Raw genomic sequence first — 72,089 nt, forward strand, 5'->3', positions numbered from 1 at the left:
GAGTCAGGGTGGTTTTCAACTTATCAAAAGCTTGCTCACAATCTTCACTGAACTTGAACTCGATGTCTTTCTGCAGCAATCTAGATAAAGGTAATGCTACCTTACTGAAGTCCTTAATGAATCTCCTGTAAAAACCTGCATGGCCAAGGAACGAACGGACTCCCCTCACAGAGGAGGGGTAAGGTAAACTAGAAATAACATCTACCTTTGCTGGGTCTACAGAGATACCAGTATCAGAAACAACATGTCCTAGAACAATGCCTTGTTTCACCATAAAATGACATTTTTCAAAATTTAAAACAAGGTTTGAACTAACACATCTGTCCAATACTCTAGATAAACTATCCAAGAAATGGCTAAATGAATCACCATATACGCTAAGGTCATCCATATAAATTTCCATACAGATCTCAATGAGATCAGAGAAAAGACTCATCATGCACCTTTGGAAAGTAGCTGGTGCATTGCATAAGCCAAAGGGCATTCTCTTATAAGCATAAGTTCCAAAAGGACATGTAAAAGTAGTCTTTTCCTGATCTTTAGGGGCTATATGGATTTGAAAATAACTTGTATAACCATCTAAAAAGCAGTAATGAGATTTACCTGACAGGCGATCAAGCATCTGATCAATGAATGGCAAGGGGTAATGATCCTTGCGAGTGGCTTGGTTGAGACGCCTATAGTCAATGTAAACTCTCCACGAATTCTACACTCTAGTTGTCAGAAGCTCTCCTTGCTCATTTCTTACTATTGTGACTCCAGACTTCTTGGGCACCACTTGTACTAGGCTGACCCATTCGCTATCTGAGATGGGATAAATGATATCTGCTTCAAGTAGCATTGTCACTTCCTTCTTGACAACTTCTAAGATGGTGGGATTCAATCTCCTTTGAGGTTGACGGACAGGTTTTGCTCCCTCTTCTAAGAATATTCTGTGCTCACAAACTTGAAGGTTGATACCTACTATATCCGCCAAGCTCCATCCAATCGCTTTCTTATGTTTTCTCAGTACATTGAGTAGCTATTCTTCTTGTTGGGAAGTGAGCTCCCTCGCAATGATAACTGGAAATTTCTACTTGTCCTCAAGGTAAGCATATTTGAGGTGTGGAGGGATGGGTTTTAATTCTAAATTCTGCTCATGGCCAGGCTCTGCATTATCCGGAGCTGGTGATATTGGTAAAGTGCTCTCATTGTCTTTTGAAAATGTTCCCACACTTGGACCTTACCCTATGTACTTCTCTTCTAATTCTTCCTGGTGAACTTCAGCTACGGTTTCATCAATGATGTCGCACTGGGAGATAGAATGATCTTCCGGAGGGTGCTTCATAGCTTTATTTAAACTGAATTTCACTATTCTGCCATCTATTTCAAAAGAATAAGTTCCTGAAAACGTGTCCAGCTTGAACTTTGAAGTCTTCAGGAATCGTCTTCCAAGCAGGATTGATGATGGCCTCCTGGAGTCATTAGGGGGCATTTCCAGGATATAGAAATCAGTGGGAAATGTGAGCTCCTTGATGCTCACTAATACATCTTCAGCAACTCCAATCACTGTAATAATGCTTTTATCTGCTAACACAAAACGAGCTGCCGACCTTTTTAAGGGAGGGAGCCTTAAAGCATTAAATATAGACAAAGGCATTGTACTAACACACGCTCCTAGATCACAGATGCAGTTAGAAAATATCACACCTCCAAAAGTACAGTTAACCATACATGGAACTGGATCACTACATTTTTCAGGTATACCTCCCATTAAAGCAGAGATAGAACTACCTAAAGGAATAGTTTCTAATTTATTAATTTTATCCTTATGTATACATAAATCATTTAGAAACTTCGCATATTTAGGTACCTGTTGAATAACATCAAAAAGGGGAATAGTTACCTCAACCTTTTTTAATATTTCTACCATTTTGGGATCAAGTTCCATCTGCTTCCTGGGTTCCTTGTGAGTTGTGGGAAGGGGACAGGACGGGTGTTATCTGAAGCTTCAGCATCCTTTGGCGCTTCACTCTGTGGTTGGGTTTCCTCTTCTTTAACTATGTCCTGTATGTCCTCCTCCTCTTCAGCACCTTCCATTTCCACTACAACTTCAGCTGGGGTGTGTTATGGTGGACTTGGCTCCTCTTGGTTCCTCTCTTGTAATGTGGTTCTGGATCTCAGAGTGATGGCGTTGATGTCACCCTTGGGATTAGGTAAAGGTTGAGAAGGAAGTCCACTGGAGCTTGAAGGTTGGTTGGTGGAGTTAGGTGGTGAATCTAACCGAGAGACGAGAGCTTGTAAAGTTGCAGTCAGACCATTTAAAGTAGAGTTCAGCTATGTCTGCATGTCTTGTTGCCCTTGTGCAAGAGAACGGAGCATCTCGTCGTGTGATGAGGAATTAGAATAAGTGATCTCAAGGGCTTATTGTTGATTGTGTTATGGTCCTTGAGGCTATCTTAGGTGAGGTGCTCTGTAAGGTTGATTCTGATTCTGCTGTCTGATGTTGTTATTGTTATTCCACCTCTAGTTTCCATTGTTATCTCTGCCTCCTCTGTTATGATTTTCCCTCCAACCCTAGTTAGAATTATCTCTCCAACCTTGGTTGGAATTATCTTACCATCCATGGTTGTAGTTACCAGCTTGATTGTATCCTTGATTGGGGCGGTCATAGAAGTTATGAGTGGCTGCTACAGTGTTGACTTCCTGTTGGAGCTGCGAACATTCATCAGTATAATGACTATAATCAGCACAGATCTCGCATACTCTTTGTGGAATCAACTGTTGGCCTTGTTGTGGTGGGGGAGGCTGAGCTTGTTGAACCTGTTGTTGATTCAACTGCATCTGCTTCAGTAGGTTGGTCATTTCACATATACTCTGAGTCAGAGTAGCAATTACTCTGCTAGAGGATACCTCTGCAACAGCTTTTGACTGGCTTTGTTTCTGCCTGTGATTCCTAGTAGATTCAGCTAAGTCGCTGATCAATTGTCATGCCTCATCAATGGTCTTGTACTTTTTCATAGACGCATTGCTAGCACCTTCCAATGTGGTCTTATCTCGAGGCTTCATGCCTTGTGTGAAGTAGCCGAGCAACACTATCTTATCAATCATATGGTGGGGATATGCTTCCAGAAGATTGTTGAAGTGCTCCCAATATTCGTAGAGAGTCTTGGATTTGTCCTGAACAATTATGGAAATGTCTTTCCTCAATTTATCGATAACCTCAGCTGGGAAGAATTTTTCCAAAAATTCTCTTCTAAGCGTGTCCCAGTTAGAAACAGTTGCTCCAGATTGAGTGTAGTACCACTCTCTTGCCTTTCCCTCAAGAGAGAATGGGAAGGCTTTTAACAGAATAGAAGTTTCATCAGCACCATCACGCTTAACAGTAGAACAAGCTATCTGGAAATAGCTAAGGTGCTTGATAGGCTCTTGAGCAGGTAAGCCATGAAACTTGGGCATCAAGTTGAGTAGTGCAGTCTTTATTTCAAAATCTACAGCCACCGCTGGGTGATGTGCTTGATACGACTGCAGTGCGAAATATGGGGCTCCAGCTTCCTGGATAGTAACTCTCCTAGGTGCTGCCATGTTATCTGCACGTGAATCAATTGAATCAGTAGTAGAGGAGCTTGTTTCTTCCTCAAATGGCAGTTCAAATTCACCCTCGGATGAGACTGGTGAATTGACGTTAATCACTTCACCACCCTCAGAGTCTAGCCGACGTCGAGCTCGCATAACACGTGAAATATTTCTTTCAATTTTGGGATCAAAAGTGGCTAAGCTTGAATCAGGCAATGAACGAGTCATTCAATGGAAGAGACATATAGCTCATGATAACAAAAACAAAATAAAATAAAATGCAGATAAATAAATTCCAATCAATAAATTAGCACTCTATTGCAACTCCCCGATAACGGTGCCAAAAATAGAAATTGACAGATTAAGAAATTAATGAGAGATACGTTGCAAGTACATTTCTTAACTAACAAAAATCCGCTTATCAATTTAGAAGGGTTGTCACAAAATTAGAATTAAAAAACTGGGAGTATGAATCCCAGGTCATCTCCCAACGAGTTGCAGAAAGGTGTTGATGAGCGGATATTTTATACGCTTTTTAGGGGCAATTTCATGTAGATTTTAGTATGTTTTAGTTAGTTTTTAGTATATTTTTATTAGCTTTTAGGAAAAATTCATATTTCTAGACTTTACTATGAATTTGTGTGTTTTTCTGTGATTTCAGGTATTTTCTGGCTGAAATTGAGGGAGCTGAGCAAAAATCTGATTTAGGCTGAAAAAGGACTGCTGATGCTGTTGGATTCTGACCACCCTGCATTCGGAATAGATTTTTTGGAGCTACATGTGTCCAATTGGCGCGCTCTCAATTGGGTTGGAAATCAGACATCCAGGGCTTTCCATCAATATATAATAGTCCATACTGGTGTTTAATGCCAGTTCCATGTTGCAGTCTAGCGTTCAGCGCCAGAAACAGGTTGCAAGTTGGAGTTCAACGCCAGAAACAGGTTACAACCTGGCGTTCAACTCCAAAAACAGCCCAAGCACGTGAGAAGCTTAAGTCTCAGTCCCAGCACACACCAAGTGGGCCCCAGAAGTTGATTTCTGCACTGTCCATCTTAGTTTACTCATTTTCTGTAAACCTAGGTTACTAGTTTAGTATTTAAACAACTTTTAGAGGTTTATTTTGTATCTGATGACATTTTTAGATCTGAATTTTGTACCTTTGGACGGCATGAGTCTCAAAACTCCATTGTTGGGGGTGAGGAGCTCTGCAGCATCTCGATGAATTAATGCAATTATTTCAGTTTTCCATTCAAACATGCTTGATCCTATCTAAGATGTTCATTCGCACTTCACTATGAAGAAGGTGATGATCCGTGACACTTATCACGTTCCTCAATCCATGAACGTGTGCCTGACAACCACCTCCGTTCTATATTAGATTGAATGAGTATCTCTTAAATTCCTTAATCAGAATCTTCGTGGTATAAGCTAGAACATTTTGGCGGCCACTCTTGAGCATCCGGAAAGTCTAAACCTTGTCTGTGGTATTTCGAGTAGGATTCAAGGATTGAATGGCTGTGATGAGCTACAAACTCGCGATTGTTGGGCGTGATGACAAACGCAAATGAATCAATGGATTCTATTCCGACATGATCGAGAACCAACAGATGATTAGCCGTGCTGTGACAGAGCATTTAGACCATTTTCACTGAGAGGATGGGAAGTAGCCATTGACAACGGTGATGCCCTACATACAACTTGCCATGGAAGGAGCCTTGCGTGTGTGAAGAGGAGGACACGGGAAAAGCTGAAATTCAGAGGACAAAGCATCTCCGACACTCCAACATATTCTCTATTACTGTATAATAAGTATTTATTTCATGCTCTTTTACTTTTTACAATTGAAACTAAAAATTATTATTGATATTATATCCTGACTAAGAATAATAAGATAACCATAGCTTGCTTCAAGCCAACAATCTCCGTGGGATTCGACCCTTACTCATGTAAGGTATTACTTGGACGACCCAGTGTACTTGCTGGTTAGTTGTGCGAAGCTGTGAGAAATAATCTATCAATATTGGCATACACAATTTCGTGCACCAAGTTTTTGGCGCCGTTGCCAGGGATTGTTTGAGTTTGAACAACTGACGGTGAATCTTGTTGCTTAGATTAGGAAAAACTAGTCCTTTTGGTTTAGAGTCACTAGAATTGCATCTTTTATTTTCCCTTTTAAAAACTTTTTCAAAAATATTATTTTTCTTTATTAATTTTTAGTTTTTCTGTGAAGTTTAGTATCATGTTCTAAGTTTGGTGTCAATTGCATGCTTTTCTTTGTCTCTCAATTTTCGAATTGCATGTTCTTTATTTTTTCTTGATCTTTAAATTGTTCTTGTCAATTTTTCTTGTTTGATCTTTGATTTTTCCAGTTCTGTTTGTTTTCGTGTTTTCCTTGTGCTTTTTCAAAATATTAGTTTTCAAAAATATTAATTTTTATTCAATATTAAAACACGTAAAATTTATAGCTCAATTGGCTAGAGCATTGGCTTATGTTCTTGGCAATTGGGTATCTTCTTTTTAAAACTTTTTCAAAAATAATTTTTCTTTGATTAAATCTTGTGCCAAACTTTAAGTTTGGTGTTTTCTTGTTAATCTTTCTTTAATTTTCGAAAATTTTATTGTGGTTTTCTAAAAATTTTAAGTTTGGTGTTCTTTCTTTTGTTCTTGTTGTTCTTGTGAGTCTTTAAAGTGTTCTTGAGTCTCCTTTGAGCTTTGATCTTAAAATCTTTAAGTTTGGTGTTCCTTGGTGTTGTCCTTCCAAAATTTTCGAAAACAAGGAGCATTAGATCTAAAAATTTTTAGTCTTGTGTCCTTTGTGTGTTTTTCTCTTTCATCATAAAATTCAAAAATCAAAAAATTAATTTTTTTATTTTTTTCTTATATTTTTCATTTTTTTATTTTGGTTTTTATTTTATTCTATTTTATTATTTTGAAAATAATTTTTTTTAATATAATAAAATAAATAAAATAAATCCACATCATATCCCTTTCTCCATCATGGACCTAAGTGGAAATGAACAGTCCAGAAGGACTCTGGGGTCATATGCTAACCCCAATACTGCTTCATACGGGAGTAGTATCTGTTACCATCCATTGGAAGAGGCTAAAACAGTAACTGCTGAACTCAATCCTGCAGATCAAGCTACTGAATTCAATCAGCAATTAGATTTTCTAACAAAACAGTTAGCCGAATTCAAGGAGATATTTCAAGAAACAAGAATGGCTAATATTAATATGGAAGTCCAGTTGAAGAAAACAGAACAATAGTTATCAAAACAAATAACAGAAGAGTGCCAAGCAGTTCAATTAAGAAGTGAGAAAACATTAAATACCTCACTTCAAGGCAGCAGAAAGCCAAGAAATAAACAGACTGCTACCCAAAATCCCTCTGAGGATAGTTAGAGCCTAGAAAGGAATAATTTTGGTGCTCAAACGCCAGAAAATGAGTGGGAAGCTGGCGTTGAATGCCCAACCCATGCTCAGTCCTGGCGTTCAATGCCAGAAACAAGCAAGGAATTGGCGTTGAATGCCCAAAGGAAGCACAGTTCTGGCGTTCAGACGCCAGAAGCAGGTAAGGAGTTGGCGTCTAACGCCATTCCAGCTTCCACCCTGGCATTCAAACGCCAGTGGGAGATCAGACACATACAAGTGCTGATAGCAACCCCTCTAAAAAGGCTTCTCAACCCACATTTGTAGGCAATAAACCTACAGCAACTAAGGTTGAGGAATACAAAGCCAAAATGCCTTATCCTCAGAAACTCCGCCAAGCAGAACAGGATAAGAAATTTTCCTACTTTGCAGACTATCTCAGGACTCTTAAAATAAAGATTCCATTTGCAGAGGCACTTGAGCAAATACCTTCTTATGCTAAGTTCATGAAAGAGATCTTAAGTCATAAGAAGGATTGGAGGGAAACTGAAAAAGTTTACCTCACTGAAGAATGCAGTGCAGTCATTCTGAAAAGCTTACTTGAGAAGCTTAAAGATCCCGAAAGCTTTATGATACCATGCACATTAGAAGGTACTTGTACCAAGCAAGCTCTATGTGATCTTGGGGCAAGTATCAACCTAATACCTACATCTACTATCAAAAAGCTTGGGTTGACTGATGGAGTCAAACTAACCCGAATATGTCTCCAACTTGCTTATGGTTCCATTAAACACCCATCAGGCGTGATTGAAGACATGATTGTCAAGGTTGGGCCATTTGCCTTTCCCACTGACTTTGTGGTGCTGGAAATGGAGGAGCACAAGAATGCAACTCTCATTCTAGGAAGACCTTTCCTAGCAACTGGCCGAACCCTTATTGATGTCCAAAAAGGGGAAGTAACTTGAGAGTCAATGAGGATGAGTTTAAGTTGAATGTTGTCAAAGCTATGCAGCATCTAGACACCCCAAATGATTGCATGAGCATTGATATTATTGACTCTCTGGTAAAAGAGGTCAATATGACTGAGAGTCTCAAATCAGAGCTAGAGGATATCTTTAAAGATGTTCAGCCTGATCTGGAGGAACCAGAGAGAATAATAGAACCTCTGAAAATCCCTCAGGAAGAGGAGAAACCTCCCAAACCCGAGCTCAAACCATTACCACCATCCCTGAAATATGCATTTCTGGGAGAAGGTGATACGATACCTTTCCTGTAATCATAAGTTCTACCTTAGAGCCACAGGAAGAGAAAGAACTAATTCAAGTGCTAAGGACACACAAGACAGCTTTTGGGTGGTCCATCAGTGGTCTTAAGGGCATTAGCCCAGCCAGATGCATGCATAAGATCCTATTGGAAGGGGACGCTAAGCCAATGGTTCAACCACAAAGGCGGCTGAATCCAGCCATGAAGGAGGTGGTGCAGAAGGAGGTCACTAAATTACTAGAGGCTGGGATTATTTATCCTATTTCTGATAGCCCCTGGGTAAGCCCTGTCCAAGTCGTCCCTAAGAAGGGTGGCATGATAGTGGTTCATAATGAAAAAAATGAACTGGTTCCTACAAGAACAGTTACAGGGTGGCGTATGTGTATTGATTATAGAAGGCTCAATACAGCTACCAGAAAGAATCATTTTCCTTTACCATTTATAGACTAGATGCTAGAAAGACTAGTAGGTCATGAATACTACTACTTCTTGGATGGATATTCATGTTATAATCAAATTACAGTAGATCCCCAAGATCAAGAGAAAACAGCATTTACATGCCCATCTGGAGTATTTGTATACAGAAGGATGCCATTTGTTTTGTGCAATGCACCTACAACCTTTCAAAGATGCATGCTCTCTATTTTCTCTGATATGGTGGAAAATTTTTTGGAAGTCTTCATGGATGACTTTTCAGTGTTTGGAGACTCATTCAGCTCCTGTCTTGACCATCTAGCACTTGCTCTAAATAGATGCCAAGAGACTAATCTGGTTTTGAACTGAGAGAAATGTCACTTTATGGTGACTGAAGGAATTGTCCTTGGGCACAAAATTTCGAAGGGAATAGAGGTGGATCAAGCTAAGGTGGAGGTAATTAAAAAATTATCACCACCTGCCAATGTTAAGGCAATCAGAAGCTTTCTGGGGCATGCAGGATTTTATAGGAGGTTTATAAAAGATTTTTCAAAAATCGCCAAACCTCTGAGTAATCTGCTAGCTGCTGACACGCCATTTATCTTTGATAAGGAATGTCTGCAGGCATTTGAGACTCTGAAAGCTAAGCTGGTCACAGCACCAGTCATCTCTGCACCAGACTGGACATTACCATTTGAACTGATGTGCGATGCCAGTGACCATGCCATTGGTGCAGTGTTAGGACAAAGGCATGAGAAGCTTTTGCACGTCATTTACTATGCCAGTTGTGTTTTAAATGACATACAGAAGAACTACACGACCACAGAAAAAGAGTTACTTACAGTGGTTTACGCCATTGACAAGTTCATATCTTATTTAGTAGGATCAAAAGTGATTGTGTAAACTGACCATGCTGCTCTTAAATATCTACTCACAAAGCAGGATTCAAAACCCAGACTCATCAGATGGATGTTGCTTCTGCAGGAGTTTGATATAGAAATAAGAGACAGAAAAGGGACAGAGAACTAAGTAGCATATCATCTGTCCCGAATAGAACCTGTAGAAGGGGCATCCCTCCCTCTTACTGAGATCTCTGAAAACTTTTCAGATGAGCACCTCTTTGCCATCCAGGAAGTTCCATGGTTTGCAGACATTACAAACTACAAGGCAGTGAGATTCATACCCAAAGAGTACAGTAGGCAGCAAACAAAGAAATTAATTACGGATGCAAAGTACTATCTTTGGGATGAACCATATCTCTTCAAGAGATGTGCAGACGGAGTAATCCGTAGATGTGTGCCTAAAGAAGAAGCACAGAAGATTCTCTGGCACTGCCATGGATCACAGTATAGAAGACATTTTGGAAGTGAGCGAACAACCACAAGAGTCCTCCAATGTGGCTTCTATTGGCCTACTCTCTATAAAGACTCTCGAGTGTGTGTACTTAATTGTGACAGTTACCAAAGATCTGGCAATCTGCCTCACAGTTATGCCATGCCTCAACAAGAGATCTTGGAGATTGAGTTGTTTGATGTATGAGGTATTGACTTCATGGGACCTTTCCCACCATCATACTCAAACATTTATATTCTGATGGTAGTGGATTACGTATCCAAATGGGTTGAAGCTATTGTAACACCCACTAATGATACCAAGATAGTGCTGAAATTCCTTCAGAAACACATCTTTAGCAGATTTGGTATCCCTAGAGTACTAATCAGTGATGGGGGCACTCATTTCTGCAATAAACAGCTTTACTTTGCTTTGGTTCGGTATGGAGTTAGCCACAGGGTGGCCACTCCATACCATCCACAGACAAATGGGCAAGCTGAAGTCTCTAATAGAGAACTTAAAAGAATCCTGGAATGGACTGTGATTAACCATAGAAGGGATTGGGCAAGAAGCTTGGATGATGCTCTGTGGGCATACAGAACAGCATTCAAGACTCCTATAGGAACTTCTCCATACCAGCTTGTGTATGAAAAAGCCTGTCACTTGTCAGTGGAACTGGAACACAAGGCCTATTGGGCAACCAGATTCCTAAACCTTGATGCCAAGTTAGCTGGAGAAAAATGATTGCTCCAGTTAAATGAGCTAGAGGAATTCAGACTCAATGCTTTCGAAAATACAAAAATTTACAAAGAGAAAGCGAAAAAATGGCATGATAAGAAGTTGTCATCCAGAGTCTTTGAGCCAGAGCAGAAAGTTCTGCTGTTTAATTCTAGGCTCAGATTATTCCCCGAAAAATTGAAATCCCGGTGGAGAGGTCCATATGTGATTACAAGTGTGTCACCATATGGATACGTGGAGCTTCAGGATAATGATTCTAACAAAAAGTTCATCGTTAATGGACAGAGAGTTAAACATTATCTTGAAAGAAATTTTGAGCAAGAATGCTCAAAACGGAGACTTGATTAAAGCTCAGTAATAGTCCAGCTAAAGACAATAAAGAAGCGCTTGCTGGGAGGCAACCCAGTCATTTACAAAGCTTATTTGTTAATTAATTGATTTTTATAGGTTTATGTCAATTATCTTCAAGGTAAAATAGCAATTGCTTGAATTCACAGAGCTACAGAAGGATTCGCAGTAAGAGTTGTTTTGGGCGTTGAACGCCCAAAAGAAGCATCTACTGGGCATTTAACGCCAGTAAGGGTAGCCATCTGGGCGTTAAATGCCAAAAAGAAGCATCTTCTGGGCGTTGAACGCCAGAAAGAAGCACCTTCTGGGCATTTAACGCCAGATTTATAGCGTCCTGGGCGTTAAGAAAAACGCCCAGTGACAAAGGAGTTCCTGGCGTTCAACGTCAGCTAGAAGCAACAGCTGGGCGCTGAACGCCTAGGAGAAGCTGCAAATGGGCGTTAAACGCCCAAAACATGCAGCGTTTGGGCGTTTAACGCCAGGATTGTGGGGAGGAGGTAAATTCGTTTTTACTTTACTTTTTTTTCAATTTTCATATTTCAATTCATGATTACTTGCATAAACATGTTTCAAACTTTCATCCTTCAATTCCAAAAATTTTAATCTTAATTTCTAAAATCCATTTTTAAAAAAATATCAAATGTATCTTAATTCATAAACACAAATCCTTTTTCAAATCCCATTCAACCTCTTTTCAAATTTTTTTTCAAAACTCAATTATCTTTTCAAATTAATCCCAAATCGTTTTTCTAAAATTCAGATTTATCTTTTTAAAATATCTTCTATATCTTTTCAAATTTCAATTATATCTTTTTCCTATCATATTTATCTTTTACAAATCATATCTTCTATCTTATCTTTCTTCAAAATTTTCGAAACCCACCCCCTCCCTTTAAATCCACATTCGGCCTCTCTCCTCTCCTCAATAATTCGAAAACTAGCTCTTCGATCTTCTATCCCTCTCCTTTCTTTTCTTTTGCTTGAGGACAAGCAAACCTCTAAGTTTGGTGTGTTTATCCGTGATCACTAAACCATACCCACTAAGATCATGGCTCCTAAAGGAAAACAACCCACTCCAAGAGGCAAGAAAGAGAGTATTCCAAAACCACTTTGGAATCAAGGGAAGTTCTTAACTAAAGAACATTCAGACCATTACTACAAAATAATGGGTCTAAGGTCAGTGATCCCGGAAGTCAAATTCGATCTGAAAGAAGATGAATATCTGGAGATCCAAGAGCAAATTCAAAACAAGAGCTGGGAAATCCTAGCTAATCCTGAAACAAAGGTGAGAAGAAACATGATTTAGGAATTCTACGCTAATCTGTGGCTAACAGACAGGCAGAGAATATCTGGAACTGCTCGCTATGACTATCAGATCTTGGTCAGATGAAAGATTGTTCACATCTACCCCGACAAAATCAGGGAGATCTTTAAGCTACCTCATATGAAAGATGACCCAGACTCCTTTAATAGGAGAATTATGAGAACAAATAAAGGCCTGGACAAGATTCTAGAGGACATATGCCTCCCTGGAACCAGGTGGACCACCAACACCAAGGGCGTCCCAAATCAACTCAAGAGAGAAGATCTCAAACAAATCGCTAGAGGCTGGCTGAACTTTATTGGGCGTTCTATACTGCCCACTAGCAACCGCTCTGAAGTCACCATTAAAAGAGCAATTATGATCCACTGCATTATGTTGGGAAGAGAGTGGAAGTTCATCAGTTGATTTCGTGTGAACTTTACATAATTGCAAACAAGAACTCCAAAGATGCCAAATTGGCCTATCCTAGCTTAATATCTATGCTATGTAAAGATGCTGGAGTAAAGATGGGAATAACTGAGTATATCTCAGTTGAGTGACCAATCACCAAAATATCAATGGAAAAACAACAAGTGCAGGATGATCCCATCAAGAGGAGAGCACATGAATTCCTCCCAGAAATCCCTCAAATTAAATACTGGGAGCATCTTGAAGCATCTGTTACCAAGTTGCAAGAAGCTATGGACCAAATAAAGGAAGAACAGAATAATCAAAATAGCATGCTTTGCAAATTGCTTGGGGAACAAGAAGAGCAAAGGCGTGACTTGAAGGAACTAAAGCGTCAGAAATTGTCTCTTGAAGGACCAAGCACCCCACAGACTAGAGGAGCATCCAGTTCTCAAAATAAAGGTTGTTGAGTCATAATGTTAGCTTTAACTCTGTGATAGTTGTCTTATAGGAATTTACCTTAGAAGTTATATAGGAGTAGTAGTAATTAGTATATCTATGTTGATTTTATTTCCAATTAAGCTATAATTTATTTTTCTCATCATCATCAAACATGAATAAAATAGTAGATTTTTAGAATAAAAAGAAAATTTAATTTCGAGTTCTTAATAAGGAAAATTCTAATTATTTATATGTGGTGGCAATACTTTTTGTCTTCTAAATGAATGCTTGAACAGCGCATTTTTTTGATACTGAATTTCATGAATGTTAAAATTGTTGGCTCCTGAAAGAATGATGAACAAGAGAAATATTATTGCTGATCTGAAAAATCACGAAATTGATTCTTGAAGCAAGAAAAAGCAGTGAAAAAAAACGGAATCATTGGATAAAGAAAAAGAAAAAGCCAATAACCCTTAAAACCAAAAGGCAAGGGTGAAAAGGATCCAAGGCTTTGAGCATCAATGGATAGGAGGGCCCAAGGAAATAAATCCAGGCCTAAGCGGCTAAATCAAGTTGTCCCTAACCATGTGCTTGTGGCATGCAGGTCCAAGTGAAAAGCTTGAGACTGAGTGGTTAAAGTCGTGATCTAAGACAAATGAGTGTGCTTAAGAACTCTGGACACCTCTAATTGGGGACTTTAGCAAAGCTAAGTCACAATCTGAAAAGGTTCACCCGGTTATGTGTTTGTGGCATTTATGTATCCGGTGGTAATACTGGAAAACAAAGTGCTTAGGGCCACGGCCAAGACTCATAAAGTAACTATGTTCAAGAATCAACATACTAAACTAGGAGAATCAATAATACTATCTGAATTCTAAGTTCCTATGGATGCCAATCATTCTGGATTTCAAAGGATAAAGTGAGATGCCAAAACTGTTAAGAGGCAAAAAGCTACTAGTCCCACTCATCTGATTAGAATCTGAGCTTCACTTGAAACTCTGAGATATTATTGCTTCTTAATTTCTTTTTATCCTATTTTATTTATCTAGTTGCTTGAGGACAAGCAACAGTTTAAGTTTGGTGTTGTGATGAGCAGATATTTTATACACTTTTTGGGGGTAATTTCATATAGATTTTAGTATGTTTTAGATAGTTTTTAGTATATTTTTATTAGTTTTTAGGAAAAATTCATATTTCTGGAGTTTACTATGAGTTTTTGTGTTTTTCTGTAATTTCAGGTATTTTCTGGCTGAAATTGAGGGAGCTGAGCAAAAATCTGATTTAGGTTGAAAAAGGACTGCTGACATTGTTGGATTCTGACATCCCTGCACTCGAAATGGATTCTTTTGAGCTATAGGAGTCCAATTGACACGCTCTCAATCGGGTTAGAAAGTAGACATCCAGGGCTTTCCAGCAACATATAATAGTCGATACTTTGCGCGAAGATAGACGACATAAACTGGCGTTTAACTCTAGTTCCATGTTGTAGTCTGGTGTTCAGCGCCAGAAACAGGTTGCAAGTTGGAGTTCAACGCCAGAAACAGGTTACAACATGGCGTTCAACTCCAAAATCAGCCCAGGCACGTGAGAAGCTTAAGTCTTAGCCCCAGCACACACCAAGTGGGCCCCAGAAGTGGATTTTTGCACTGTCCATCTTAGTTTACTCATTTTCTGTAAACCTAGGTTACTAGTTTAGTATTTAAACAATTTTTAGAGATTTATTTTGTATCTCATGACATTTTTAGATCTGAATTTTGTACCTTTTAATGGCATGAGTCTCTAAACTCCATTGTTGGGGGTGAGGAGCTCTGCAGCGTCTCGATGAATTAATGTAATTATTTCTGTTTTCCATTTAAACATGCTTGTTCCTATCTAAGATGTTCATTCGCGCTTCACTATGAAGAAGGTGATGATCCGTGACACTCATCACCTTCCTCAATCCATGAACGTGTGCCTGACAACCACCTCCGTTCTACATTAGAATGAATGAGTATCTCTTAGATTCCTTAATCAGAATCTTCGTGGTATAAGCTAGAACATTTTGGCGGCCACTCTTGAGGATCCGAAAAGTCTAAACCTTGTTTGTGGTATTCCGAGTAGGATTCAAGGATTGAATGGTTGTGATGAGCTTCAAACTCGCGATTGTTGGGCGTGATGACAAATGCAAAAGAATCAATGGATTCTATTCCGACGTGATCGAAAACCATCAGATGATTAGCCGTGCTGTGACAGAGCATTTGGACCATTTTCACTGAGAGGATGGGAAGTAGCCATTGACAACGGTGATGCCCGACATACAGCTTGCCATGGAAGGAGCCTTGCGTGTGTGAAGAGAAGGACAAGGGAAAAGCTGAAATTCAGAGGACAAAGCATCTCCAAAACTCCAACATATTCTCCATTACTGCATAATAAGTATTTATTTCATGCTCTTTTACTTTTTACAATTGAAACTAAAAATTATTATTGATATTATATCCTGACTAAGAATAATAAGATAACCATAGCTTGCTTCAAGCCAACAATCTCCGTGGGATTCGACCCTTACTCACGTAAGGTATTACTTTGACGACCCAGTGCACTTGCTGGTTAGTTGTGCGAAGCTGTGAGAAATAGTCTATTAATATTGGCATACACAATTTCGTGCACCAGGTGTGCTATTCTATTAATCAGAGGTTTTCCAAGATGGTTTTGAGTTTGGTAAACAGAAAATTAAATTAGAGAATTTATGTAATTTAAATAAAAATCTTGAGCGGAAGTAGATTAATCGGAAGTTCTATCCTTGTTGGAGTTCTCCCAAGATCAATTGATAATTGAAGGTTGTTCTACTTAGTTATCCTTTACTAGGTAAAGGAAAGTCAAGTAAGTTGGAAGTCTACTTTTATTCACAAGTTCTAATCCTCTCCCTTGGGAAGGATTAGTGTCAGTGACTAGAGAGCCATACAACAATAAACCCAATTACGATTTTACTCTTGAGCATTCCAACTCAAGGTTCTCCTTTCAATCAACTCCCAATCAAGTTAGAGAACTACTTGCTCATCATGAATGTAAATTTCACAAAAGAAAAATAAGAAATAAAGAAAGACATGATAGACAATAATAAAAAAGTTCAATTAAAAATAGAAATGGTTCTTGTATTAATAAATTCTAAAAATAATCCAATTGTAACTCTGAACAAATTAAGGATATGAAAGAGTAATCAAAAAGTAAAGAAAACAAACTAGAGTGATGAAGGCTTGCGGAAGTAATGACTCTTCTCAATATCCCAATCCAAAAAGCAATAAAAACAAAATCCTAAGAACTATGAATGTGTAGAGAGAAAACCTAGAGGAGGCGTAAAATCAGATCTAAAAACTAAGAATTATACAGAATGAATGTTGTCCCTGGTCTCTGCATGTTCGCTGGCACTAATCTGTGTTTCTGGGCCGAAAACTGGGTTGAAACACGGCCCAGAATCCACGCCAGTGTTTCTGTAAATTCTGTAGATCGCACACGTCACGCGTATGCGTCGTCCACGCGTGCGCGTCATTCAGCGTTTTTCCGTGCCACGCGTGCGTGTCTTCCACGCATTCGCATCACTCGTGCAGCTTCCAATCCACGCGTTCCCGTCAGGCACGCGAGCGCGTCACTGCGATTTCCTCCATTTCGCGCGGTTGCATAAGCCATGCGTCCGCGTCGCTTCTCGCTGGTCATCTCCTCAATTTCCTGTGTTCCTTCCATATTTGCAAGCTTTCACTCCATTCTCTAAGCCATTCCTGCCCTATGAAGCCTGAAACATTTAACACACAGATCACGACATCGAATGGTATAAAGGAGAATAAAAATATACAATTAAAAGATCTTTAGGAAGCAAGTTTTCATTCATAGAACAATTTTAGGAAAGAATTGTAAATACATGCAAATCATATGAATAAGTGGGTGAAGACTTTATAAAACCACTCAATTAAACATAATATTGATCATAAAATAATGTTTTATCAATATGTGTATATAGTCACTAACTGAAGGATGCTGTATTATAGTTCCTTACTAGTATAACTGAGCCACTTCTGTATTATGATGTATATAACGGTGTGATGTTCTATGTATTGCCTTCTACTATTCTCTGAATGTGTGTACTCATGTTTCCTTGTTATACTGTATGTATGCAACTCTAAACTACTATTGTTTAAAAAAAATTATTACTCGAAAACTCGCGAGGTGTTAACAATAAACAGGCTTATATTTATTAAATATTACTTAAGTTGGGGAAACAAGTTGGTAACGTTCAACTTTTAGTATGATCATGACATGTTGGAAGTTGAGCCGTTACAATTTGGTATCAGAGCAGTTCTTCCTGTTAGAGCCTGTGGAATGGACTGGATCATGCTTCATTGCATGCTCTGTGGTATGTCTCACGCTTATAGGATATACATGTGATATGTGTTGCATGATTGTCTTTGTGCCTTCATTCTGAGAATGTTCATGCCAAACTTGAGGTATTGAGACTGATCACCTTGGTATCAATTGTTTGGTGTGAATAAGATCAGGATGAGTTTACAGAGACGTAGCGCTCAAGGAGAGACTGCTGCTAACAATCCGTAGAAAATGGTGATAACCTGTTTGCTGTGATTCACGCTATGGCCAAGGCTATGCGTAAAACGGCGATTGCTACTGCTTGAGCAATTAACCGTTTGGGAAAGCGTAATGGTGGTAATGGAGGAAGAATGAGATAGGATATGGGTAAGCGATCTGAGCAGGCACAAGTGCGACCAGTATATAGGTAGTGTGGAAAGGAGCAAGGAGCTAGACCTTATCAGTCTACAAGTATTATCTGTTTCTCTTATGGTCAGCCTAGACGCATGGCAAGGGATTGTCCGAAAAAGCCAATACAAGGGGTAGATAGGCCACGGCAGCAAGGACGTGTGTTTACTATGACTACTGATGATGCTATGAAATTAGACTTAATAATCCAAGGTCAGTGTTTTGTCAAATCTCGACTCTTAACTATACTGTATGACTCTGGTGCATCGCATTCTTCTATTTCCGTGGCTGTTGTGCATGAGTTGGGATTAGATTCTAATGTGTTAAAATATGATATGATTGTTCATACACCTACATTTCAGAATGCCTTGACTAGTCAAGTGTGTCAATAGGTACCTTTTGTTATTGAAGCTAGGACTTTCATACATGACTTGGTTGTCTTGCCTTTATGTGCTTTAGATATTATCTTAGGTCTAAATTAGTTGTCTAAGAATTATATTTTCCTTGATTGTTTTAAACGAATTGATATATTCCCGACATTTGACATGCATATTGAGTGAGTTAAGTCTTGTATCTTCTATTTGAATTCACTAAGAGTTACCTTTAGTAGTAGTGGGATAGAGGGGTATGTTCTGTTATCTACTAGCTCCGAGAGTAGTAAACAAGACTTGGAAAAAAATCGGAGAGGTGCAGGAGTTTCCTGATGTTTTCTTGGATGACATACTTGAGTTTCCACACCAGAGAGTGATAGAGTTTAGTATTGACTTGGTGCCTGGAACCGGACCAATTTCTATGGCATCGTATCAGATGTCGTCATTGGAACTAGCAAAATTGAAGAAGCAATTGGATGAGTTATTGAGAATGAAGTTTATTCGTCCGAGTGTATCATCGTGGGAAACTCATGTGTTACTGGTAAAGAAGAAGGATGGTGAGATGAGATTGTGTGTGGATTAACGGCAACTAAACAATATTACAATCAAGAATAAGTATCCACTACTGAGGATAGATGATCTAATGGACCAGCTGAGAGGTGCGACAGTATTTTCTACGATTGATTTGCGGTCAGCTTACCATCAAATCGAGTGAATGACTCGGATATAGCTAAGACTGCCTTTCGAACTAGATACTAAGAACACAGAAGCTGTATGTGGAATTGTTAAAGTGTGAGTTTTGTTTGGCAAAAGTGGCATTCATGGGACATGTGATCACACAAGCTGGTATAACCATAGATCATTCAAAGATCGAAGCAGTGGTAGAGTGGAAATAACCCACGACAGTTACGGAGATTCATAGTTTCTTGGGGTTAGCAGGATATTATGTATGGTTTATTGAAGGTTTTTCACAAATAGCTTGACCCTTGACTAACCTCACAAGGAAGGAAGTTCCGTTTGAATGGATAAAAGAGTGTGAAAAAAGTTTTGAAACTTTAAAGGAAAAGTTGACGACAACGTCAGATTTGGTGTTACCAGACCCACAAGAACCTTTTGAGGTGTAGTATATGCTTCTTTTAAGAGATTTGGATGCATATTGATGCAGCATAGGAATATAGTGGCATATGCTTTGAGACTGTTGAGACCTCACGAAAAGAATTATCCAACACATAATCTAGAATTAGTGGCCGTAGTGTTTGCACTCAAGATTTGGAGACACTATTTGCATGGAGCTCAATTGAAAGTTTTCTCCAATCATAAGAGTTTGAAGTATATACTTGATCAGAAAGACCTTAATGTGAGATAGAGGTGATGGATAAATTCTTGAAAGATTATGACTTTAAGTTAAGTTACCATTCTGGAAAGGCAAGAGTAGACGCCTATGATTTAAGTCGGAAGAATCTGGGCATATCCTGGATGATGATCAAAGAAGAAGAAATTATCTCGGCCTTTGAAAGTTTAAAACTAGGAATAAGAGAGACAAAACTATATTTTAATACAGCATATCACCCACAGACTGATGGACAGACAGAACGGACGAATAATTGCCGTTAATTGAGTTTACTTACAACAACAGTTATGAACAATGTATTGGAATGGCACCATATGAAACCCTCAATGGGAGAAAGTGTCAGTCACTGTTATGCTGATATGACAAGGATGAAGGTAGGATTTTGGGGCCAGAGTTATGCTGAAAGGATTAAGCATATTTGAGAGAATATTCAAACTGCTAAAAGTCGTCAGAAGAGCTATGCAGATATTAGGCATAGGCCCTTAGAGTTTAGCAAGGGTGACCATATTTTCTTAGGAGTGACACCTACAATTGGGATAGGTAGAGCTCTTAGAACTAAGAAATTGAGTCCACGATACTTAGGTACTTTTCAAATTCTTCAAAGAGTCGATCCAGTAGCATTCCAAATAGCCCTCCCCTTCATATTTGTCAAACCTTCACGATGTCATTCCTGTTACACAACTCAAGAAATATAATCCATACAAAAGCCACATTTTACAACCAGAGACAGTACAGCTACGAGCCAACTTAACATATCAAACTTTACAAGCAGGATTGTGGAACGAAGTGACAAACAGTTGAAAGGGAAGACAGTACAATTGTTTAAGGTGGTGTGGGGACAAACTAGGATTGAAGAGTACAAATGGGAACTAGAAGACAAGATGAGGAAAGACTACCCGTTTCTCTTTTAAGGTAATTGACATTTTGAGGACAAAATTTTCTTTTAGGAGGGTAGAATGTAACGACCTAGCCTTTAGCCTCAAATAAACGACATTTTTTCGGGGTCAAACGAAATTTTTATGGAATTTTTAGGAATTTTAGTGCATATAAGCACCTCCACTGCACAGGTGCTATGTCATCAAGCTGCTGAGTCAGCAGCTTGACTGCATCAGACACCTCTCCTAATCTAAGCAAGCACGTCGCAAAAAGTTACGTTTTTGAACCACTTCGGTTCTGAATTTCAAAATTCTGATTTCTGTGGTTAGTCTCATTGTGACGAGCCGGTCTCGAATTTCGAGAGAAAAATTATATTAATATAATATTCATATATTATTATTTTATTTGAAATATTATATTATTATTTATTCTGTTGTGGTTAATGTTGATCTATGTTTAGTAATATAATAACTGAGCTAGACATTTTCCGGTAATGGATAATACCGGCATTCTTAGATGAGCTTAGCAATGCTAATGCTTCGTCATATATCTTTTATTCTCATGATTATCATGTTACTAGTATCATTTATTTTAGTAAAGCTCATGCTTATCCTTTAGTAGTGTAATCTGATGTATCTAGTTTTAGTAATTATCTTCAGAATAATATTTTATTATTAAATTCTGATGAGTCATCACCCAGTGACACGTGGCTCTCCCAGAGTTAGCAAAGCTTTCTTAAGGAAAAAGTAAGAAACACTTGTATTCTAATACATCTAGCTTTAGTAATTATCCTTTCTTGAGATATTTTTACACCAAACTTTAGGATAATGCTTATCCTATCCCCATGGGTCCCTAGACTCATCATTATCATCATCTTTTCTTCCAAGGCAAGCCAAAATTTGAAAATTTCATGAAAGAAACCAAGAGAACTTCCATGAATGCTTCAAGCTTCTTTCTCCGTTCTTTCTCAAACTAAAACCCTTATCAAAAATCTAATCTGAGCAAAATGATCACCTCTTCCTCCTCTTCATTTCTATATCAATTTTCATGGAGTAAATCAAGGCATGATGGCTGCTGCTCCTCCTTGAAGTTTCAGCCATGGTGGAAACTCAAGCTGATGATGTTTTCTTCATGTTTTCTCTTAAGATCTCTTGTTCAATCATCATAGGCTCTAAGAAAGCGTGATTTCTAGCTGCCTTGAGGTGAGGAAAATCTTCTTTTCATCATCATGAAGCTTCAGCCTTCATGGTTCATATGGTTCTAAAGTTGTTTTTGATGTTAAATCAAGCGTTAAAGTGCTTTTTGAAGCTTGTTATTGGCTCAATTCTTGGCAGCTGCAAAGGAGGTAAGGTTTGGTAAATTAATCAATGATTAGTTGTGTTCTTGGAGTGCTAAATCAGATCTTGTTGCTTGAGGCTTGATTTTGAGTGTTTGTGTGGTTGTTTGATAATGAAATCTTGTTGTTTGATGCTTGAAAATCAAGTTTATGATGGTTTTGAAGTTGCTGTTGTTGCTGCTGGAAAACATGGCTTTCCAGCCAGAAAATTCATGATATTTGATGATTATTTGATGTGCATTTGATGGCTGGAATTCTACTCTTTGGTTTGGTAAAAATCAGGTACAAATCGGTTACCGAAAAGATTGAAAAACTAGCTGAAAATCAAGTAAAAATCTAATGAACTTTCAGAAAAGTGTTTTTGGTTTTTGAAGGATGTGAAAATGTTTATTTTGATGGTTTGGGGTCAAAATGTAATTATTAAAAAGCTTGGGGTTGAAAATTAATTAATAAGAAGTTAAGGGGCTAAAGTGCAAATAGTAAAAGTTAAGGGGGGTTAAGATGCAATTTCGAAAAAGTTCAGGGATTAAAACATAATTTTTGAATGTTGAATAAAATATTATTATTTTAATATTAAAATATTAAAATATTATTTTATTGTTAATATTATTTTATTAATAATATTATTTTATTAATAATAATAAAATATTGATAAAAAGACAGTTTTTCCTAACAGTCTCGGGAAGGCAATTTTGAGTCTAGAATTCTTTAATTATCTTTATTAAACACCTAAGGAAAAGTTCAAGAGAAAGTATTGAGGTAGGTATGGTAATGAAAAAGGATTTAGAAACTTTCATACATGTTAGAAAGAAAAGGAGTTAAAAGTTGTATGGCAGTGTGCTTGACTTTACAGAGTAAACAAAGAACTGTGAAATGAGATCACTGTGATGTTGTGATGCTTGAATTATGATTGTAGAAAGATGATAAAGGTGATTGATGAGTGATGGAAAGAATGGTTATATGTGAATTATGAGCCTTCGGGCGATGCTTGTGAATATTATGCGGGGACGCCCGTATTGTGATGTTGCCTCCCAAACAGGCTACGATAGAGATGTACCAGCCCTGCAAGCTGAATGCTTAGTAGGGGCTTGATTCGCATACCTGCGGTATATTGAGATTTGAGCAAATACCAGCCCTGCAAGTCGAGAGTACTTGGTAGAGGGTATGCGGTACTTAATCTGGGATTAAGTTCTGGGAAGGCCTTATCTGACTTAGAGGGTCGGATTGCGTCGGGTGCGGGTCGAAACCGACAAATGAGCTCATTACATGCAGTAGGACCAGACATGCATCATACTTGTTTGTGCATATTGTAATTGGTTTGCCTATGTGAATAATTCTGTTTAATTGCTAATTGCTATACTTGACGTAATTTCTCTTGATTGTATTTGAACCTCATTACTTGTGTGTTACTGATTGTTTAGATTGTGGTGATTGGATGTTGATTGAGTTGTTTGGGTCGAAGGTCGTGGCTGGTTTGTTTAAGGTCTAGCTTTGTATAAAGTATCTGACTGATTCAGCATAGACTTAATGAACCTATGCTTGGAACAGGATGATCATTTATACCGCATAGATAACTTCTTTTATGTTTATGGTCTAGTAAAGTATGAAAAATCAAACTCTTACAGTATAGCCTTAATTGAACCTTTGATTGGGACAAGTTGGTCATTCATACCATTAGGAAACTTTTAAGATTCTTATATCTGGAAAAGAAGTTTGGATTTATGGTTAATTAACTGATTTCTTTTAAAAATGTTTTGAATATTTAATTGTTAAATCATCAATTTTCAAAGGATTTAGAAACTTGCAAACGGACATTATAAATGGACTTAACTATAAACCCCGACCTTACAAAGAACTCCTCAGTTCTTACCCCTTACACCTCTTTAGATGGACACGGGAGTCCTGCCCTATGAGATTGATCATCCGTACATCCACGACGACCCAGTGTGCAGCTGCGAGTGTTACATCTGTTGTTCGGTACCTTGTGTACGTAATTGTATTGTATGTGACCTTGAGATCGAGGATATCTCACTGTAATGAGCCAGATGAGGCACCAGCAAGCAGGCATCACTGATGAGCGGATAATTTGTACGCTTTTTGGCATTGTTTTTAGTATGTTCTTAGTATGATCTAGTTAGTTTTTAGTATATTTTTATTAGTTTTTAGTTAAAATTCACTTTTCTGGATTTTACTATGAGTTTTTGTGTTTTTCTGTGATTTCAGGTATTTTCTGGCTGAAATTGAGGGATCTGAGCAAAAATCTGATTCAGAGACAGAAAAGGACTGCAGATGCTGTTGGATTCTGACCTCCCTGCACTCGAAGTGGATATTTTGGAGCTATAGAAGCCTAATTGGCGCGCTCTAAACGGCGTTGGAAAGTAGACATCCTGGGCTTTCCAGCAATATATGATAGTCCATACTTTGCCCAAGATTTGATGGCCCAAACCGGCGTTCAAAGTCACCCTCAGGAATTCCAGCGTTAAACGCCGGAACTGGCACAAGAATGGGAGTTAAACGCCCAAACTGGCACCAAAGCTGGCGTTTAACTCCAAGAAGAGTCTCTACACGAAAATGCTTCATTGCTCAGCCCAAGCACACACCAAGTGGGCCCGGAAGTGGATTTTTATGTCATTTACTCATCTCTGTACACCCTAGGCTACTAGTTTTCTATAAGTAGGACCTTTTACTATTGTATCTAGAAATCGGGGGTAGCTATCTTTGAGTTTCATGCTATCTTAGATCATTTGGGAGGCTGGCCATTCGGCCATGCCTAGACCTTGTTCTTATGTATTTTCAACGGTGGAGTTTCTACACACCATAGATTAAGGTGTGGAGCTCTGCTGTACCTCGAGTATTAATGCAATTACTATTGTTCTTCTATTCAATTCCGCTTGTTCTTTGTCCAAGATATCACTTGTTCTTCAACTTGATGAATGTGATGATTCGTGACACTCGTCATCATTCTCACTTATGAACAAAGTGACTGACAACCACTCTGTTCTACAAGCAACAAGGCTCTAGTGAATATCTCTTGGATTCCTGTTACACGATGCATGGTTGATCGCCTGACAACCGAGTGCTCGCCTGACAAACGAGCCAGCCATTCCGTGAGATCAGAGTCTTCGTGGTATAGGCGAGAACTGATGGCGGCATTCAAGAGAATCCGGAAGGTCTAACCTTGTCTGTGGTATTCTGAGTAGGATTCAATGATTGAATGACTGTGACGTGCTTCAAACTCCTAGCAGGCGGGGCGTTAGTGACAGACGCAAAAGAATCACTGGATTCTATTCCGGCCTGACCAAGAACTGACAGCTGATTAGCCATATGCTGTGACAGAGCATAGGAACATTTTCACTGAGAGGATGGGAGGTAGCCACTGACAACGGTGAAACCCTTGCATAAGCTTGCCATGGAAAGGAGTAAGAAGGATTGGATGAAGACAGTAGGAAAGCAGAGAGACGGAAGGGAAGGCATCTTCATACGCTTATCTGAAGTTCTCACCAATGATATACATAAGTATCTCTATCTTTATCTTTATGTTTTATTCATCATCTATACCCATTTGAGTCTGCCTGACTGAGATTTACAAGGTGACCATAGCTTGCTTCATACCAACAATCTCCGTGGGATCGACCCTTACTCGCGTAAGGTTTATTACTTGGACGACCCAGTGCACTTGCTGGTTAGTTGTGCGAAGTTGTGTTTATGCCATGGTATTGAACACCAAGTTTTTGGATTCATTACCGGCGATTATTTGAGCTGTGAAAAGTATTGATCACAATTTCGTGCACCAAGTTTTTGGCGCCGTTGCCGGGGATTGTTCTTGTGTATGGACAACTGACGGTTCATCTTGTTGCTTAGATTAGGTATTTTTTTTCTTCAGAGTTCTTAAGAATGAATTCTAGAGTTTCATGATGATCTGCTGAAATCTGGTTGGCTGAGAAGCCATGTCTAATCTTATTGGACCGAGGTTTCAACTGATCATCACAATAGCTTGTTGATTTCCATCAATCTTGCCATTGGAGCAATGATCTGCTAAGGCTTGGCTGGCCATTGGCCATGTCTAGTGTTTTGGACCGAAGCTTTCTTTGAAAGCTTGGCTGGCTGTGAAGCCATGTCTAATTCCTGGACCGAAGTCTTAGACTAGCATTGCAATGATTCTTGGAATTCAAATTGAGAATTCTGAAACCTTCATTTTCTATTTTCATATAATTTTCGAAAAAACACAAAAAAATTTACAAAACCATAAAAACCAAAAAAAGATTTTATGTTTCTTGTTTGAGTCTAGTGTCTAATCTTAAGTTTGGTGTCTTGCATGCCTTGTTTATTTGATCTTGGTTCTATTTTCAAGTCAATAGTACAGGGAACTGAAGATTCAGAACATGCAGCAGAGGAATTACACAGAAAAAGCTGGGCGTTCAAAACGCCCAGTGAAGAAGGACAGACTGGCGTTCAAACGCCAGCCAGGGTACCTGGTTGGGCATTTAACGCCCAAAAAGGTAGCATTTTGGGCGTTAAACGCCAGAATGAATACCATTCTGGGCGTTTAACGGCAGGATGGCACAAGGGGGAGGATTTTGTTTTCAAAATCAATTTTTTTCAAGTTTTCAAAGTTTTTCAAAATCAAATCTTTTTAAATTGTTTTCAAAATCATATCTTTTCAATCATATCTTTTTAAAATCATAACTTTTCAATCATAACTTTTTAATCAAATCTTTTTCAAAATAGTTTTCAAATCATATCTTTTTGATTTCTAATTTCAAAAATCTTTTTCAAAAATTACTTGATCTCTTTCTCACTCTTAATTTTCGAAAATTAATTTTTTTTAAAAATGTTTTCAAAATAATTCACTTGATTTTCGAAAATTTCTTCCTCTCTTCCCACATCCTTCTATTTATGGAGTATCACTCCTTCTCAATGCACAATTCGAACTCTATCTAATTAAGTTCGAATTCTTCTACCTCTTCTTTCTATTTTTCTGTTCCTCTGACACCTCAAGGAATCTCTATACTGTGACATAGAGGATTCCATATTTTCTTGTTCTCTTCTCTTTCATATGAGCAGGAACAAAGATAAAGGCATTCTTGTTGAAGCTGACCCTGAACCTGAAAGGACCTTGAAGCGAAAGCTAAGAGAAGCTAAGGCACAACTCTCTGTAGAGGACCTAACCGAATTCTTCAAAGAAGAAGAACACATGGCAGCCGAAAACAACAACAACAACAACAATGCAAGGAAGGTGCTGGGTGACTTTACTGCACCTACTCCCGACTTCTATGGGAGAAGCATCTCTATCCCTGCCATTGGAGCAAACAACTTTGAGCTTAAGCCTCAATTAGTTTCTCTAATGCAACAGAATTGCAAGTTCCATGGACTTCCATTGGAAGATCCTCATCAGTTCTTAGCTGAATTCTTGCAAATCTGTGACACTGTCAAGACTAATGGGGTAGACCCTGAGGTCTACAGACTTATGCTATTCCCTTTTGCTGTAAGAGACAGAGCTAGGACATGGTTGGACTCTCAACCTAAAGAAAGCCTGGACTCTTAGGAAAAGCTAGTCAATGCCTTCTTGGCAAAGTTCTTTCCACCTCAAAAATTGAGTAAGCTTAGAGTGGAAGTCCAAACCTTCAGACAGAAGGATGGAGAATCCCTCTATGAAGCTTGGGAAAGATACAAACAATTGATCAGAAAATGTCCTTCTGACATGCTTTCTGAATGGAGCATCATAGGTATTTTCTATGATGGTCTATCTGAACTATCCAAGATGTCTTTGGATAGCTCTGCTGGAGGATCTCTTCATCTGAAGAAGACGCCTACAGAGGCTCAAGAACTCATTGAAATGGTTGCAAATAACCAATTCATGTACACTTCTGAAAGGAATCCTGTGAACAATGGGACAAATCAGAAGAAAGGAGTTCTTGAGATTGATACTCTAAATGCCATATTGGCTCAGAATAAGATATTGACTCAACAAGTCAATTTGATTTCTCAAAGTCTGTCTAGAATGCAAAATGCACCAAGCAGTACTAAAGATGCTTCATCTGAAGAAGAAGCTTATGATCCTGAGAACCCTTCAATGGAAGAGGTGAATTACCTAGGAGAACCCTATGGAAACACCTATAATTCTTCGTGGAGAAATCACCCAAATTTCTCATGGAAGAATCAAGAGAAACCTCAACAAGGTTTCAACAACAACAATGGTGGAAGAAACAGGTTTAGCAATGGCAAGCCTTTTCCATCATCTTCTCAGCAACAGACAGAGAATGCTAAACAGAACCCCTCTGACTTAGCAACCATGGTCTCTGATCTAATCAAAACCACTCAAAGTTTCATGACTGAAACAAGGTCCTCCATTAGGAATTTGGAGGCACAAGTGGGACAGCTGAGCAAGAGAATTACTGAACTCCCTCCTAGTACTCTTCCAAGCAATACAGAAGAAAATCCAAAAGGAGAGTGCAAAGCCATAACCATGGCCGAACCTGGAGAGGAAAGAGAGGAAGTGGACGCCACTGAGGAAGGCCTCAATGGGCGTGCACTGACCTCCGATGAGTTCCCTAATGAGGAACCATGGGAATCCGAGGCTCAAAATGAGACCATAGAGATTCCATTGGACTTACTTCTGCCATTCATGAGCTCTGATGAGTATTCCTCCTCTAAAGAGGATGAGTATGTCTCTTAAGAGCAAGTTGCTAAATACCTTGGAGCAATCATGAAGCTGAATGACAAGATATTTGGAAATAAGACTTGGGAGGATGAACCTCCTTTGCTCACCAAAGAACTGGATGACTTGTCTAGGCAGAAATTACCTCAAAAGAGACAAGATCCTGGGAAGTTTTCAATACCTTGTACCATAGGCACCATGACCTTCAAGAAAGCTCTGTGTGACTTAGGGTCAAGTGTAAACCTCATGCCTCTCTCTGTAATGAAGAAGCTAGGGATCTTTGAGGTACAAGCTGCAAGAATCTCACTAGAGATGGCAGACAACTCAAGAAAACAAGCTTATGGACTTGTAGAGGATGTTTTGGTGAAGATTGAAAACCATTACATCTCTGCTGATTTCATAGTTCTAGAGACTGGGAAGTGCATGGATGAAACCATCATCCTTGGCAGACCCTTCCTAGCCACAGCAAAGGCTGTGATTGATGTTGATAGAGGTGAACTGATCATTCAAGTGAATGAAGAATCCTTTGTGTTTAAGGCTCAAGGATATCCCTCTGTCACCATGGAGAAGAAGCATGAAGAGCTTCTCTCAAATCAGAGTCAAACAGAGCCCCCACAGTCAAACTCTAAGTTTGGTGTTGGGAGGCCACAACCAAACTCTAAGTTTGGTGTTGAACCCCCACATTCAAACTCTAAGTTTGGTATTGGGAGGTCCCAACATTGCTCTGAGTATCTGTGAGGCTCCATGAGAGCCCTCTGTCAAGCTATTGACATTAAAGAAGCGCTTGTTGGGAGGCAACCCAATGTTATATTTTATATATTTTCTTTTGTTATTTTATGTTTTTTTTAGGTTGATGATCATAAGAAGACACAAAATCAATTGAAAAAGCAAAAACAGAATGAAAAACAGGAAGAAAAACAGCACACCCTGGAGGAAGAACCCACTGGCGTTTAAACGCCAGTGAGGCTAGCAGTTGGGCGTTTAACGCCCAGTCTGGCACCATTCTGGGCGTTTAACGCCAGAAAGGGGCACCAGACTGGCGTTAAACGCCAGAAAAGGGCAAGAACCTGGCGTTAAACGCCAGGAATGGGCACCAGCCCGGCGTTTAACGCCAGAAATGGCTCAAAACGTGATTTTGAATGCCATTTGGTGCAGGGATGACTTTTCCTTGACACCACAGGATCTGTGGACCCCACAGGATCCCCACCAACCCACCACTCTCTCTCTTCTTCTTCACCCATTCATCAATCACCTCAACTCCTCTTCCCCAAAAACCATTCACCTATCAAATCCCATCTTTCTCTTCACCACTCACATCCATCCTTCATAAAACCCCACCTACCCTACCATTCAAATTCAAACCACTTTCCCTCCCAAACCCACCCATAATGGCCGAACCCTACCCCTCCCCTTTCCTATATATACCCTTCTTCACCCCTTCACTTTCACACAACCTAAACACCACTTCTCTCCCTCTTTGGCCGAACACTAAGCCACTCCCTTCTTCCTCATTTCTTCTTCTTCTACTATCTTCTTTCTTCTTTTGCTCGAGGACGAGCAAACCTTTTAAGTTTGGTGTGGTAAAAGTGTTGCTTTTTCGTTTTTCCATAACCATTTATGGCATCTAAGGCCGGAGAAACCTCTAGAAAGAGGAAAGGGAAGGCAAAAGCTTCCACCTCCGAGTCATGGGAGATGGATAGATTCATCTCAAGGGTGCATCAAGACCACTTCTATGAAGTTGTGGCCTTGAAGAAGGTGATCCCCGAGGTCCCTTTTTCACTCAAAAAGGGTGAATATCCGGAGATCCGACATGAGATCCGAAGAAGAGGTTGGGAAGTCCTTACCAACCCCATTCAACAAGTCAGAATCTTGATGGTTCAAGAGTTCTATGCCAATGCATGGATCACCAAGAACCATGATCAAAGTGTGAACCCGGATCCAAGGAATTATCTTACTATGGTTCGGGGGAAATACTTGGATTTTAGTCCGGAAAATGTAAGGTTGGCATTCAACTTGCCCATGATGCAAGGAGATGAACATCCTTACACTAGAAGGGTCAACTTTGATCAAAGGTTGGACCAAGTCCTCACTGACATATGTGAAGAGGGCGCACAATGGAAGAGAGATTCAAGAGGGAAGCCGGTTCAATTGAGAAGGCATGACCTCAAACCCGTGGCTAGAGGATGGTTGGAGTTTATCCAACGCTCAATCATTCCCACTAGCAACCGGTCCGAAGTTACTATAGACCGGGCCATCATGATTCATAGCATCATGATTGGAGAAGAAGTGGAAGTTCATGAGGTTATAGCCCAAGAACTCTATAAGGTGGCGGATAAGTCCTCTACCTTAGCAAGGTTAGCCTTTCCTCACCTCATTTGTCACCTCTGTTATTCAGTTGGAGTTGACATAGAGGGAGACATCCCCATTGATGAGGACAAGCCCATCACTAAGAAAAGGATGGAGCAAACAAGAGACCCCTCTCATCATGAGATCCCTGAGATACCTCAAGGGATGCACTTTCCTCCACAAGACTATTGGGAGCAACTAAACACCTCCCTAGGAGAATTGAGTTCCAACATGGGACAACTAAGGGTGGAGCACCAAGAACATTCCATCCTCCTCCATGAAATTAGAGAAGATCAAAGAATCATGAGAGAGGAGCAACAAAGACAAGGAAGAGACATTGAGGAGCTTAAGCACTCCATAAGACCTTCAAGAGGAAGAACAAGCCGCCATCACTAAGGTGGACCCGTTCTTCAATCTCCTTGTTCTTTATTTTCTTGTTTTTCGAAATTTACATGCTTATGTTTATCCATGTTTGTGTCTTATGATCATTAGTGTCTATGCCTTAAAGTTATGAGTGTCCTATGAATCCATCACCTTTCTTAAACAAATGTTCTTAATTGAAAAGGAATAGAATTGCATGAATTTTGAATTTTATAACAGTTTAATTATTTTGATGTGGTGGCAACACTTTTGTTCCCTGAATGTATGCTTGAACAGTGCATATGTCTTTTGAATTTGTGGTTCATGAATGTTGGCTCTTGAAAGAATGATGAAAAAGGAGACATGTTACTGAGGATCTAAAAAATCATAAAAATGATTCTTGAAGCAAGAAAAAGCAGTGAATACAAAAAAAAAAAAAGAAAACGAAAGAAAAAGAGAAAAAGAAAAGAAAAAGAAAGAAATAAAGTTGTGATCCAAGGCAATAAGAGTGTGCTTAAGAACCCTGGACACCTCTAATTGGGGACTTTAGCAAAGCTGAGTCACAATCTGAAAAGGTTCACCCAATTCTGTGTCTGTGGCATGTATGTATCCGGTGGTAATACTGGAAGACAGAGTGCTTTGGGCCACAGCCAAGACTCAATAAGTAGCTGTGTTCAAGAATCATCATACTTAACTAGGAGATTCAATAACACTATCTGGATTCTGAGTTCCTAAAGAAGCCAATCATTCTGAATTTCAAAGGATAGAGTGAGATGCCAAAACTGTTCAGAGACAAAAAGCTAAAAGCCCCGCTCATCTAATTAATACTGATCTTCATAGATGTTTTTGGAGTTCATTGCATATTCTCTTCTTTTTATCTTATTTGATTTTCAGTTGCTTGGGGACAAGCAACAATTTAAGTTTGGTGTTGTGATGAGCGGATAATTTGTACGCTTTTTGGCATTGTTTTTAGTATGTTCTTAGTATGATCTAGTTAGTTTTTAGTATATTTTTATTAGTTTTTAGTTAAAATTCACTTTTCTGGACTTTACTATGAGTTTGTGTGTTTTTCTGTGATTTCAGGTATTTTCTGGCTGAAATTGAGGGATCTGAGCAAAAATCTGATTCAGAGACAGAAAAGGACTGCAGATGCTGTTGGATTCTGACCTCCCTGCACTCGAAGTGGATTTTCTGGAGCTACAGAAGCCCAATTGGCGCGCTCTTAACGGCGTTGGAAATTAGACATCCTGGGCTTTCCAGCAATATATGATAGTCCATACTTTGCCCAAGATTTGATGGCCCAAACCGGCGTTCAAAGTCACCCTCAGGAATTCCAGCGTTAAACGCCGGAACTGGCACAAGAATGGGAGTTAAACGCCCAAACTGGCACCAAAGCTGGCGTTTAACTCCAAGAAGAGTCTCTACACGAAAATGCTTCATTGCTCAGCCCAAGCACACACCAAGTGGGCCTGGAAGTGGATTTTTATGTCATTTACTCATCTCTGTACACCCTAGGCTACTAGTTTTCTATAAGTAGGACCTTTTACTATTGTATCTAGAAATCGGGGGTAGCTATCTTTGAGTTTCATGCTATCTTAGATCATTTGGGAGGCTGGCCATTCGGCCATGCCTAGACCTTGTTCTTATGTATTTTCAACGGTGGAGTTTCTACACACCATAGATTAAGGTGTGGAGCTCTGCTGTACCTCGAGTATTAATGCAATTACTATTGTTCTTCTATTCAATTCCGCTTGTTCTTTGTCCAAGATATCACTTGTTCTTCAACTTGATGAATGTGATGATCCGTGACACTCATCATCATTCTCACTTAAGAACAAAGTGACTGACAACCACTCTGTTCTACAAGCAACAAGGCTCTAGTGAATATCTCTTGGATTCCTGATACACGATGCATGGTTGATCGCCTGACAACCGAGTGCTCGCCTGAAAAATGAGCCAGCCATTCCGTGAGATCAGAGTCTTCGTGGTATAGGCGAGAACTGATGGCGGCATTCAAGAGAATCCGGAAGGTCTAACTTTGTCTGTGGTATTCTGAGTAGGATTCAATGATTGAATGACTGTGACGTGCTTCAAACTCCTAGCAGGCGGGGCGTTAGTGACAGACGCAAAAGAATCACTGGATTCTATTCCGGCCTGACCGAGAACCGACAGCTGATTAGCCATATGCTGTGACAGAGCATAGGAACATTTTCACTGAGAGGATGGGAGGTAGCCACTGACAACGGTGAAACCCTTGCATAAGCTTGCCATGGAAAGGAGTAAGAAGGATTGGATGAAGACAGTAGGAAAGCAGAGAGACGGAAGGGAAGGCATCTTCATACGCTTATCTGAAGTTCTCACCAATGATATACATAAGTATCTCTATCTTTATCTTTATGTTTTATTCATCATCTATACCCATTTGAGTCTGCCTGACTGAGATTTACAAGGTGACCATAGCTTGCTTCATACCAACAATCTCCGTGGGATCGACCCTTACTCGCGTAAGGTTTATTACTTGGACGACCCAGTGCACTTGCTGGTTAGTTGTGCGAAGTTGTGTTTATGCCATGGTATTGAACACCAAGTTTTTGGATTCATTACCGGGGATTATTTGAGCTGTGAAAAGTATTGATCAAAATTTCGTGCACCAATCACCACTTGCCTAATGGTTTTCTGTGAGGGGCTTTTGGATCAGAGACAGGGAGACGTTTGAGGCGTCCACTCTAACTCTGGTACCTTAAAGTGTCACCACTCTAACTCTGGTACCTTAAAGTGTCTCCCTCACTTTTACTAGCATGCTCAGAGGAAATAGGCATGTCATAAAGTTAGGTTAGCCTGGGTGCCAGCTTAAGGGCTTTTGGACAGGCCAGGCCCAGGGACGTTTTATGTATATATGTGTATATATTATATGAGTCACTAACTGAAGGATGCTGTATTATAGTTCCTTACTGGTATAACTGAGCCACTTCTGTATTATGATGTATATTATGGTGTGATGTTCTATGTATTGCCTTCTACTATTCTCTGAATGTGTGTACTCATGTTTCCTTGTTATACTATATGTATGCAACTCTAAACTACTATTGTTTTTAAAAAAAATTATTACTCGAAAACTCGCGAGGTGTTAGCATCGAACAGGCTTATATTTATTAAATATTACTTAAGTTGTGGAAACAAGTTGGTAACGTTCAACTTTTAGTATGATCATGACATGCTGGAAGTTGGGCCGTTACACGTACGCACAGTGCCCTATTTTTCAAAAAAATTTTCTTCAAATTCTAAGGTACTCTACCTTAGCCCAATCAAAGTTCAACCCCATAACATTCAAAAACTCAAACATTCATGATCCATATACAAAATTAACCTATGTATTCAAAAATTAAACTAATCCTAAGCTAACTAAGACAAGCAAACATGCAATAAACCAAAATTATAAACAAGAAAAGGGTAAGAACAATGTTACCATGGTGGGGTGTCTCCCACCTAGCACTTTGTTTTATTGTCCTTAAGTTGGACTTATAGAGAGCTCTCATAAAGGAAATTTGTGTTGCTATTGGAGCTTCCAACAATGCTTGAATTTCCAAAATTTTCAATTGATTACACTAAGCTCTGATGGAGTTTCCAACAAGATATGAGCTCCCAAATTTAACCTTCTATACAAACAAAATAAAGAAAACCAACAAAAAGTAAGATAATCACATATTAATATATTCATAATAGCAAAAAATAAGCAAGCAACATATGTACAATCAACCAAAAATAAGCTATTCACAATATTCACATATGCACAACAGCCGACAATAAGCACACGTTGCAACGCCCCGGCAACGGCGCCAAAAATTTGATAATGAGAGAATTATGCCAATTGGGAATTCACAAATTCAATTCCGTTGCAAGCATAGTCCGAACCGGTAATGGATCCTCTCAATCAAATTTTAATATTTCTAATACAAATTAACCGAGAGTAATTAAACCTCGGGTCATCTTCCATAAGGGTTACAATAAAATGTTCAATCATTTGCTATGGGGGATTTGGGGTTTTGATTATAAAAGGCAAGAAATTAAAATGGCAATATATTAAACAAGCATGCAAGTAATTAAATGGAAAGTAATTAAAAGCAATGAAAATGGAAATTAAATGGCAAAAAGGGCTCTTGATAGGAATTTGGGAACTAAGGATTCCTATCCAAGTTGTGGACCACAAACATGGTAATTGTGTAGAATTAATCCCAATTTGTCAATCCTAGCATCGAGAATTAGTCAAAAGGTCATAATTGATCTCAATCCACAAGTCCTAGCGAACACTACTAAGGGAAGGCTTAGAGTTAGCAGAAACCAAATCAACTAACAATCCTAACACAATGTAGAATGGACATCCACAATTCAAGTTCACCCAATTTCCCAACCAAGAGTGTGAAAAACTAGGAAAAAATCTAACCAAGCATTTTATCAAACACTTGGAAGGCATAAAAAGAAAGCATGGTAAAATAACAAGGAAGTTGTGCATGGGCACACTTAACTTGCTGATTTCTGTACTTGTGCGTACGCACAAGGCTATGCGTGGGCACAGGTGCTTATTTTGATCCTTGTGCGTTGGCACAGAAGGTGTGTATGGGCACACTCTAAAATGCTTCTCTTAAACTCTTGTCATGCCATTTCTACCTATTACACATGAAATCACTCATCAAACATATCAAGGCATTGAATGGAATGAAAGTGGCATAAAATTGATTAAATTAAGCACAAAATAGCATATTTTCACAATTGGACATAATTTAGAGAGAAAACACAAAAGCATGTTATTTAGGTGAATAAATGTGGGTTTATATGATGAAATCCACTAAAATCAATCCAAAATTTATAATCAAATATGGATTCATCAGTGAGAACCTCTAGGAAGAAGTGGGCAAGGAAGCTTGATGATGCTCTCTAGGCGTACATGACAGCTTTCAGGACCCCTATTGGAATGTCTCCTTATCAGCAAGTCTATGGTGAAGCATGTCATCTACAATGGAGATGGAGCACAGAGCTTACTAGGCAACAATGTTTTTAAACTTTGATACCAAGGCTGCAAGAGAGAAGAGTTTGCTCCAACTGAATGAACTGGACGAATTCCGGCATGCTGCATTTGAGAATGCAAAAATCTACAAGGAAAGAACAAAGAAATGGCATGATAGAAAGATAGCTTTCAGAGTTTTCGAGCCCGACTAGAAAGTTTTGCTATTTAATTCTAGGCTCAAGCTCTTTCCTGGAAAGCTCAAGTCAAGATGGTCAGGATCCTTTGTGGTCACTGGAGTGTCCCCCGATGGTCATGTAGAACTTCAAGACCGGAATTCGTACAGCAAATTTATTGTCAATGGCCATAGGGTAAAACACTACCTAGGGGATGAGTGATGGCGTGAAAATAGATTTTCACCCAATCAAACCGGCAAGTACACCGGGTCACATCAAGTAATAATAACTCACAAGAGTGAGGTCGATTCCACAGTGATTGATGGATCAAGCAAATTTAGTTAGGTGATGAATTTAGTTAAGCTAGTATTGATGAATTGGATTTACAGAATGTAGATTGCAAGAATTCTAAATGCAGAATGTAAATTGTAACAAATGTAAAGGGATTGGGTGCAGGAAAATTAAAGGAAACAGAAATAACAGAGAACAAGATTCATTAGGGATTGGAGATATCACAATCCACAATGACTCAAATGGGTCTCAACTTCTTTCTCAATCATATGAGAAGATCTATGGCGGATTTAAATTGATTGGATTCCAATTCCTTGTCAATCGAATCTGTCTAATCACAATCAGTCTTGCCAATTCTATGATCTAATTGTCATGAGAAGAGGTTAAGTGCATGTCTCTCATCCATAAGCCACACTAATTCTCAAGACCTCAATTCCTCCCGAATAGTGTTGGTCAAGAGAATTGTGAAGGATAGAGCCTCAGTTCTAATGCCCATGATTCCCCTTCCGAGGCTCACACAAGCATGCACAGATTCAAACCCCCTTCCGGAGTAAATGAATCATCAATCAAAACAGAGGGTATCCAATAGCTACACAAATTACTTGAGAAGAAGAAGAAGTTCACTTAATCATGTGAATTAAAATGGAGCTCCTCCCCCTAATGAAGCGGTGTCAATGGATCATCGCTCAAAGAACAGATGCAGAAAATGTAAATTGTAGGAAATTAAATCAAGCTTAATGAGAACAGAAATGTAAAATTGGCAGAAGAGAAAGTTGTAGAAGAGAATTGTAGGCATTGAAATTGCATAAAACTGAATTGAATTCAATATTGAAATGTAAAAAAATTGCAGAAATGTAAGAGTGTTTGCAAGAGCCTTCTACTCTACTCCTACTCCTACTCCTACTGCTACCTACTACTAACGTAGCCTACTGTTTCCTCCTAACTAACCTCCCTCAATGAAATGAAATTGGTGCTTTTATATAGGCTTTCCTAAATGACAAATGAAATTGAAATTGAAAACAAATTACAATTAAATGAAAGTCCTATTCTAGAAGCTCCTTGTCCCTTTGCTTGAGTGATCTGAGTGGGCTTTGCTTGCTGTAACTCAAATGGGCTCAGAATAAAATTAATTGAGAAGAAATGTACTTCCAGGAGAGCGAAGCATTCATTTGGAGAACAGAGCATTTGGGCACCCACGTGTATGCGTGCTATACGCTTGCGCGTCCCTGGTGTTTTGGCTCATCGACACGTACGCGTTTCCCACGCGTACGCATCCCTTGCAGTGTTCACTAAACGAACGTAGTGTTCATGCAACGAATGCTACTCACGCGTACATGTCCCCTACGCGTATGCGTGGCTCTTCATAGATGCTCCCTCGACGTGTGCACGTCATGTACGCGTGCACGTCGATTCCAAATCTTCAATCCCAAATTCGAAACTTGCTCGAAGGCGCTCACTTAGATAACATAGCGTTCTTGCTAAATGAATGCTAATCCCCCACCCATGCGGACGCGTCATATATGCGTACGCGTGTTTTTTCGCAATCACCTTTCCACATGTACACGTCACATACGCGTACGCGTCTCTAACTTTTCTCTGTGTCTTCCTTTTCTTTGCTTCTCTTCATCTATGATCAATCAAACACATACATCAATGCCTTGCCAAATCATAAGATATTGCATCATTCATAATATCAACTAAATCTTGCAAAAAATCTCATGATAAACCATAAAATTAACAATGTTTGATTGAATCAAGACAAGCAAGAAATTCTTATTCAAACACTTACTTATTTCCTAAGAAATGTATGAAAACTATGTAAAAATGAAGGAAAAAGGCTTGTGAAACTAGCCTAAGATGACTTGTCATCACAACACCAAACTTAAATCTTGCTTGTCTCCAAGCAAGCAAAGAATCATGCAATATAGTTTGATAATCCATGGTGGGAAGAATAGCAACTTAATGTTCATGGTTGGCTAGTTTTCTATACATGCATCAATCACAAAAGAAATTCAAATGATTTATGTTTCTATCTAGCTTATTTTATGAAATATTTTCTTTATATTTCTTCCTTGAAGCAAGCTTTCATTCTCTTCTTAGCTTCTCCTTTTGGGTGCTTTGCACCATGAGTTGAAAACAAAGCTACGACTCTAAAAGCTTTGTTTTCAAGTATTACCACTTGATACATAAGCACCACAAGCATTTAATTAGAGGACTTCTTTAAGCTCATTTCTTTCTTTTCTTTACTCTCTAATTATTGATGCTCAGAGCCTTGAGCTTTGGGGGAGTGCTTTTGCATTTGAGGCTAGCCTTGACTTCTAAGTGTTTTGTTTTCAAGCTTTTTGCCTGATACATAAACACCACAAGTACTTAACAATTGTCATTGGTATTCAGAGCCTTCAGCTTTCTCATTTTTTCCCATTTCTTTTTCTTGCCTTATTTGCATTTACTTCTTCAAGGTTTTCATGATTTCAAAAATTTCATACAATGTCCTAGATGAAAACCTTAATCAAATAAATTCAAATGCAATTGAACAATAACAATTAATCATGCTAGCCTTCCAATACTTATATGCCCATGCTAAGTTCTTCTTTAATGACCTTGTTTGTTTATGATCACGATTCCTTAATTACTTTGACTTACACAATTCAATATGGTAGTCATGATGTCACAGCAACATGTTACACTCCAAAATTCAGGCTATGCTCTATTCACAAAGAGCAACCATACATGCATAGAAAGGAATAAAGAACAATTATGCAATTTAAAGTGTTGGAAACAAGAAAGAAGAAAAAGAAATGCTACCACTTTGTAGTTCATCTTCATTGTTGTTGTCCTTTTTCTCTTATCCTTCCCCTTCCCATACCAAACATAGAATGGTTGCTTTTCCTCAAGCAACAGTTAAAACAATGGTGATGGGGTCTATGATGGATCATGAGTGTCTTACACAAAGAAATGTGAGTAATACATGTGGTTAAGCAAGCAAAATTAGAGATACAATAAAGGCACATGAGACAGAGACCATGTGATTCAAAAAATAAGTGGGGTGTGCATGATACATTGCATAGAATATAAGTGGCACACCAAACTTAGTGTGACACTTTCACTTGGAATTAATGTAAGTATCCAATAAAGATTGGAAACAAATTTTGTTGTATAGAAATACCAAACTTAGAATGTAACCACATGTCAATTTATTTGAAATAAAACAAAGCAAAGGAAACTGTTATATGTTAATAACACAATCACCAAGAGAAACAAATGTCATGAGTAAAGGTTTCATGGTGAAGTATTAACACAGATAGTTGAGGACAATAAAAGAAAGTATTAAAAACAAAGAAATAACTGAAGCAACGATAAAGAAAAGCAGAACAGAGAACTTCAAAGCAAAGGCATTATAATTATACAAACAAGTGATGTTGCTGGGTACATTACATAGAAGGTTGAGTGGCACACCAAACTTAGAAATTTAGTGTGACACTTTCATTTTACAATGATGCAAGCATCCAGAAAGATTAGAACAGATTGTTGCAGGGCAACACCAAACTTAGAATGCAATCATATGCCAAATTATGGAGGAGGTTTATTGTTCTTCCCAAGATTTCTTCATCTCCTCTTCATATCTTTGAATGACAGATTCAAGTATTGAGAGTTTTTGGTTTAGGAAGGTTTGTAGGGGCTGTGAGTTTTCATGTTCCCTTGTTATCTCAAGTGGCTTCTATGGATATGAAATCATTGGCTCGTATACCTCCACCACCTCATTCTTCATTAAAATTTCACTTGATATAGGGGGCCTCTTCATCTTGTTGTTCCACTTCCTCCTTTACACCCACAAATTGGTTTTCATCTTCATTGCTTAGCAGTTCTAAGTTTCTCCTCATTTGCTCTAAGTGTTCATCCATCTTCTTGGAGAGGATTTCTTGTCTTTCCAAGGATTCTCTCATTCTTTCTTAAGATTCTATGGCACTTTGGAGGCATTATTCTGCTTGTAGCAAGAGAGGAGAAGATTGGGATAGATTACATGGATTTGTATGTGGTGTGGTGAAGTTGTTTTGAGTGGTATGAAATGAGTCTTGTGAGTTATGAAATGAATTTTGTGGTTGGTGAAATGAGTTGTATGGATCTTGGAGGGAATTTTGTGGTATGGCAAAATCAAGTGATGAGGAATTTTCAAGTGAGAAACTGAGAGGTGAGGTTGGACAATTTTGCATAAATGAATTGAAGGCACGCTCAAGTGATGATGTCTCTTGATCAATGGAGTATGAAATATTGAGTGCTCTCTGATTTTGCTCCTCCCACCCACAACTTGAGTAATTGTGGGATTCATCAAAGTATGGATCATTCTGTGGTTTTGGGGAGCAACTTTCCATGAATTTATTGAAAGAACTCTCAGTTGATGATGTCTCTTGATGAGCAAAACATGGATCATTAAAATCTCCTTAGTTTTAACCTTCCTAGTCACAATATGAGTAGTTGTTAGATTCATCAAAATAAGAATCATTTTGTGTCTCGGGGAGGTGTTCATACTCTATCATTTCTTGTTGATATTCCCATCCACCATTAGCATAATGACATGAATCATTTTGTGGTGTTGGGCAATATCTCATGAAATTGTCTTGCTCATCTTGTGGCTCTGAAGCATATCCCCATTGATTTGATTGCTCAGAATATGTGATTTCTTGGTGATATTCCCAGCCACCATTAGAATAGTCATTTGGTGATGGTGGGCAATATCCCATGAAATTTATTTGATCAAAAGATGAGGTGAACTCCCTTTGAATTTTGTAAAACACAATCACTAATGAGGAGAGTTTCTTAGTGAGGTAAAAACACAAACACCTATATATCAGCAGATAACAAAAAGTTTATAGAACTTAAAGAACAAAAACAAAGAAAATGCTTAATCTAGACTAATCACCCACTTAATCATCGTTTATCTAAATCAATCCCCGACAACGGCGCCAAAAACTTGATGGCGTGAAAATAGATTTCCACCCAATCTAAATGGCAAGTGCACTGGGTCGCATCAAGTAATAATAACTCACAAGAGTGAGGTCGATCCCACAGGGATTGATGGATCAAGCAACTTTAGTTGGGTTGTGAATTTAGTTAAGCTAGTATTCATAAATTGGATTTACAGAATGTAGATTGCAAGAATTCTAAATGCAGAATGTAAATTGTAACAAATGTAAAGGGATTGGGTGCTAGGAAATTAAAGGAAACAGAAATAACAGAGAACAAGATTCACTAGGGATTAGAGATATCATAATCCACAATGACTCAAATGGGTCTCAACTCCTTTCTTAATCATATGAGTATATCTATGGCGGATTGAAATTGATTGGATCCCAATTCCTTGGCAATCCAATCTCTCTAATCATAATCAATCTTGCCAATTCTTTGATCTAATTGTCATGAGAAGAGGTTAAGTGCATGTCTCTTATCCATAAGCCACACTAATTCTCAAGATCTCAATTCCTCCCGAATAGTGTTGGTCAAGAGAATTGTGAAGGATAAAGCTTCAGTTCTAATGCCTATGATTCCCCTTCCGAGGCTCACACAAGCATTCACAAATTCAAATCCCCTACCGGAGTGAATGAATCATCAATCAAAATAGAAGGTATCCAATAGCTACACAAATGAATTGAGAAGAAGAAGAAGTTCACTCAATCATGTGAATTAAAATGGAGCTCCTCCCCCCAATAAAGTGGGGTCAATGGATCATCGCTCAAATAACAGATGCAGAAAATATAAATTGCTGGAAATTAAATCAAGCTCAATGAGAACAGAAATGTAAAATTGGCAGAAGAAAAGTTACAGAAGAGAATTGTAGGCATTGAAATTGCATAAAACTAAATTGAATTCAATACTGAAATGTAAAAAAAGTGCATAAATGTAAAAGTGTTTACAAGAGCCTTCTACTCTACTCCTACTCCTACTCCTACTACTGCCTACTACTAACGCAGGCTACTATTTCCTCCTAACTAACCTCCCTCAATGAAATGAAACTGATGCCTTTATATCGGCTTTCCTAAATGACAAATGAAATTGAAATTGAAAACAAATTACAATTAAATGAAAGTCCTACTCTAGATGCTCCTTGTGCCTGAGTGGGCTTTGCTTGCTGTAATTCAAATGGGCTTAGAATGAAATTAATTGAGCAGAAATGCACTTCCAGGAGAGCGTAGCATTCATTAGGAGAACGGAGCGTTCGGGCACCTACGCGTATGCATGCTATACACTTGCGCATCCCTGGTGTTTTGGCTCATCGACGCGTACGCGTCACCCATGCGTATGCGTCCCTTGCAGCATTTACTAAATGAACGTAGCGTTCATGCAATGAATGCTACTCATGCGTACGCGTCCCCTACGCATACGTGGTGCACGAAATTGCAATCACACTTTTGCAATCCCGCACAACTAACTAGCAAGTGCATTGGGTCGTCCAAGTAATACCTTACGTGAGTAAGGGTCGATCCCACGGAGATTGTCGGCTTGAAGCAAGCTATGGTTATCTTGTAAATCTTAGTCAGGATATCAGAAATTATCAGGATTGATTGTGAAAAGCAAAAGAACATGAAATAAGTACTTGTTTTGCAGTAATGGAGAATAGGTTGAGGCTTTGGAGATGCTTGGCCTTCTGAATCTCTGCTTTCCTACTGTCTTCTTCATCAAACACGCAAGGCTCCTTCCATGGCAAGCTGTATGCAAGGGTTTCACCATTGTCAGTGGCTACCTCCCATCCTCTCAGTGGAAATGTTCAACGCACCCTGTCACGGCACGGCTATCCATCTGTCGGTTCTCAATCAGGCCGGAATAGACTCCAGTGATTCTTTTGCGTCTGTCACTAACGCCCCGCCCTCAGGAGTTTGAAGCTCGTCACAGTCATTCAATCATTGAATCCTACTCAGAATACCACAGACAAGGTTTAGACCTTCCGGATTCTCTTGAATGCCGCCATTAGTTCTAGCTTATACCACGAAGATTCTGATTAAAGAATCCAAGAGATATCTACTCAATCTAAAGTAGAACGGAGGTGGTTGTCAGGCACGCATTCATGGTTGAGAATATGATGAGTGTCACGGGTCATCACATTCATCCGGGTTAAGAACAAGTGATATCTTAGAACGGAAGCAAGCATGATTGAATAAGAAACAGTAGTAATTGCATTAATCCATCAAGACACAGCAGAGCTCCTCACCCCCAACCATGGGGTTTAGAGACTCATGCTGTGGAAGGTACACAAAGAAACGTGTAAAGTGTCATGAGGTACAGATACAATGTCAAAAGATCCTATTAATAGTGAACTAGTAACCTAGGGTATACAGAAATGAGTAAAAGACGTAAAAATCCACTTCTGGGTCCACTTAGTGTGTGCTTGGGCTGAGCATTGAAGCTTTCATGTGTAGAAACCTTTTCTGGAGTTAAACGCCAGCTTTCATGCCAGTTTGGGCGTTTAACTCCAATTTTTATGCCAGTTCCAGCGTTAAACGCTGGAAATTCTGAGGCTGATTTGCAACGCCGGTTTGGGCCATCAAATCTCAGGCAAAGTATGGATTATTATACATTGATGGAAAGCCCAGGATGTCTACTTTCCAACGCCGTTGAGAGCGCGCCAATTGGGCTTCTGTAGCTCCAGAAAATCTACTTCGAGTGCAGGGAGGTCAGAATCCAACAGCATCTGCAGTCCTTTTCAGCCTCTGAATCAGATTTTTGCTCAGGTCCCTCAATTTCAGCCAGAAAATACCTGAAATCACAGAAAAACACACAAACTCATAGTAAAGTCCAGAAAAGTGAATTTTAACTAAAAACTAATAAAAAGTATACTAAAAACTAACTAAAACTACTAAAAACATACTAAAAATAATGCCAAAAAGCGTATAAATTATCCGCTCATCACAACACCAAACTTAAATTGTTGCTTGTCCCCAAGCAACTGAAAATCAAAATAGAAAAAAAAAGAAGAGAATATACTATAGACTCCAAAATATCAAAGAAACATAGTTCCAATTAGATGAGCGGGACCGGTAGCTTTTTGCTTCCGAACAGTTTTGGCATCTCACTTTATCCTTTGAAGTTCAGAATGATTGGCATCTTTAGGAACTCAGAACTCAGATAGTGTTATTGATTCTCCTAGTTAAGTATAATGATTCTTGAACATAGCTAGTGTATGAGTCTTGGCTGTGGCCCAAAGCACTCTGTCTTCTAGTATTACCACCGGATACATACATGCCACAGACACTTACTTGGGTGAACCTTTTCAGATTATGACCCAGCTTTGCTAGAGTCCCCAATTAGAGGTGTCCAGGGTTCTTAAGCACACTCTTTTTGCCTTGGATCACAACTTTATTTCTTTCTTTTTCTTTCTTTTTCTCCCTTTTTTTTTCGAATTTTTTTTTTGTATTCACTGCTTTTTCTTGCTTCAAGAATCACTCTGATGATTTTTTAGATCCTCAATAACAGTTCTCTTTTTCCTCATTCTTTCAAGAGCCAACAATTTTAACATTGTCAAAACAACAAATTCAAAAGACATATGCACTGTTCAAGCATTCATTCAGAAAACAAAAAGTATTGTCACCACATCAAACTAATTCAACTAGTTTCAAAGATAAATTCGAAATCTTGTATTTCTTGTTCTTTTGTGATTAAAGCATTTTTCATTTAAGAGAGGTGATGGATTCATAGGACATTCATATCTTTAAGGCATAAACTTTAAATTTTATTAATTATGAATTAAGAAAAAGACTCAAAAATAGAAAACAAACAAAAATTTAAATAGGCTCCTAATGATAGAGGTTTTCACAGAGTTAGGACTCAACAACCTTGATTTTGAGAAGTGGATGCTCCCTCAAATTGAGGGGAGAACTTTAGGCGTTTCAGTTCTTGAAGTTCACGCCCCTGCTTCTCTTGTTCCTTCAGCAATTTGCAGAGCATGCAGTTCTGATTCTGCTGTTCTTCCTTAAGTTGCTCCATAGTCTCTTGCAACTTGGTGATAGATGCTTCCAGGCTGGCCCAGTAGCCAATTTCAGGAAATTCAGGGAGGAACTCCTGCGCCCTCCTTTTAATAGAGTTGTCTTGTGTTTGTCCTTCCATTGACTTCTTGGTGATTGGATGTTCAATGGGTATGAATTCATCTACTCCCATCTTTACCCCAGCCTCTTTACAGAGCAAGGAGATCAAGCTTGGGTAAGCCAATTTGGCTTCAGTGGAATTCTTATTTGCAATTGTGTAGATCTCACAAGCAATCACATGATGAACCTCCACTTCTTTTCCAAGCATAATGCAATGAATCATCACTGCTCTCTTGATAGTGACCTCAGAACGGTTGCTAGTGGGCAGTATGGAACGCCCAATAAAGTTTAGCCAACCTCTTGTAATTGGTTTGAGGTCTCCCCTCTTGAGTTGGTTTGGGACACCCTTTGAATTGGTTATCCACTTAGTTCCAGGGAGGCATATATCCTCTAGAACTTGATCCAACCCTTTATCTGCTCTCACCATTTTCCTATTAAAGGATTCAGGATCATCTTGTAGTTGAGGCAATTTAAAGATTTCTCTTATTTTGTCCAGATGGAAGTACATAACTTTCCCTCTGACCATGGTTCTGTAAGTATGGTAAGCGGTTCCAGTCATTCTCTGCTTGTCTGTTAGCCACAGATTTGAGTAGAATTCCTGAACCATATTCCTTCCAACCTTTATCTCAGGATTGGTTAGAACTTCCCATCCTCTGTTCCGAATTTGCTCTTGGATCCCCGGATATTCATCTTCTTTCAGATCAAATTTAACTTCCGGGATCACTGACCTCAGACCCATTATTTTGTGATAATGGTCTTCATGTTCTTTGGTTAAGAACTTCTCTTGATTCCAAAGATTCTTTGGATTATTCTCTTTCTTTCCTCTTAAATTGGTTTGTTTTCCTTTAGGAGCCATGATCTTGATGAATCTTGGCTTAGTGATCACGGAAAAGCACACCAAACTTAGAGGTTTGCTTGTCCTCAAGCAAAAGAAAGGAAGGAGGAGAGAGAGGAGAAGAGCAAATTCGAATGGTGTGGGGGAATGGTGAGGCCGAACTTCTTTTTATAGGGGGGAAGGAGATTTCGAAAGAAATTGAAAGGAGATTTGAGAAGATATGGAGAGAATTTGAGAAAAGGGTGAGTTTTTGAACAAGATTTGAGATTAATTTGAGAGGGATTTTAAGAATGATTTTGATTTTTGAGGATTTGAGACTGAATGATGAAAGGTTGAGATGGGTTTATGTAGAAAAGTATGGGTAAGAAAAGGAAAGTTCGAAAAAAATTTGATTGGAAAACAAAATCTTGGTCCCCCACCTTTCTGGCGTTAAACGCCCAGAATGGCATCCATTCTGGCGTTTAACGCCCATTTGTTGCCCATTGTGGGCGTTTAACTCCCAGCCAGGTGCCCTGGCTGGCGTTAAACGCCAGAATCCCCTTTGTCACTGGGCGTTTTGCTAAACGCCCAGGATGCTGCACACCTGGCGTTAAACGCCCAGAATGGTGCCCATTCTGGCGTTTAACGCCCAAAATGGCACCTTTACTGGCGTTAAACGCCCAGAATGGGCATTCTGGGCGTTTAACGCCCAAAATGCCCCTTACTGGCATTTTTTCGCCAGTAAGCTCTTTTTCTCTGCTTTTTGCGCTGAATCCTTCTGTAACTCTGTGAATTCCTTCATTTTTGATACTTGCCTTTGTAAAAACAAAACATATAACCTGCTAATGACTGGGTTGCCTCCCAGCAAGCGCTTCTTTACTGTCTTTAGCTGGACCTTTACTGAGAATCACTCAAGTCTCAGTTTTGAGCATTCCTACTCAAAATTGCCTTCAACATAATGCTTGATTCTTTGTCCATTAACAATGAACTTTTTGTCAGAATCAATATCCTGAAGCTCAACATATCCATATGGTGACACTCCTGTAATCACATACGGACCCCTCCACCGGGATTTAAGTTTTCCTGGGAATAATCTGAGCCTAGAATTGAAGAGCAGAACTTTTTGTCCTGGCTCAAAGACTCTGGTTGACAACTTCTTGTCATGCCACTTCTTTGCCTTTTCCTTATAAATTTTTGCATTTTCAAAGGCATTGAGTCTGAACTCCTCTAGCTCATTTAGCTGGTGCAATCTTTTTTCACCAGCTAACTGAGCATCCATGTTTAGGAATCTGGTTGCCCAATAGGCTTTATGTTCCAGTTCCACGGGCAGATGACAGGCCTTCCCATACACCAGTTGGTATGGAGAGGTTCCTATAGGAGTCTTGAATGCTGTTCTGTATGCCCACAGAGCATCATCCAAACTCTTTGCCCAATCCTTTCTTCGGGCTATCACAGTCCGTTCTAGGATTCTTTTTAGTTCTCTGTTAGAGACTTCAGCTTGCCCATTTGTCTGTGGATGATACGGAGTTGCTACTTTGTGGCTAATTCCATATCTGACCATAGCAGAGTATAGCTGTCTATTGCAGAAATGAGTGCCCCCATCACTGATTAGTACTATGGGAACACCAAACCTGATGAAGATGTGTTTCTGTAGGAATTTCAGCACGGTTTTGGTATCATTAGTGGGTGTAGCAATTGCTTCTACCCACTTAGATACGTAGTCCACTGCTACCAGAATGTAAGTGTTTGAGTATGATGGTGGGAATGGACCCATGAAGTCAATTCCCCATACATCAAACAATTCTATCTCTAATATCCCTTGTTGAGGCATGGCATATCCGTGAGGCAAGTTACCAGCTCTTTGGAAACTGTCACAGTTACGCACAAACTCTCGGGCATCTTTATAGAGAGTAGGCCAGTAGAAGCCACATTGGAGGACTTTAGTGGCTGTTCGCTCACTTCCAAAATGTCCTCCATACTGTGATCCATGGCAGTACCATAGGATCCTTTGTGCTTCTTCTCTGGGTACACATCTGCGGATCATTCTGTCTACACATCTCTTAAAGAGATATGGCTCCTCCCATAGGTAGTACTTGGCATCTGAAATTAATTTCTTTCTTTGCACTCTGCTGTACTCCTGGGGTATGAACCTCACAGCTTTATAATTTGCAATATCTGCAAACCATGGAGCTTCTTGGATGATAAAGAGTTGCTCATCTGGGAAAGTCTCAGAAATCTCAGTAGAAGGGAGGGACGCCCCAACTACTGGTTCTATTCGGGACAGATGATCAGCTACTTGGTTCTCTGTCCCTTTTCTGTCTCTTATTTCTATATCAAACTCTTGCAGAAGCAACACCCATCTTATAATCCTGGGTTTTGAATCCTGCTTTGTGAGTAAATATTTAAGAGCAGCATGGTCAGTGTACACAATCACTTTGGATCCCACTAGATAAGATCTAAACTTGTCAATGGCATAAACCACTGCAAGTAATTCTTTTTCTGTGGTTGTGTAATTCTTCTGTGCATCATTTAGAACATGGCTAGCATAATAAATGACGTGCAGAAGCTTGTTATGCCTCTGTCCCAACATTGCACCAATGGCATGGTCACTGGCATCACACATTAATTCAAATGGCAATGCCCAATCTGGTGCAGAGATGACTGGTGCTGTGACCAGCTTAGCTTTCAGGGTCTCAAACGCCTGCTGACACTGTGTGTCAAACACAAATGGCGTGTCAGCAGCTAGCAGGTTACTCAAAGGTTTTGCAATTTTCGAAAAATCCCTTATGAACCTTCTGTAGAATCCTGCATGCCCCAGAAAGCTTCTGATTGCCTTAACATTGGCAGGTGGTGGTAATTTTTCAATTACCTCTACCTTTGCCTTATCCACCTCTATTCCCCTGCTTGAAATTTTGTGGCCAAGGACAATTCCTTCAGTCACCATAAAGTGACATTTCTCCCAGTTTAAAACCAGGTTAGTCTCTTGGCACCTTTTCAGGACAAGTGCTAGGTGATTAAGACAGGAGCTGAATGAGTCTCCATATACTGAGAAGTCATCCATGAAGACTTCCAGGAATTTCTCCACCATATCAGAGAAGATGGATAGCATGCATCTCTGAAAGGTTGCAGGAGCATTACACAGACCAAAAGGCATCCTTCTGTAGGCAAACACGCCAGAAGGGCAAGTAAATGCTGTTTTCTCTTGGTCCTGAGGATCTACTGCAATTTGGTTGTAACCTGAATAGCCATCCAAAAAGCAGTAATAATTATGACCAGCTAGTCTTTCTAGCATTTGGTCTATGAATGGTAAAGGAAAATGATCCTTTCTGGTGGCTGTATTGAGCCTTTTGTAGTCAATACACATGCGCCACCCTGTGACTGTTCTTGTAGGAACCAGTTCATTTTTTTCATTATGAACCACTATCATACCTCCCTTTTTGGGGACAACTTGGACAGGGCTCACCCAGGGGCTATCAGAAATAGGATAAATAATCCCAGCCTCTAGTAATTTAGTGACCTCTTTCTACACCACCTCCTTCATGGCTGGATTTAGCCTCCTCTGTGGTTGGACCACTGGTTTGGCATTATCCTCCAACAGGATCTTGTGCATGCATCTAGCTGGGCTAATGCCCTTAAGATCACTTATGGACCACCCAAGAGCTGTCTTGTGTGTCCTTAGCACTTGAATCAGTGCTTCCTCTTCCTGTGGACTCAAAGCAGAGCTTATAATCACTGGAAAAGTGTCACCCTCTCCCAGAAATGCATACTTCAGGGATGGTGGTAGTGGTTTGAGTTCAGGTTTGGAAGGCTTATCCTCCTCCTGAGGAATTTTCGAAAATTCCTTTGATACCAGTGATCATTATCTTTAATGGGATGATGATGACCAAGAGCATAGGTTTGGATTTCACAATAAAAATAAGATTTTTCCACTGCAAGTATAGTCCAAACCAAGCCAATGATCATTAATCAAATATTAAATTCACTACAAAATAACTGGGAGTTTTAATCCCTGGGTCGTTCTCGCTAGGAACGCAATTGAAGTGTTACCTCCTAGGTTGTTAAGGAAAAAAGGGGGGTTTAAAGTTAAAGAACAAAAGATTAAAGGAACTTAAGAAATCAAAGACTAAGGAATGAGCAAAATTGTGAATTAATGCATAAAAGAGACCTTGACTTGGGGATTGAGAATCCAAGGAATTCTATCATTGCCATAACCACAACTATGGTAATTGTCATGAGTTAGTCTCGCCTAGTCAACTCTAACCATCGAGGAGTAAGTCAAGCAAGCATAATTGACCTTAATCCATAAGTCCTAGCCAACTTACCAAACTAGTTGATAAACGGCTAGCGTCAATGGAAAAAAGAGCCAACTAACTCCCCAAGAATTTCCATTAAATGTCAGACATTATGACTCTAGTATCCTAGGAACTCAAACAACAAGCCATGGTGTGAAAATCGACTCAAAATCTAGAGTTGGCATTTTCACAAACACCTTGTGTGCATAAAAGTAAAGTATGAAAAATTCCAAAGAAAAAAATAGAAAACTATAATCAATTATCAATAAAACCAAGTATAAACAAGCAATCAAACATAAAGGAAGCATGTAATAGTAAATTCATTAATCAAAACTTCAAGAACTCAAAATTGCAATTATAAACAAAGTAACTTGAACCAAAAGGAAATGAAGATAAAAGTGCTTTAATTAAGGAGGAAATTGAGAGTACTCACAATTAAAGAAGTAAATTCAAGGATCAAAGCTTGCTATAAAGTGCTACAAGAAGGCCACATAAACCCTAGGAGAGCTCTCTATTCTACACTACTCCTACTCTTAATTACTATGCAAAACTATGGAAAATAAATTCTAAGTCCTAATTGCCTTCAAATGTGTTGATTCCCCCTTTATATAGCACTTCAATTCAGTAATTCAACCTTCCAAAATGGGCCAAAAGGCCTCCAAATCGCGAGTGCACATGCTTCATTAATGAAGGCACACACTGGGACCTGTGCGGATGCACAGATGTGTGCATCTGCACACTCGGCTAAAAATCCTCCTGTGCGTATGCACAGGTGCTTGTGCACACGCACAGGTCGCTGTGTGTGCTTTTCCTTGTTTTCTTCATGTGTTCTCCCTTGTAAATGCTTTCTTCCACTTTTGCCTATCTATTCTTGCCTTCAAGGCCTGAAATTACTCACAAACCATATCACGACATCGAATGACATAAAAGTGGGATTAATTTGCTCTATTAAAGCACAAAAATTGCATATTTTTACAATTAAGATCAAATTAGGGACAAAATACAAAAGTATGCTATTCTGGTGCTTAAGTGTGATTTCATATGCCAAAATCCATCCAAATTGAGTCAAAATATGTCATCAAATATGGACTCATCAATTTCTCCACACTTAAACAATAGCATGTGCTCATGCTAAACCGACAAGGAGAATAATCAAAAGGGAAAATCAACTTATTAAATGCAACTATCTATATGTATACAAGTATGTATATACTATATCTATCTAGCTATATATCCATAGTTTCTTATATGATTGGTGAAAACAAACAAACAAATTCCCAAGCAAGAGTATAGACATATAGGGCAAAGTAAGGAGATAATCCAATGCGACCAAAATCTAACGAATTGATCCAACTCATTAAAGCGAATCAAATTGCAAGAATGCATGATAAGAAGCATGGAAACATAGAGTTGAGTAATTGAACCATCACTAGGTGTGTATACGCTTTGATCACTCAGTGTTTAGGGTTTCAATCACTCAAATCTCTTCTAATCATGCTTTCAAGGAATTGCTTTTCGTCTAACAATCAACAATCAAGTGATGCATGAATGCAATTATCATGAGGACTTCATACGGTTGTAATGGGGTTAGGGTAAAGGTGGGATAGATATGGCTATGTGGACTAAAATGGTTGAATCCTTGATTAGTTTAGGTTCCACATCAACCTATATCAACCGATTTGAAACAAAGATGTAGTCCTAACCTTCCATGATTTTCAATTCACTCACATTCATGTATGCTTTTCACAAGGACACCCCATATGCAATTCTTTATTCATTTGTTTACTCTTCAGGGTGTCTTTGTATCCTTTTTATGATGAAGAGTTTTTTTTTTTTTTTGGAATTGCATATGGTTAGGTAATTCATACATGAATCTTCCTATTTTCCAAGATTTTCAACAAATACCCAAAAGTAATAATTTCAATCACTACCAATGTTTCCCAGTATTCCCCCACACTTAATTGAAACACACTTTTCCAACCTAGGCTAATCAAGGATACAATCCAAGGTTATTCATGGTTTTTCGCTTATGGTTGTGATGTGGTGATATTAAGAATAATTGGGTAGATAAAGCTCAAAGGGGTTAACAATGGTATATACAAGGGGTAGGCTATATGGGAAAAGTGAGCTTTTAAACAAAGATGGCCTCAATCATGCTTAATGCAATTCAAAACATCAATCATTGGAAATAAAGAATCAAGCAAAACCAAGATCACAATCATAGAAGAGATATATCACACAACGAACAAAATTAGTGGTTAAAAATGTGTAACCACTCATTAAGGCTCAAATCTCACAAGGTAATTGTTCTTTACTCTTCTATGTTCCACAAAAAGTCATTCAAGCAAGTTTAAAGATAGTTTTCTAATCAATTCAATAGAAACCCCAAAATTGTTGGAAAGTCATGTTTTTTTTCACCAAAATTATTCATATATATATATATATATATATATATGTATGTATGTCGTCATGGATGCAAAATTTTTCAAAATTTCCTAGTTCTTCTCCTAATTTTCAACGATAAAAAAGTAACATGAACAATTAGGATCAAAATGAGCTAGGCATAAGCTATTCACAACATCCAATCACAATCCATATCTATACTATGTACCATGCAATATCAAATGTAATATGTAACTATATATACCAAAATGAAAGTGCAATACTAAAGATAACTAGGAGCAACTAACATATATACCCAAGCAAAAATGCATAAGTCAAAGTACTAAAAGTGTCCACAAAAGCATAGTAAAAACTAAAAATAACTAATTGAAAGTGTTCATGAAAGAATGTTTACACCTAAAATATCGCAGATCCTCCTCCACACTTAAGTCATGCACTGGAGGGGGGAAATCAATCATAAGAAGCTCCACCGTTAGATGGTAGTGGGTGATGATGACGCTGGTAAATAATGATGGCGCTAGATGGCTGTGTGGTAGTTTCAGCTCTCGGCTGCTCAACTGTCAACTCGGCTCCAACTGTCGACTCCTCAACTCTAGGCTCCTCGGCTCTATGCTACTCAGGTCTCTGCTCAGGCTCTGGTGTATCTGGAGGAGGTGGCCCAGGATCGCGACCGTCAAACTTCGCTAATATCCACTGGAAGCGGCGAGCGTTGCGGTGCTCAATATGGTGCAGAGTCTGCAAGATCTCCTGACTAAGGTCATAAGGCGTCTGGAGTCGGGGTACGGGTGTAGGTGCTAAAGGCTCTGCTGCTGCTGATGTAGGCTTAGAGGTCTTCCTCTTCTTCGGAGGTGGTCCTTCGTAGTCTCCGTATGGCAGAAAGGGCTGCTTACTATTGTAGATATACATCCGTTCTGTTGGACGTCTCTCTACACCAGATAAGGCTGTAAATCTGGTGATCAATGATGGAAAAGGAACGTTGAATTTTAGCTGTTGGTTCACCTTCATCATCGACTCTCTGATATGGGGAAGAACAGAGATTCTCTTCTCCTCTAGAATAGCCCATAGTAACACTGCCATCTAGACTCTGATATGCGTGGTATGCTTGCTCGGAAGAATGTAGTCGGCGATGATCTACTGCTAGATCCTCGGCTCTGGGGTGAGGTCAGTGCACGTAATGCTCAACAGAACCGCATTGTCTCCTTTACTATACTCCCATCTAGCTTCAGGCTGGCCTATCCTCTGCAAGACCACATCCAGAGATATCTTGCCCGTTGTAACATCCCTCATTACTTGAGTGTAAGCGTCCGAGCCGGAGGAATATGCAGAATATCTAAGAGGGCATCTAAAGCAGTATCAGAGATGTCTAGGGTGACACCTCTGAGAAAAATAGTTTTGGCATCCCTCTTTAGGAGATTTACGTAAAATTCCTTGACCTGGTGTTCATTTACTTCCACCGGATCAGATTTTACGAATCCTCAATGTTAAAAATTAAGTCGGTTAAGGATAGCATCCGCATATTTCTCAGGCAGGTTTAGTTTTCTCTCATAATGAAAGGAACGCTTTTCTAATTTCTTATATTGCTCTTGGGCTTTAGAGTTAATGAACATCTCTGGTTGGTCACTTGGGGCACACGAGGAGGACGAGCCAAAGGGTTGGCTTTTTCCTTCCTCTTGCGAGTCATCCTAAAGAAGGAAAAATAGAATACAACTCAGGAGAACAGATAAAAGTCACAAAAATTTAGAGGAGATAGTCAAACAATTAATTAAGGGCCAGTGAGGTAAACAGATACTAATTCAAGGGAAAAACATGTATGTAGCAGTGAAATGCTCAAAAAGAAAATGTGTTTCCCCAAATCAAGCAACCTAAGTAGCAAATGAATGAGTGAACAAACAATGAAAGCATATGCATTTCTTAGGTGCATTATATAAGTGAACTGAACTAAAAGAAATTGATTTATTGCGATTGTGCCTTGAGGATTGAAAAAGTTTGTAAGAGTTGGCACAAAAAGCAATGATCAACTTGACAATTTAAAGCACCTGTTTATTCATGGAACAAAATGGCAAAATGGTCACATAGACAATCCTTGTTCCCAAAAGCAATGTCAGTTGAAATCAGATTCATTGCTCAAAAAGATTTACAAGGGACAAGTAATTGTACATGATCATTTATAGTCATGAACACATGGATAAGCAGTCAGTCAGTTCAGCAAACAAACATTATATGTACTGCTGTAAAAAGCACCAAACAGATTTTTAAATTGGAAGTTTAATGCTTCTTTAGTGTGTAAGCAAAAAGAAATGGGCAGTCACATATAATGTAGTGAATCAGCATGATATGCACTTAAAGGTACCAAACATAATAATCAGTACTATCAAATTTAATTAAGTTTGGTCTGGAGAACAAAATCAACAATGAAGTGCATAGTTAGCAAACTAATCAGTAAAGGATGATATGCAAAATGGGATAATCAGAAGACAATTGAAGTTTAGTGTGATATCTCAACATAAACATAGAGTGCATTAATCATCTCATGCAGTAATTAGAATAACAAAAAACGTGCACAATTATGAAGTAACAATGCCAAGGGAAAGAAAATACCAAGATCTATATTGATCAGACACAGAATTTGGGTCAAAATTCCCATTCAGGCATTTTGTCAGGCATGTCATGTGTAGAAATCAGCAACATCATAATTTAATTTCAAAATCAAGCAAAAGCAGCATTCAGAATCAGGCAAGAACAACAGCAGTCAGTGCAGATTTAGTAACATTATCAATCTCAGCCAACATCAGTTAACAAGATCAGCCAGCATCATATATTTAATACAGTAAACACAAATCATCTAACCTAAAGCCACCTAATAACTAAAGCAAAATCACAAAGCAGAAGTAGAAGAAGCAGTAATATGAAGCAGAAAAGAAATTAAACAGGGCAAGGTAACAGTGGGTTAAAATCTGTAGTGCAGAATGAGAGGGATTGAGGGAAGGTGAGGGCGAGACAGAGAGGGCTGTAGCGGCCCAGGGGTCTGCCGCCACTGGCGGTTGCTCGCCAGAACAAGGATGCGCGGCCTAGGGCTGAACGCTGGCGCGGAGGCAGAGACAGGTAAGAAAGGAAGAGGGAGAGAGAGAGAGAGGAGGTGCATCGGTGGCGGCGTGGAGGTCGCCAGAGGTGGGTCACGGTGGAAGGAGGCTGGGCTGAGAGGGGTGGTTGTGGTTTTCAGAGAAAAGGGGAGAAGAGGGGTGAGTATGGGAAATGAAGTGCGACCCTTTCTCTTCTTGAATTAATGTTCGAAAAGTGACCTGTGTAGATGCACAAGGTCGTGTGCGAACGCACACAAGGAGAAAGAGGAAGGTGTGCGCACGCACAGGGTCGTGCGGAAGCTGCGAACAGAAGGTGTAACGCAACTTGTGCGGATGCACAAGGGGTGTACGCTCGCACAGAAGGAAAAAAGAGGGGGCGTGCGATCGCACAAGGGGTGCGGTCGCTGCGACCAGAGAGGTGTGTTCAGGCTGTGTGGGCGCACAAAGGGTGTGCACTCGCACATATGGCTTCTCCTTTTTTTTTCAAGATAGGGGTTTCGTGTGCGGGCCCACACAGGGTGTGCGGTTGCACAGGAGGAAAAAGGGTGGTGTTCCCACGCACACACTGTGCGTGCGCTGGGAATAGAAGGGGTGTTTAAGGGTGTGCGAGACAATGGTGCTGTGCGCACGCACGGAAACTAGAAAATAGGGGATCTGTGCGGACGCACAAGGCTATGCGCATGCACAGGTCTCTGTTCCTGCAACAAAAATTATGCCTCTAAGGCATCAAACTTGACATCCAAGACAGGTTTTCAAGTCCCAAAACATGACAAAACTCTCAAAAACACATTATTTCACTAGAATTACTTAACAAACATGAAAATGAATCCAACAAACCAAGCATTATAGCCAATTATTCATAAGCAAGAAAGTAAAAGAGGGAAAGTTAGAAGGATATTACCATGGTGGGGTGTCTCCCACCTAGCACTTTGGTTTATAGTCCTAGGTTGGACTTGGTAAGGAGGTCCTTGTTAGGGCAGTTTATACTTCCAGTCCTCCTTAAATCTCTAACCAAGTTTGCTATTGATTTGACCTCCGGGGTCCCAAATAAATTGCATCAAACTCTCGAGACTTCAAGCTAGCAACTAGGATCATCAAGTGTTGACTCATAAGACCAATGCCTGGATCCCATACTTGAGTCTTACACCAAAATTGAGCTCTAAATGTTAAATTGGCCCTTTTGATGAACTTTCCATTCCACTGCCAATTAACATTCCTCTCATCACCTTTCACTACTCCAAGAAGGGTTTGAAGTTGACAATCCGTCTCCAAGACGGCATATTGATGCAGGCCTAGAATGCTTGTTGAAGAAGCCTTTACCCACTCAATTTGCTCTTGTACACACACTTTCACTTCTTGGTGACTAAGGTCGTCCTCAACATCTATTGAATCTTCTTCATTATCACTCAAGTCAAAGATTGGAGGTTGAGTGAAGTCCATATCAACTTCTTCTTCCAAATTTAATAATGGAGATTCATGAAGGTCATCGGTGGGGTTAACCAAGTCGGACAAAAAATCTTGAAGGATGGAATCCTCTAGATAAATTTCTACCAACTCTTCATTTGTCCCCTTTTCCTCTTCATGTTATGACTCGACATCATCTTCTTGATCTTGCAATTCTTCTTCCATTCCACACTTTTCACATGGTTCCACATATTCATCCACTAAAACGTTTTGCTTGTGGCATGAACGAGATGAAGCTAAATGATCCAAAGCTTTTGCTAAGGTAGACATGACTTGCTCTCGCTTCTCCCAAAACTCTTTTTGTTCTTGAATGAGCATGAAAAATACTTCCTGTGTGGCTTGATCCATATGTGAAGATGAAGATTAAGGTGATGAAAGTTGACTATCAAACTCATGAGGGTGAGGGTTTTGTATGTAGTAAGGTGGTGGGGTGTAAGATTGGTGACTAAAAAGGTAAGTATTTGGGTTCCATTGGGGTGCATTGTGGTGATAGTGTGAAAAAGTCATTAAGAAAATATAAACAAAAGCCTACTAACAAAAGCAAACAAATAACCAAAAGGTGTTATTTACACTATTAACATATTCACAACAAACAAGAACATAACACTAATTGCACTCCTCGACAACGGCGCCAAATTTGACGATGACCAAGAGCATAGGTTTGGATTTCACAATAAAAATAAGATTTGTCCGTTGCAAGTATAGTCCAAACCCAATCAATGATCATTAATCAAATATTAAATTCACTACAAAATAACCGGGAGTTTTAATCCCCGGGTCGTTCTCCCTAGGAACGCAATTGAAGTGTTACTTCCTTTGTTGTTAAGGCAAAAAGATGGGGTTTAAATCAAAGGATGAAAGATTAAAGGAACTTATGAAATCAAAGACTAAGGAATGAGCAAAATTGTGAATTAATGCATAAAAGAGACCTTGACTTGGGGATTGAGAATCCAAGGAATTCTATCATTGCCATAACCACAACTATGGTAATTGTCATGAGTTAGTCTCGCCCAGTCAACTCTAACCATCGAGGAGTAAGTCAAGCAAGCATAATTGACCTTAATCCATAAGTCCTAGCCAACTTACCAAACTAGTTGATAAACGGCTAGCGTCAATGGAAAAAAGAGCCAACTAACTCCCCAAGAATTTCCATTAAATGTCAGACATTATGACTCTAGTATCCTAGGAACTCAAACAACAAGCCAAGGTGTGAAAATCGACTCAAAATCTAGAGTTGGCATTTTCACAAATACCTTGTGTGCATAAAAGTAAAGTATGAAAAATTCCAAAGAAAAAAATAGAAAACTATAATCAATTATCAATAAAACCAGGTATAAACAAGCAATCAAACATAAAGGAAGCATGGAAATGAAGACAAAAGTTCTTTAATTAAAGAGGAAATTGAGAGTACTCACAATTAAAGAAGTGAATTCAAGGATCAAAGCTTGCTATAAAATGCTACAAAAAGGCAACATAAACCCTAGGAGAGCTCTCTATTCTACACTACTCCTAGTCCTAATTACTATGCAAAACTATGGAAAATAAATTCTAAGTCCTAATTGCCTTAAAATGTGTTGATTCTCCCTTTATATAGTACTTCAATTCAGCAATTCAACCTTCCAAAATGGTCCAAAAGGCCTCCAAATCGCGAGTGCACGTGCCTCATTAATGAAGGCACGCACTGGGACCTGTGTGGATGCACAGATGTGTGCGTCCGCACACTTGGCTAAAAATCCTCCTGTGCGTATGCACAGGTGCTTGTGCGCACGCACAGGTCGCTGTGTGTGCTTTTCCTTGTTTTCTTTATGTGTTCTCCCTTGTACATGCTTTCTTCCACTTTTGGCCATCCATTCTTGCCTTCAAGGCTTGAAATCACTCACAAATCATATCACGGCATCGAATGACCTAAAAGTGGGATTAATTTGCTCTATTAAAGCATAAAAATTGCATGTTTTTACAATTAAGATAAAATTAGGGACAAAACACAAAAGTATGCTATTCTAGTGCTTAAATGTGAGTTCATGTGCCAGAATCCATCCAAATTGAGTCAAAATATGTCATCAAATATAGAGTCATCATATGGACATAGCCACATTAATTTGAAACAATTTACATTAGAACCAAAGTGTTAGTAGATTCAGTCCGTTGTTCCTTGTGCTCAGGTGGTAGGTTGGAGTCCAAATGGAAAACAGTTTTTAGTTTCAGGTTCATTAGATACCAATGATCATTATCTTTAATGGGAATATAAATCTGAATACAATACATTGTTCAATAAAGGTGTCAAAAAATATAAATAGTTTTATGCTAATTAAAGAGATAAGGACAAGAGCTTACATATTGAAGTGAATGGTATTTTTCCATATAATTGGATGCGTATCTATCAATTAACTCTTCTATTTGGAGATGTTGAAATACGTCAACCTCTTTTATATGTCATAAAAAATGTAAATAAAAAGTATAAAATAAACAATATTAAGTATGTTAATTATATTTGTATTTGCTTGTATTCTAGTAATAGTTCCAACTTGCAGGTGCAGATTAAGACAATGAATAATATAAAGATATTTGATTTATTTTAGCCTATATCATCAATGTAAATGTTCATACCTTGGGTCGAGATGTCTGACAAAGGGATGTTCTACCGACAAAGCGACCGACCTCTTCAGGTCAGGACAATCCGACCTCTTCTCAAAGAGCTCAGCCAAACTACCAGGAAAGCCCAATAAAGGGCCCAAACAGAGGAACACGACCCGAATCCGAGGGCAGCCCAAGCCTATAGAGATAAAGGCGGTTCCCTTAAAGATAAGATGGCCTCACTCAAAGATAAAGATAAGATAAGATAACTAACTTATCTTATCTAAGGAAGGTCTCTCTACACCATTATAAATACACTGGAGCACCTATGTATAACTCATACTCTGATTCTACTAAAAACCTACTTAATACCCTTGCTAACTTAAGCATCGGAGTCCCTTGCAGGTACTACCACCCTCCGGTGACGAAGGATCAGCACCATCACCAAGTCCAACAAGTCGGACACAACAGCTCCGACCAGTATAGAAGATCTTATCCGATATCGACCTACAGTTTCAGGTAACCCTCGGAACATTAGCGCCGTTGCCGGGGACCCTGGAAGTTATCCCATCGTCATGTCGGACGACCATGATAACGACCACAATTCAAGCCTAGAGGATAGAACACTGCACAAAAATGCGGACATTACACCAAAGGATACTCCTCAATTTAACAAAAAGAATTCAAATGCGGGAGCCATGGAGACGCTTCAAGACCGTTTAAAACAACTTGAAGAAGAAGCCCTACGTCAACGAGAGGCTGAGAAAGACCTACAGAAGGAAATAAGGCGACGCCGGGAATTGGAGGACAAACTCCTAAAACTCGAAGCCGATCTAAAAACCAAAGCCAACCGATCCCCTCATGAGGACAGCTCCCGCAAGGAACAAGATCCATTCACCAAGGAGATCATGAAGACCGAAATCTCAAAAGATTTTAAACTCCCAGATATGACTTTGTACAACAGCACTACAGATCTCGGCCATCATCTTAGTAATTTCAGAAGTAGAATGTACCTCACCGATGCCTCAGAGGCAGTTCGTTGCAAAGCCTTTCCGACTACTTTAACAAAGACGGTAATTAGGTGGTTCGACAATTTACCTCCTAAGTCTATCTCAAGTTGTGACAACTTGGCCAAGAAGTTTTTGGCCAGATTCTCCATCCAAAAAGACAAGGCTAAGCACGCCCCATGTCTATTAGGAATCAGGCAAGGAGAACGGGAAAGTCTTCGCAACTACATGGAAAGATTCAACAAAACGTGCCTGGACATACAAAGCCTACCAATCGAGGCTGCCATTATGGGCCTCATCAATGGCTTACAAGAGGTACCTTTTAGCTAGTTGGTGCACGAAATTGTGATCACTACTTTTCACAACTCAAATAATCCCCGGTAATGAATCCAAAAACTTGGTGCTCAATACCATGGTATAAACACAACTTCGCACAACTAACCAGCAAGTGCACTGGGTCGTCCAAGTAATAAACCTTACGCGAGTAAGGGTCGATCCCACGGAGATTGTTGGTATGAAGCAAGCTATGGTCACCTTGTAAATCTCAGTCAGGCAGACTCAAATGGTTATGGATGATATATGAATAAAACATAAAGATAAGGATAGAGATACTTATGCAATTCATTGGTGAGAACTTTAGATAAGCGTATGAAGATGCTTTGTCCCTTCCGTCTCTCTGCTTTCCTACTGTCTTCATCCAATCCTTCTTACTCCTTTCCATGGCAAGCTGTATGTTGGGCATCACCGTTGTCAGTGGCTACAATCCAGTCCTCTCAGTGAAAATGTTCAACGCACCCTGTCACGGCACGGCTATTCAGCTGTCGGTTCTCGATCATGTCGGAATAGAATCCAGTGATTCTTTTGCGTCTGTCACTAACACCCCACAATCGCGAGTTTGAAGCTCGTCACAGTCATTCAATCATTGAATCCTACTCAGAATACCACAGACAAGGTTTAGACCTTCCGGATTCTCTTGAATGCCGCCATCAATTCTAGCTTATACCACGAAGATTCCGGTTAAGGAAATCCAAGAGATATCCACCCAATCTAAGGTAGAACGGAGGTGGTTGTCAGTCACACGTTCATAGGTGATAATGATGATGAGTGTCACGGATCATCACATTCATCAAGTTGAAGAACAAGTGATATCTTGGAACAAGAACGAGCTGAATTGAATGGAAGAACAATAGTAATTGCATTAATACTCGAGGTACAGCAGAGCTCCACACCTTAATATATGGTGTGTAGAAACTCCACCGTTGAAAATACATAAGAACAAGGTCTAGGCATGGCCGTGAGGCCAGCCCCCAGTGATCAAAAGATTCAAAGATCTCCATATGAAAAATACAATAGTAAAAGGTCCTACTTATAGGGAACTAGTAGCTTAAGAATTACAAAGATGAGTAAATGACATAAATATCCACTTCCGGGCCCACTTGGTGTGTGCTTGGGCTGAGCATTGAAGCATTTTCGTGTAGAGACTCTTCTTGGAGTTAAACGCCAGCTTTTGTGCCAGTTTGGGCGTTTAACTCCCATTCTTGTGCCAGTTCCGGCGTTAAACGCTGGGCAGTTTTGAGCTGATTTTTAACGCCGGTTTGTGCCATCAAATCTTGGGCAAAGTATAGACTATTATACATTTCTGGAAAGCCCAGGATGTCTACTTTCCAACGCCGTTGAGAGCGCGCCAATTGAGCTTCTATAGCTCCAGAAAATCCACTTCGAGTGCAGGGAGGTCAGAATCCAACAGCATCTGCAGTCCTTTTAGTCTCTGAATCAGATTTTTGCTCAGATCCCTCAATTTCAGCCAGAAAATACCTGAAATCACAGAAAAACACACAAACTCATAGTAAAGTCCAGAAAAGTGAATTTTAACTAAAAACTAATAAAAATATACTAAAAACTTAACTAAATCTACTAAAAACATACTAAAAACAATGCCAAAAAGCTTACAAATTATCCGCTCATCACAACACCAAACTTAAATTGTTGCTTGTCCCCAAGCAACTGAAAATCAAACAAGATAAAAAGAAGAGAATATGCAATGAACCCCAAAAACATATATGAAGATCAGTATTAATTAGATGAGCGGGGCTTTAGCTTTTTGCCTCTGAACAGTTTTGGCATCTCACTTTATCCTTTGAAATTCAGAATGATCGGCTTCTTTAGGAACTCAGAATCCAGATAGTGTTATTGATTCTCCTAGTTAAGTATGATGATTCTTGAACAAAGCTACTTTATGAGTCTTGGCCGTGGCCCAAAGCACTCTGTCTTCCAGTATTACCACCGGATACATACATGCCACAGACACATAATTGGGTGAACCTTTTCAGATTGTGACTCAGCTTTGCTAGAGTCCCCAATTAGAGGTGTCTAGGGTTCTTAAGCACACTCTTTTTGCCTTAGATCACAACTTTATTTCTTTCTTTTTCTTTCTTTTTCTTTTTCTCCCCCTTTTTTTTCGTTTTTTTTATTTTGAATTCACTGCTTTTTCTTGCTTCAAGAATCATTTTTATGATTTTTCAGATCCTCAGTAACATGTCTCCTTTTTCATCATTCTTTCAAGAGCCAACAATTTTAACATTCATGAACAACAAATTCAAAAGACATATGCACTGTTCAAGCATACATTTAGAAAACAAAAGTATTGCCACCACATCAAAATAATTAATCTTGTTATAAAATTCAAAATTCATGCAATTCTTCTCTTTTTCAATTAAGAACATTTTTTATTTAAGAGAGGTGATGGATTCATAGGACATTCATAACTTTAAGGCATAGACACTAAGACACTAATGATCACAAGACACAAACATAGATAAACATAAAGCATAATTTTCGAAAAACAGGAAAATAAAGAACAAGGAGATTAAAGAACGGGTCCACCTTAGTGATGGCGGCTTGTTCTTCCTCTTGAAAATCTCATGGAGTGCTTGAGCTCCTCAATGTCTCTTCCTTGCCTTTGTTGCTCCTCTCTCATGATTCTTTGATCTTCTCTAATTTCATGGAGGAGAATGGAGTGTTCTTGGTGCTCCACCCTTAATTGTCCCATATTGGAACTCAGTTCTCCTAGGGAAGTGTTGATTTGCTCCCAATAGTTTTGTGGAGGAAAGTGCATCCCTTGAGGTATCTCAGGGACTTCATGATGAGTGGGGTCTCTTGTTTGCTCTATCCTTTTCTTAGTGATGGGCTTGTCCTCATCAATGAGGATGTCTCCCTCTATGTCAACTCCAACTAAATAACAGAGGTGACAAATGAGATGAGGAAAGGCTAACCTTGCCAAGGTAGAGGACTTGTCCGCCACCTTATAAAGTTCTTGGGCTATAACCTCATGAACTTCCACTTCCTCTCCAATCATGATACTATGAATCATGATGGCCCGGTCTATAGTAACTTCGGACCGGTTGCTAGTGGGAATGATTGAGCGTTGGATAAACTCCAACCATCCCCTAGCAACGGGCTTGAGGTCATGCCTTCTCAGTTGAACCGGCTTCCCTCTTGAATCTCTCTTCCATTGAGCTCCCTCTTCACAAATGTCTTGAGGACTTGGTCCAACCTTTGATCAAAGTTGACCCTTCTAGTGTAAGGATGTTCATCTCCTTGCATCATGGGCAAGTTGAATGCCAACCTTACATTTTCCGGACTAAAATCTAAGTATTTCCCCCGAACCATTGTAAGCCAATTCTTTGGGTCCGGGTTCACACTTTGATCATGGTTCTTCGTGATCCATGCATTGGCATAGAACTCTTAAACCATTAAGATTCCGACTTGTTGAATGGGGTTGGTAAGAACTTCCCAACCTCTTCGAATCTCATGTCGGATCTCCGGATATTCACTCTTTTTGAGTTTGAAAGGGACCTCGGGGATCACTTTCTTCAAGGCCACAACTTCATAGAAGTGGTCTTGATGCACCCTTGAGATGAATCTCTCCATCTTCCATGACTCGGAGGTGGAAGCTTTTGCCTTCCCTTTCCTCTTTCTAGAGGTTTCTCCGGCCTTAGGTGCCATAAATGGTTATGAAAAAGCAAAAAGCAATGCTTTTACCACACCAAACTTAAAAGGTTTGCTCGTCCTCGAGCAAAAGAAGAAAGAAGAGAGTAGAAGAAGAAGAAGTAGAGGAGATGGAGATGGCTTTGTGGTTCGGCCAAAGGGGAGAAGTAGTGTATAGGTTGTGTGAAAATGAAGGAGTGAAGATGGGTTTATATAGGGATGGAGAGAGGGGTAGGGTTCGGTTATGGGAGGGTGGGTTTGGGAGGGAAAGTGGTTTAAATTTGAATGGTGAGGTAGGTGAGGTTTTATGAAGGATGGATGTTAGTGGTGAAGAGAAAGATGGGATTTGATAGGTGAGGGGCTTTTGGGGAAGAGATGTTGAGGTGATTGGTGAATGGGTGAAGAAGAAGAGAGAGTGGTGAGGTAGGTGGGGATCTTGTGGGGTCCACAGATCCTGAGGTGTCAAGGAAAATTCAACCCTGCACCAAGTGGCGTGCAAAAATGCACTTCATGCCAATTCTGGCGTTAAACGCCGGGCTGGTGCCCATTTCTGACGTTTAACGCCAGCTTCTTGCCCTTTCCTGGTGTTTAACGCCAGTCTGGTGCCCCTTTCTGGCGTTAAACGCCCAGAATGGTGCCAGACTGGGCGTTAAACACCCATTTGCTAGCTTCACTGGCGTTTAAACGCCAGCAAGTTCTCCTCCAGGGTGTGCTATTTTTCTTTCTGTTTTTCATTCTGTTTTTGCTTTTTCAACTGATTTTGTGACTTCTCATGATCATCAACCTACAGAAAACATAAAATAACAAAGAAAAATAGATAAAATATAACATTGGGTTGCCTCCCAACAAGCGCTTCTTTAATGTCAGTAGCTTGACAGAGGGCTCTCATGGAGCCTCACAGATACTCAGAGCAATGTTGGAACCTCCCAACACCAAACTTAGAGTTTGAATGTGGGGGTTCAATACCAAATTTAGAAGTTGGTTGTGGCCTCCCAACACCAAACTTAGAGTTTGACTGTGGGGGCTTTGTTTGACTCTGTTTTGAGAGAAGCTCTTCATGCTTCCTCTCTATGTTTACATAGGGATATCCTTGAGCCTTAAACACAAGGGATTCTTCACTCACTTGAATGATCAATTCTCCTCTGTCAACATCAATCACAGCCTTTGTTGTGGCTAGGAAGGGTCTGCCAAGGATGATGGATTCATCCATGCACTTCCCAGTCTCTAGGACTATGAAATCAGCAGGAATGTAATGGTCTTCAACTTTTACCAGAACATTCTCTACAAGTCCATAAGCTTGTTTCCTTGAGTTGTCTGCCATCTCTAGTGAGATTCTTGCAGCTTGCACCTCAAAGATCCCTAGCTTCTCCATTACAGAGAGAGGCATGAGGTTTATGCTTGACCCTAGGTCACACAGAGCCTTCTCAAAGGTCATGGTGCCTATGTTACAAGGGATTGAGAACTTCCCAGGGTCCTGCCTCTTTTAAGGTAATCTCTGCCTAGACAAGTCATCCAGTTCTTTGGTGAGCAAAGGAGGTTCGTTCTCCCAAGTCTCATTACCAAATAACTTGTCGTTTAGCTTCATGATTGCTCCAAGGTATTTAGCAACTTGCTCTTCAGTGACATATTCATCCTCTTCAGAGGAAGTATACTCATCAGAGCTCATGAATGGCAGAAGTAAATCCAATGGAATCTCTATGGTCTCAGTGTGAGCCTCAGATCCCTATGGTTCCTCATTGGGGAACTCATTGGAGGCTAGTGGACGTCCATTGAGGTCTTCCTCAGTGGCGTTCATTGCCTCTTCCTCCTCTCCAAATTTGGCCATGTTGATGGCCTTGCACTCTCCTTTTGGATTCTCTTCTGTATTGCTTGGAAGAGTACTGGGAGGGAGTTCAGTAACTTTCTTGCTCAGCTGTCCCACTTGTGCCTCCAAATTCCTAATGGAGGACCTTGTTTCAGTCATGAAACTTTGAGTGGTTTTGATTAGATCAGAGACAATGGTTGCTAAGTCAGAGTGGTTCTGCTTAGAATTCTCTGTCTGTTGCTGAGAAGATGATGGAAAAGGCTTGCCATTGCTAAACCTGTTTCTTCCACCATTATTATTATTGTTGAAACCTTGTTGAGGTCTCTGTTGATCCTTCCATGGGAGATTTGGATGATTTCTCCATGAAGAATTATAGGTGTTTCCATAGGGTTCTCCCATGTAATTCACCTCTTCCATTGAAGGGTTCTCAGGATCATAAGCTTCTTCTTCAGATGAAGCATCCTTAGTACTGCCTGGTGCATTTCGCATTCCAGACAGATTTTGAGAAATCAAATTGACTTGCTGAGTTAATATTTTGTTCTGAGCAAATATGGCATTCAGAGTATCAATCTCAAGAATTCCTTTCTTCTGATTCGTCCCATTGTTCACAGGATTCCTTTCAGAAGTGTACATGAATTGGTTATTTGCAACCATTTCAATGAGTTCTTGAGCTTCTGTAGGCGTCTTCTTCAGATAAAGAGATCCCCCAGCAGAGCTATCCAATGACATCTTGGACAGTTCAGACAGACCATCATAGAAAATACCTATGATGCTCCATTCAGAAAGCATGTCAGAGGGACACTTTATGATCAATTGTTTGTATCTTTCCCAAGCTTTATAGAGGGATTCTCCTTCCTTCTGTCTGAAGGTTTGGACTTCCACTCTAAGCTTACTCAATTTTTAAGGTGGAAAGAACTTTGCCAATAAGGCATTGACTAGCTTTTCCCAAGAGTTCAGGCTTTCTTTAGGTTGTGAGTCCAACCATATCCTAGCTCTGTCTCTTACAGCAAAAGGGAATAGCATAAGTCTATAGACCTCAGGGTCAACCACATTGCTCTTGACAGTGTCACAGATTTGCAAGAATTCAGCTAAAAACTGATGAGGATCTTCCAGTGGAAGTCCATGGAACTTGCAATTCTATTGCATTAGAGAAACTAATTGAGGCTTAAGCTCAAAGTTGTTTGCTCCAATGGCAGGGATAGAGATGCTTCTCCCATAGAAGTCGGGAGTAGGTGCAGTAAAGTCACCCAGCACCTTCCTTGCATTGTTGGCATTGTTGTTATTTTCGGCTGCCATGGGTTCTTCTTCTTTGAAGATTTCTGTTAGGTCTTCTACAGAGAGTTGTGCCTTAGCTTCTCTTAACTTTCGCTTCAAGGTCCTTTCAGGTTTAGGGTCAGCCTCAACAAGAATGCTTTTGTCTTTGCTCCTGCTCTTATGAAAGAGAAGAGAACAAGAAAATATGGAATCCTCTATGTCACAGTATAGAGATTCCTTGATGTGTCAGAGGAAAAGAAAAATAGAAGGAAGAGGTAGAAGAATTCGAACTTATCAAGAAAGATGGAGTTCGAATTGTTCATTGAGGAATAGTGTTAGTCCATAAATAGAAGGATGTGATAAGAGGGGAAGAAATTTTCGAAAATAATTTAAAAAGATTTTAAAAACATTTTGAAAAACTTTAATTGATTTTCGAAAACCAAGAGTGGAAAAGAAATCAATTGATTTTTGAAAAAGATTTTGAAATTAGAAATCAAAAAGATATGATTGAAAACTGTTTTGAAAAAGATGTGATTAGAAGATATGATTGAAAAGATATGATTTTAAAAAGATGTGATTGAAAATATATGATTTGAAAAACAATTAAAAAAAAGATTTGATTTTAAAAATTAATGACTTGGCTAACAAGAAAAGATATGATTCAAACATTAAACCTTTCTCAACAGAAAAGGCAACATACTTGAAATGTTGAATCAAATCATTAATTGATAGCAAGTATTTTTGAAAATGGAAAGAAATTGATTTTGAAAAAGATTTGATTGAAAAGATATGATTTGAAAAAGATTTGATTTTGAAAAATTTTGAAAACCTGAAAAAAATCTGAATTGAAAACAGAATCTTCCCTCTTGTGCCATCCTGGCGTTAAACGCCCAGAATGGTGCACATTCTGGCGTTTAACGCCCAAAGCACTACCCTTTTGGGCGTTAAACGCCCAGCCAGGCACCCTGACTGGCGTTTAAACGCCAGTTTGCCTTCTTCACTGGGCATTTTGAACGCCCAGCCTTTTTCTGTGTAATTCCTCTGCTGTATGTTCTGAATCTTCAATTCTCTGTATTATTGACTTGAAAAGACACAAATTAAAAATATTTTTGGATTTTTTTAAAAAAATGAGGAGTAATCAAAATACAACTAAAATCAAATAACAATGCATGCAAGACACCAATATTAGAAGCTTGTATACTACTGACACTAACAAAATGAGAATGCACATGAGAAATAACAAAACACTCAAGTCAAGAGAATTTAATGATCAGAGCAAGGAAATCATCAAGAACAACTTGAAGATCAATGAAGACACATGCATAAATTCGAAAAATGCAAGAAGAATAGAAACATGCAATTGACACCAAACTTAAAATGAGACACTAGACTCAACAAGAAATTTTTTTGGTTTTTATGATTTTGTAATTTTTTTTTTGGATTTTTTCGAAAATTAAGTGAAAAAGAAAATAAAGGTATCAAAATTCTTAATGAGAATTCCAGGAATCATGCAATGTTAGTCTAAAGCTTTAGTCTAAAGAAATTAGACATGGCTAGCCAAGCTTCAGCAGGACATTGCATTCAAGAGCTAAATTGATGATTGGTGGACGAAATTGTGATCCTTTTTCCTTGTAATTGGATTTTAGAAATTGGCACGAGTGAACACAACTCCGTTCAACTAACCAGCAAGTGTACTGGGTCGTCCAAGTAATACCTTACGTGAGTAAGGGTCGAATCCACAGAGATTATTGGTTTGAAGCAATCAATATTTATTTTATTAATCTTAGTCAGGATGTGAAAGAAAATTGTTTGGGCTACTTGAACAATAGAGTTACTTGTTTATGATTAAAAGTGAAATTATTAGATTTGATTATAAAAATAAAAGAGGAGGACAGCGTTACTTGTTAGGCAGTAATGAGAGATATGTTGGAGTTTTGGAGATGCTTTGTCCTCTGAACTTCAACTCTTCCTTGGAATCCTCTTCTCACACGCAGGTTCCTTCCATGGCAAGCTCTATGTAGGGTGTCACCGTTGTCAATGGCTACTTCCCATCCTCGCAGTGAAAGCTAATGCTCACGCACTCTGTCACAGTACGGCCAATCACCGGTTGGTTCCCGCTCCTACTGGAATAGAATCCCTCTTTGCGTCTGTCACTAACGCCCAGCAGGTTAAAGTTTGAAGCGCGTCACAGTCATTCAATCCCGGAATCCTACTCGGAATACCACAGACAAGGTTTAGACTTTCCGGATTCTCATGAATGCCGCCATCTATCCGGCTTATACCACGAAGATTCTGTTGGGGAATCTAAGAGATATTCATTCAATCTGATGTAGAACGGAGGTGGTTGTCAGGCACACGTTCATGGGTTGAGGAAGGTGATGAGTGTCACGGATCATCACCTCCTTCACAATTAAGCGCGAATAAGCATCTTAGATAAGAACAAGCGTGTTTGAATGGTAAACAAAGGAATTGTATTAAATCATCGAGACGCTGCAGAGCTCCTCACCCCCAACAATGGAGTTTAGAGACTCATGCCGTCACAAAGTATGTAATTCAGATCTGAAAATGTCATGAGGTACAAGATAAGTCTGTAAAAGTTGTTTAAATAGTAAACTAGTAACCTAGGTTTACAGAAAAATGAATAACTAAGATAATTGGTGCAGAATTCCACTTCTGGGGCCCACTTGGTGTGTGCTGGGGCTGAGACTAAAGCTTTCCACGTGTAAAGGCCTTTCTTGGCGTCAAACTCCAGGTTTTGACGTGTTTTGGGCGTTCAACTCCGGATCATGACGTTTTTCTGGCGTTTAACTCCAGACAGCAGCATGTACTTGGCGTTCAACGCCAAGTTACGTCGTCTATCCTTGCGCAAAATATGGACTATTATATATTGCTGGAAAGCCCTGGATGTCTACTTTCCAACGCCATTAAGAGCGCGCCAATTGGACTCCTGTAGCTCCAGAAAATCCATTTCGAGTGCAGGGAGGTCAGGATCCAACAACATCAGCAGTCCTTTTTCAGCCTAAGTCAGATTTTTGCTCAGCTCCCTCAATTTCAGCCAGAAAATACCTGAAATCACAGAAAAACACACAAACTCATAGTAAAGTCCAGAAATATGATTTTTGCTTAAAAACTAATAATATTTAACTAAAAACTAACTGAAACATGCTAAAATCTACAAGAAATTACCCCCAAAAAGCGTACAAAATATCCGCTCATCACGACACCAAACTTAAACTGTTGCTTGTCCTCAAGCAAGTAGATGAATAAAATAGGTTCTAACAGAAATAAAGAAGTAATAAATTTTTAGAGTTTTAAATGAAGCTCAGATTCTTATTAGATGAGCGGGGCTTGTAGCTTTTTGTCTCTGAACAGTTTTGGCATCCCCCTGTATCTTTAAATTTTCAGAATAATTGGCATCCTTAGGAACTCAGAATTCAGATAGTATTATTGACTCTCCTAGTGTAGTATGTTGATTCTTGAACACAGTTATTTTATGAGTCTTGGCTGTGGCCCTAAGCACTTTGTTTTCCAGTATTACCACCGGATACATAAATGCCACAGACATATAACTGGGTGAACCTTTTCAGATTGTGACTCAGCTTTGCTAGAGTCCCCAGTTAGTGGTGTCCAGAGCTCTTAAGCACACTCTTTGGCTTTGGATCAC

The 72,089-nt window shown here is 39.3% G+C and overlaps 1 non-coding gene across 1 annotated transcript; it reads right to left on the bottom strand.

Moving 5' to 3' along the window:
- Positions 1-27,444: 27,444 nt before the first annotated feature.
- LOC130959570 (small nucleolar RNA R71) lies at positions 27,445-27,552 on the bottom strand. The gene has a single exon (XR_009078642.1). It is a non-coding gene; the product is annotated as a small nucleolar RNA R71 (small nucleolar RNA).
- Positions 27,553-72,089: the final 44,537 nt, after the last annotated feature.

This window comes from Arachis stenosperma, chromosome 10 (assembly GCF_014773155.1).
Source record: "Arachis stenosperma cultivar V10309 chromosome 10, arast.V10309.gnm1.PFL2, whole genome shotgun sequence".
Classification (NCBI taxonomy): Eukaryota; Viridiplantae; Streptophyta; class Magnoliopsida; order Fabales; family Fabaceae; genus Arachis; species Arachis stenosperma.